This window comes from Clupea harengus, chromosome 23 (assembly GCF_900700415.2).
Source record: "Clupea harengus chromosome 23, Ch_v2.0.2, whole genome shotgun sequence".
NCBI classification, from domain to species: domain Eukaryota; kingdom Metazoa; phylum Chordata; class Actinopteri; order Clupeiformes; family Clupeidae; genus Clupea; species Clupea harengus.
The window spans coordinates 16,353,375-16,424,085 of NC_045174.1; the positions used below are offsets into that span (position 1 = coordinate 16,353,375).

A 70,711-nucleotide genomic window follows, 5' to 3' on the forward strand; every position below is an offset into this window, starting at 1 on the left:
TTTAGATGCGCTTAAAAGTTGAACTATTCTCAACTTTCCAGCGCAAGGCGTGGAGGCGCACCGCTCATCAATGTCACACTCGGCCCAGGCAGGTTGCGCAAGCAGCTCTGCTTCCTAGGCGCCGGGCAAAACAGCCTGGTGCCCCATACGGCAGTTTTGCCCGCCGCACTTTGTCAAGATGTTTTTGAAGCGTCTTCCGTTTTAAAAACGTGTTTGGTGTGTTTCAGCCCTTACGCAGCAGAAGTGTTCTGAGCTGTGCTCCCCCGGAGGAGGTTTCTTAAATTGAAAGCGTGTTCTCGTGCACCTGGATTTGCATACATAAACGCCCCGCCAGCTCCTTATAAGGGCACGCAACTGTAGTGACTTGTGCAGTCGGAATCGCCCGAATCTACACGAAAGTAACTCGTAAGCGGAAAGTGAGCACCGGTCGAGTAAACGCAGATCTAACTTCACCGGTGTAGAGGTGGAGGTACTGTTGCAGCATGTAGATGTGTCCATTCTATTCCACAATGGCTATATCAACGCGATTGAGTTAAGTGCTCATTTATTTATTCACTTACATTTGCAGTGTTCATGTAGTCCTTTTATTTATTTTATCACGATGCCTCGTAGAATCATGACTATAAATGTGAAACTTAATTGTTAATGAAAATGAATAAGTTCTTATTTTCTTTGTATAATTTTCCACAATTTCTAATCCAACACTTTTTGGTAACACTTTATTTGGATAGTCCGCCTACAGATACTTGGTAAGATGGTTAATTGAAATCAAAGGTCAGCCTTTCTAATTGTTCACTGAACATCACCGTAACCAAACCCAACACCTAACCCTAACCTTAAAGCCCCAGTAAGGAGTTTTTCCCTTGGAGCTCCCCCTTAAGGTTTGGAGGTATTTAACGTTTACTTCAGTTTCGTAAATACCCAGTTCCGATAGATGCAGCCTCGCATACACTTGTATTGATGACCAGACGAAGTCAGAAACCAAGAAATGATGTCAACCGACAAGGTAAGAATATTCAAAGATTTTACATAAATATGACTGCATAGTTTTATTCATTGTGATATCGGAGATGAATGCTAACATAACTAAAAGAATGACAACATTTAGTTTAGATGAAATACCGATCGCGTTTTCAGCCTATACATTGTGTGATCGAATACAATATAGTTGACAACACCAAAACGCTACATATTCATAATTTACATTGGAACATGTAATTCATTACAAGCTAGCGAAGTTAGGTTTCCAAGGTTGTAAACTTCTAAGGCTTACCTTGCGTGTGATTGACTAAGACTAACGTGTGAAATCCTTGGCGTGTGAGACACTGATTTGCATGCTAGTCTGAGACGGTCGATGACATTTGGCATCTACTAAAATAGGGTGACCAGACGTCCTCTCTTACCCGGACAGGTCCTCTTTCAAGACCTAAAAAATGCGTCCAGCAGGGATTCCAAAAACGTCTGGGATTTTGCCTTGTCGGATATTTGTGTTTATCTGGGTCTTTCACAAACTAGTTATTACGCCCTTACAAGGTTTGGAAAGGGTATTTCCCTTACGTTCCACCTTCTTGCGCGAGCTCTGACTGTAGAGAGAACTGTCAATGGTCGATAGCCTTGTGAGTGCTGGCAGATGTACGATAATTATCCTCTAAATACGATCATTCTGAGCCTTTGGTAAATTTCTTCGCGGGGGAGGGCTATACACTACCCCTCCCCCGCAACGAAGTGTCCTCTTTTTCACAACTCAAATCTGGTCACCCTAACTAAAACTACATATCTCCGTGAGACAGGGATGACACTGATAAGGCTACAGCCTATTCTTTCATTAATTGCATAGGCAGGGATGTACATCACAATACATCACGTCAGATCACAATAGCTAACGTCAAAGACAGTAGAAACAGTTTATTATAACACTGTATTAGCTAAATTCGAAAGGATAATTCATGCATGGCTAATGGTGTATGAGGTTTGGATGTCAACAAGTTTTTTTCTATGGTTTTATTGCAGGAATCGACGTCATTGTCAACATCTGCCTCTTCTGAGGTAGAGACAGGTAGGGACCTTTACATTGGTGCACCTGCAGTAATTGCAGGGAGATGACAACAGACCAAGAAAGGCTCTGCTACCGCCAGGCCCCTGAAAACTCCGTCAGCAGCATGGCACATATGCAGTTTATGTTCTTGACCCGGGCGTTTTACGGCTGGCTTAGGCTGCATGGAACGATGTGTTTGCTGTTGATGACGAACAGGAACCAGGGGTGGAGCAGCGACAGTACAGACATGCGGCATACCGCCAATTTGTACTGTGGCAGCATGGCCGCTTGGGTGAAGGCAATAGGGTTATTATTCCAAGCTGCTGCGTTTGGAAGATAAGAACTGCATTTCCTGACCCCTTGGGTCAATATGTTGGCTTCAGGGTGCGCCGTTTGGTGTAAATATGTAAATAGTTTTGTTATTTATGTTCAATGTCAAAAAACATGTACAGTTTGATGTTCGATGTTCATTGTTTTTTAGTTACATATAAATACAAAAATATTTCTTTTTACGACTCTTGAATTATTTGCAAATTATTTACATACACAGCTATGAAAGTTGGAATAGTTTAGAATTCACTTTGGGATTTTGCACACAAAACAAACATGGAAAATCACCCAGAGTTATACAATTATTGTATTTGTAATGGTTCTACAAGACAGACAAAAAAGTTCAGAAATATGATCATAAGTGCTTGTGTGTATGTGCAAATGTATGACCAATACTAGCATTTGCATAACTATAGGGGCATACCTGAAACTTTTTGTTGTTCTGGAGTTTCTTGTATGTCCTCACCTGGAGGATTGGGTGTTCCCACATCAAGCACGGCTTTATCCATGCTTATCTCCAGGAGTTGGTTGATGTTTGCAGTCATAGCTTGGGCACTGCAAAGCAGCAAGATATGTACATAGAATCAATTTGAAGATGAAAAAGGAACAACTGCATCATGTTCTCCTAAAACGTTGTCTTCTCCTGAAAGACCAAAATATTTGTGATTGCTCCCTTCAACATAGCAGTAGTTCAACCTGAAATGCAACTAGAAACTGAAACATACCGTAGATGAAGAAAAGGACTATAGTCTTCATCAGAGCTGTCCCGATCTTCTTCCAAGCCCTTTGATTAGGATCCTCCCAGCAATCATCCATGTCAATACTGTAAATAAAAATGATTTACAAAACACACACACCCACAACACCATAAACTTGAAGCACAAAAGAACACGAACTAAGATGGTTTCATGCGCAAGACTTACATGCTATTCCTCATATAATTCGCCTCTTCCTCATCCAGAGAGTCATGCTGCTCCTCTTCAGCAATGCTCAAGGAGTGCATGCTGTGAATATAAAACGAATCTAAATAAATATATTCATCAACAAAACAATGCATTACGGTCGCAGTTGTAAGACGAACTCACCTAGATTCTAGCACACCAACCGCTTCGGTTTCTTTGCCCAACGGTTGAACACCTTGCATAGCGAATTCTTTGTCCCTGATTCAAAAGATAAATAAGTCAGTCACAACTTACAATGTCCTGCATGGCTGGTTTAGAAACGCAGTTCTAAGATACATACCCATCTCGGTCGGACTCTTCTGAAATACTAGATACAGGCGGCGGTGGTGGCTGTGCATGTCCCTTGCTGGGAGTAGACATTCCCTACCGCTTTTGATAGAAAGAACCAATTCAGTATGTTTGCCGCTACATCTTTATATATGTTTTCACAAGTCACGGCATTCAAGTCAGGTAACACACAAGTAGCATACTAAGCTAACGAAACATGAACCACAGACCAACTGGCTGTAAGGGAATGCTAACAGACAAAGTCAACTATCGCTAAATTCCTTGGAAATATCTGGAATATCCTGAGACTAGTGGAGCTTGGGTGGCAAGTTAGCCAGATAGCGATCACAATAACATTACAAAGAAGTGTATACGACGTTATTACTAGCTACTCGATTATTACTAGCATCAATGTCCAAGCGTGTTATAACAAGATGTCTGATATCGCTAACGAGATGTCTTGATAGCGGCTAAGCTAGGGTGACCAGACGTCCTCTTTTACCCGGGCGGACAAGTCCTCTTTTACCCGGACAAAAAAGAGGACGTAAACCTAGCATCAATGTCCAAGCGTGTTATAATAGGGTGACCAGATTTGAGTTTGTGAAAAAGAGGACACTTCGTCGCAGGGGAGAAGGCAGGGTAGGCTATAGCATGCTGGACCCCGCACCCTCCCCCAGCGACGAAGTCCTCTTTTTTACAAACTCAAATCTGGTCACCCTAAAGCCTAGCAAAACCTATTGAAATGTGCTTTCCTCGAGTATGACAAACTAGCGAGTCAACAACTTTGATAACACAGTCAAACATCAAGCAAGAGACAGTACAAACTACTTACTAATCCAGCAGAAAGATGGCTAGCTGTGAATCGAACTTGTATCCAAATGTGTCTTTCAGCTCTCTCCAACGAGTAAAAGCTGTTCCGATTGTGACCCTAGTCCGATCTCTTGATCTGTCGGCCTCTCTTTTTCTCTTCTTTGCTTCATCAGACATCGTCTTCTTCTGTTTCTTTGGTGCGTTCTCCATGATGAATACTGATGAGACTTCGCTTGCTTCTCCCTTATACTGTAGCTGCGAGCGTGGACTGGCACTATATGACATTGCGTAATCACTGCCAGAAAGCAGGTCGAAGTACATCCGCCCCAGATCGGGCGGCCCCAGAATCCTACATAGCGGAGTTATTTCCCCACAGACCCCCGATGGCAATGGCGGAGGCGCAAATCGCCATATTAAAAGTCATTGTAGCGGCACAATTTTTTTCAAGCTGTTATTTTAAGGTACAATTGTTGCATACTGTTACTTTAACAAGGGTCAGAGGTGGCAGGGTTGGCAGGGGCAGGGGCGTAACTATAGGGGGTGCAGCAGGTGCGGCTGCACCTGGGCCCATGGGGTGTCGGGGTCCGTAGCCGGGCCCAAAGATATATATGCGTCGCTCGACGGGCCCCCCCCTCCAAGTACGTCGCTCGACGGGCCCACCGTCAGTACAGTGTCAAATTGTCTCGGATATGCTTATGTTAATACGCGCTATTTTTAGATAGGTGGCAGTGTCAAATGCTATATATACGCTTGCAAAGGCAAACTTATCTCAGTCATGGTTGTTATTATTTTTTGGGGAAAAGTAGCAATTTATAACAAAATCATATGCTAATCCTACAGACACTATAGAAACTATTCAATGAAATGAATAAGTTCTTATTTTCTTTGGTATTTTTGTGATTAGCAATGATGATTGCTGGGTAATATGTATGTTGTTTGACTAGCGTTTTTTTAGACGCTGTTGCAGAAGTTTTTTTTTTTAGCGTTCACTAGGGGGGCCCATAATAATATCTTGCACCTGGGCCCGTCGTTACTACGTTACGCCACTGTGCAGGGGTCAGTAGGGGTCTGAGCCCATAGTCTTTTGTACAAATGTAAAGATAGTGGCTGGAGGTCAACCTAGCACAAACACACCAGCAACGCACTTAGCTAATTTCTATTATTATGTATTGAATTAGAAAAAAGAAAAAAGAAAAAGCAATGGGAGGTTGGGCGCCACATGCTGGCCTGGAACAGTATAGCCATACTAGTCTAGAAGAAACTGTAAGATGCTAAAAAAAACACTTAAGAAAAAAAATGTCTGCCAAAAAATAATGACAACAATGAAAGTTAATATTCCTTTAATGTAGATTTTGCGTATAGGGAAGAAAGAACACTACTGAAATGGCTCACTTTTTTTAGCACTGAGTGCCTGATTATGGGGTGATGGGAGTCAGACAAACATGCTGGTACAGACAGACTTAACTTGCTTACACGCGACTTACTGTCACGGAACGAACAGACTTCGAGATTGGGATACTTGGAACAGAGTTTATTGCAAACAGAGACAGCCAGGAACACACAGGACAGACAACAGGTTGCAGACACAGAGATGCTGATACGAACACGGAGAGGCTGAGGGGTGAATCCTCGACAACACAGTCACCACCCTCGGAGGGGCGCAGGCGCGTAGCACTGCTGGGAAGTGGCGGAACTCACGATCTAATCGCAGAACTAAACTAAACAGAGGCAACCTCTGAGCGAACAAACTATAACAGAACAAGCCGTTGCAGCAAACAAAACACGAGTCACACTCGACAAGGCACTTAACTAAACTATAACTAAGGTGATACGCTAAACGGGAACTAAGGAGATAAACTACACTGAAACAAACGAAGACGGAAGAGTACGTAATCCTCATCCAAGTCAGGCCGCGGGAAATCCAAGGTTGTGCTTCCGTTGAAGTGCGATACCAGACACCGGGTGAAGGGAGTGTGAGGTATATGTAGGGACTGTGACAGGTGTGGATGATTAGGGACCCGGTGAGTCTAAACGCGGTGCAGGTGAGTGAGGACACAGGTGTAAGCATAGACATATATACGTAGACCCCTCCTTGACTGCTTCAGCCCGTTGCTGTGACGAGTTACGTCGCCGCCATCTTGTAAAGGGGGCAGCTGGCCTGGAAACAAACGCAAGAACGTTGGATCTGCGGTTTTTCTGGATAAAACGCACTCTAGCGTTTACATTTCTCAACCGATTTCACTGAGTCGTTTTTATATTCAAGGGTTTATGATCGACCTGAAGTTCTCCCAAAAAGTTTTGTCTCCATGTTACTTTGAATATCTATAGCAAGGCTATAATGGCCATAGACATGTTTACATGTGCATATGTTTATGGTAATCGCTGCTAGACGCTATTTTTTCTTGTGCTCCCACAGCTCGTGCACTTTGAAAATACTAAGAAGAAATCTAAACTATCGAAATAGTGCTTCTTTAACTACTAATTATTGACCATAAATTGAGAGAAATGGAACAAAATTATATACATATAAACATACATGTATATATGTCTATGATAATCGCTGCTAGACGCTCACTTTTACAACTTTTTGTAGCTAGATATTCACAATTTGAAATATACACAATCGTCATTTGGAGATGAGTCGGGAAACTGAAGACTGATTGTTTAGCTCCATCTCTAATCCTGAGAGTCTGACCGGTCCTGTCGAAGCCAGCTTACTACAGTCAGATTCATAATGTCAGTCGCTCAGCCGAAACGCAGGTGTTCTGTTACAATGTGTCTGGCTGGGAGTTTCGGGAAAAGATACATGGCAATAGGTTGTTTACCATCGTCTTTCGTATCAGAAGTGTTTGTTTGTGTAAAATTACATTTTATTGTCAATTGCACTGTTCAAGGTTATGTTTCTCTTTGCACATATTTGAAACTAACTATAAAAAAACTGACTGACTGCCAGTGTCTCACTATTTGATTTGTAGGCTATTTGCAGATTTTGTTCCATTTCTCTCAATGATGGTCAATAATTAGTAGTTAAAGAAGCACTATTTCGATAGTTTAGATTTCTTCTTAGTATTTTCAGTGCACGAGCTGTGGGAGCACAAGAAAAGGTAGCGTTCTCTAGCGTCTAAGGCCATTATTTGGGGGATCGTAGTCCCTCACATTGCGCATGCGTCATTTTGCGACACTGTCGACTGCTGTTGACAGCGAAGCCGCGCATGCGTCACAACCACAACGACAGATCATGGAGAATTCAATCATGGAGAAAAGCGACGAAAGCCAGTTTTTTGAAAACATGGCCATTTATTTAAAAACAAAGAAGATGTTGCCACAGTGGACAAAACAGATGAGGTGGAGGATCAAAAAGTCTCTCCCCAGTTTCGTTTCATATGTTGACGTAGAGCCTTATGCTGTTAGCCGTTTACAACATAATTAAATATAGCATCAAATACACCCACATAATGCGTTAAGACAAGCCCAATATGTTGACGTTTAAACCGTTTACAACATTATTAAATATTACGTTAAATAAACCTACATTATGCGTTAAGACAAGCCAGATATGTTGATGTTGATGTTGAGCCTTATGCTGTAAACCGTTTTGTTGTCTGAGCATGCGCGATTATGTTGAGCCTTATGCCGTAAACCGTTTGTGTCTGAGCATGCGCAATGTGAGGGACTACGATCCCCCAAAGGACTACCATTGTGTAGCGACAGGGTCTATGTATATATGTCTAAGGGTGTAAGTGATCAGTACTCCGGTGAGAGTGAGCGAGTGGAAACCAACGGGGGCGTGGCTGGTGCAGGTCCGGGCTCTGACGTGACACTTACATTGCGTGTATTTTGTTTGTAATGGGCGTCTTTTCTAAATCATGCATTGGCTGCTGTGATTATTAAATATTCAAATGTGAATTAAATATAGCAGAAATATAGTTATTAAGGGGTTTAACTCCCACAACAATATTTTAATATTTGTTTCCAAATGAATGGCCCATTAAAAGAGATTAACAGAGATTATTTTCTATGAATTTTAAAATAACCAGCAAGGCAACAATCATTTTTATGTATATTTAAGAGTGAGAAAATATATTAAAAACTTAGGAAAAATGTCATCTTTATTGAACAGTGAATACATTTCTACTGAAACCATGAAAAGCAAAGAACAGTTATAATCACAGAAGGCATATACGTATCTCTACTCTAGAAAGGTTAGTGGTGCATATTTTGCAGTGCGATTACCCAGGTGCTCCTTTAAGAATGGCTGGACCTTAAAGAGGTTGATGTGGTAGTCTCTAGTGTGTTCATGGGATAATACAACAGTTTGGCCTTTGCAGATGTCCTCTACACCCCAGCTCACAACTCCAACCTTTAAAGGGAGAATCAGTCAAATAAAACATGAAAACAACAATAGCATACAGAACACTGTATCCTTACTGTAAACTTGAAATGTAAGCGATGCCTGCACTGCATCTGAACCATAGGTACATATATAGGCATGTTTTCTAACCTGTACTGTGCGGTGACTCTTGTCAGTAAATAGTGCACCACCAGAGTCGCCTGTGCAAAAGATAGAAAAAAACAACAATCAAAGAAATAAAGACATGAGCAACAGCAACAACTGTGACATTTATGACAGGGGAAGCCCACTACGTTCTTTTCTCCCCAAGTAGTACAACATATATACAATACGGTGCTATTAATGCTGCAGCGATACATTTAACAGTTACGGTGTGTCCAATCACTTCCCACCATGACAATTAAGTGTTTGATATAATATTGTCAGTTTCAGTGTCCAAGTCAAGTCATCACTTACTATAAAACAAAGAAAATGTGCTTCAAAGATCAAACTAAGTACGATAAAATCCAGGTACCAAATGTCTTGCGATGCCTGATGGGTAGGATTGAAGCTATAAATGGGGATGACCTCACAATTGCAAAGGCCAATGGGAGTTGTAGGCTTGCTGGGAACCAACATTAAAATGATAAATGATTGGTCTCACATCCGGAAATGGGCTGCCTTGTGAAATAAATGGTTGGGCTGGATGGAAATGCAGACAGGGTGGGTCTTGCTGACCATTTGTGTGTTAATGAAGGTGAGAATGTGATACATTCTTGTGGGGGAGGAATTCATATGTTGAAAGTATATGAAAAACACCTGAATCTAACACTTGTGTAAATACACACTATCTGTAAATAGGCCTATGTGCTACACAAACTGAACATCAGGAACTATGCTACCTCCTCATAACACGGTAGTCAAAGTAACAATCAAAAACACTGGATAATTGGTATTAAAAATATATACATATATACAGCTCCAGCTCAGCTTACTTCTACAACAGTGACATTCCCCTCTCTTTCACTGATGCAAAACCATCTATGACCTGAGGCGGGCAGGTAAGATTGTGGCCGATCCCTCCCACCCGGGTCACAAACTCTTTGAGGTTCTTCCCTCCGGCAGGAGGATGCGGTCCATCAGGACCAAAACCTCACGCCACAAAACCAGCTTCTTCCCGGCTGCAGTTGGCCTTATTAACAAGGCCCGGGACCCCCACCTGACCTGGACTCTTATCCCACCCCCACACCCTAAGTCTGTGTTACATTAACACACATTTCATTGCACATTGCTCATCCACATTGCACTCCTGTTTTGCTTTTTGCACTCTACTTTCCACTTTACTTTTTTTATATTCATTGTTTATATATTTGTATCGTATATATTGTGTTTTTTGGTTCTCATGTGTAGTACTTTTCTTGTGTGTAGTACTTATTTGTGATTTTATGTTATGTGTAGTACTTATTGTGTTTCTATGTTTTTATGTTTTATGTTTACTGTATGCACCTTCACACCAGAAAAAATTCCAAGTAGGTGTAAACCTACTTGGCAATAAATCCCATTCTGATTCTGATTCTTCTGATTCTGATTCTGATGACACAATCATAAGACTGACCTCTGGCCTTGGGTGTCTCAATGGCCGAAGACTCTATAGATATTTTGCGTAAGTTAGAACACCTGTTCAAAGCCCTCCCGGTCACAACAACGTAATTTGCGCCTGCCTAGGGCGCCAAATGTGCTAGGGCCAGCCCTGATATAGCCCATACGCTTCCCTGTCTTACCGAAGCATGCTATACATGCCATTGCTCAACATTGTGCTTAGGGACACAAACTTTGTATGCCATCTGTAGAAGCCATCTGGGCTACGATCATGCCGAGTTTCATGTGGATCGGTGAAATCTACATGAATGATATTGTCGACTAAATGCCACGAACCTCAACCAGCCCCCCAAAACACACCCCACAGAGTGTTGATACAGTGACCTGCAAAATGATCTGTGTGCGTAATTGATTAATTCAACATACCTTTGCTTTGCAGCATGATCTGTGTGTGTAATTGATTAATTCAACATCCCTTTGCATGCAGCATGAACTGTGTGCGTAATTGAATAATTCTGCCTACCTTTTCATGCAACATAATCTGTATGCGTAAATTGATTACTTCAGCCTACCTTTGCATGCAACATGATCTGTGACAGGAGCGATGCCGCCAGTGCACAGGAAGTTTTTGGTTACAATCTCCTTTGCATCTGTGGCCGTTATATCTTTGGCTTTCTTGGCATCTTCAATACAGGCATCCCTCTACAATGTAAAACAGTATCATTAGCACACATATGCATGATAATCAAGCAAATCAATCATCTGTGCAAGTCAGTCATCATTAAACCGTGAAGGTCATTGCACTATATGTGTTTGTGTATCGGTATTGTATTTCTGTAGTCCAGTTGACAGCACTAATGCTGTGGGTCCAACTGCAGAGGCCAGACTTATTCAAATGGTCACATAATATGTACTGGCCTCCATGGATATATTAGCACCTTATTATTTATATCATTATTATTTCTAATTTATTTGATTAATGAATGCATTTTTATAGTATGTACTCACCGCATTTCCGAGCTTGATTTTAGTGAATTTTTTTTCCCTTTTTGGCGACATTATATAGGCATCTTCATACTCATTATTCAATAACAGCCTCTCTGTGGAAAGCAAATGTATATAGTATAAAATATATAATATATAAGTGAATATACGCAGTGCTTAGAGCATTCTCACCTGTTGTGAGACCACATGTACACATTGTGCAGATACGCATTCAAGAGGAAAAACAAGGTTTTTGGACCCTCAGGCCACTGAAATGTATCAATGGCATAATCTTGATGTAATCAGCTATGCATCCCAATTCTGGGCATAGTCTCTCTGGTTTTATTCTACAGCTCCTCAGAATGTTCCAAAAAGTGCTGTTGATTTGAATGGGCCACCCCTATTTCTTTACATTGACCACTTTGCGATAATGACCGCCGCTCTATACGTACAGTAGATTATCCCTTACTTATCACAGTGCAATCAGGAGTGACAGGACAAGTAGTTTGTTTGCTGGTGTGTGGCTTTTCAGTGTGTGGTTTTGCCTTGATCAACTCACCATGATCCTTGCATTTCACATCAGCGCCGGTCAGTTTCAAAGCACCACTGGTTTCCTTAGTGCAAGGAATGCAGATCGGTCTTGAGGGGAAAAAAAACATGAAACAATCACAGTCTGGTGGCGGACAGCCCTAGTCTGGGCAGAAAGAGCTTTGACATTTTGACCGCCAAGATATTTTTTTAATAAATACAACACACATTACTCTGCTCAGAAAAAGCTTGGTCATTTGGACATCTGAGATCATTTTTGAAAACATACAACGCACAATTTGTTTTTATACTTGAACAATTATAACATGGCTCAGCTAACCTAAAACAATTTCATGACAGTAATTGGCTTAACATGTCATCAAAAGTACATAGTATACTGCACAGAGGTGTAGAGCGGAATTTAACTAACCTTGCAGTGGCAGAGATCGCAACATCTTCCTTAAGTTCAATAAGCGCCACGTCAAAGTCAAAAAACTCTGGTATGCCTTTATCTTTCTTGGCCAAGATATTATAGTCTGGATGAGGGATGTATCTCTCCACTTTGTGCTCTGGGACACACAGGAAGGAATTAAACAGGAGTATAATACATGCCAAAAAATAAGGCAATCAAAAACATAGCTGGGCTGCAACTACAAAATAACTTATTTGTCGATATATACCCATAGATACTGTAGTTGCATGTGATAAATATTTCATATTCAAAGTGAGGACATTCTAAAAATGAAAGCACATGGAATGTACGTGGAACCTTTGGTCTTTCCGTCTTCAATTATAACAGATATTCCGTCGCTCGTGTCTCCAAACTTGAAGCAGTGGGCAGCAGTCAAGATGAAGCGGGGGGTGACCAGAGAACCCAAACAGCTGGAGGGAAGTCCATCTTCATGCTGGAGAAAGAACAGCGGTCATACAAGAGCTAACTGTTCCCTCTTTAGAGGTGGGTGTTACAGTGGTTCTGTCACTGTCTGCAGACTTGAAGCAGTGGGCAGAAGTCCCGTTTTTTTTTTTTTACATAGAGGAATCTGGTCACCCCTCTGGTTGTAATTATTTTTAATCAAAAAATATTGTTTAGTAAAGCCACTAACTCGGACAGAGATCTCAGCCAGCCAAGGCTGCTGCTGACGGTGCTTAGAGGCTGTCTCCTTATTGCCATAGCTGTAGTGTCTGTGGAGACCACACAAACCTACATTGCTGCTCTCATCTACAGGAAGAAGAAAATACTGTCAGTGTGGTACGCAGTGCAATGGCTATACAACAACACGCATGAACACGAGGATACAAATTCAATATTTTGTAAAATACAAATATTTTACAAATAAGTTAATGCAGCGGTCTCTGCACTTTATTCAAATCTGTAAATTAATTTTTAATTAAAAAGGAAACAAAAAAGTAATTATGTATTGTGTATTATGTCTGGAAGAATACTAAAATAAAAAGAGTACATTGATGTGGGATATTTTTAAACCCAACAGAGTATACACAAAGACATGTCTTCTGGGAAGGAAAGCTATACCAATCATTTGATCAAAGACTTCATGGAGTTGTTCTAGATCATCCATCAAAAACACATGCTTTCCTGCGTTGTCTGTCACGTATTCTGTGAGCAACTCCCTCTCTACATCCGGCCCCAGGCCAAACATGTATATATCTGTAAGAAGAAAAGCCATGAGCAAACTCCAGGATTCCCCAAAACACCCTATGCACCTGTCAAATCCTCCACATTATATATCATGGTCATATCTGCTTTTAATATACCTATTATATTATATACATATATACACACACACACACATATATATATATATTGTGTGTGTGTGTGTGACTATTGTTCCTCACCCAGTTTTTCCATACGCTGCTCTTTGTTATTTCCATATACAAAATCCTTGATCTGACTCACTGGACGCTTTGGATCTTGACCCATGTTGGCTTCGCCTGGAGAGAACAGAAAAATCAAATGAACACACACACACACACACACACACACACAAACATACTGTATATTTGTATATATATATACTGTAGGTGCAAAGACCTGTGTCTGCAGTATGAAATGTGTTTTACCATCAGTGAACATGATGATTACATGGCTGCTGTTCAGAAACTGCTCCTGCTTTCTTGCTTTTATAAAACTCATGTGCTCCAGAATTTTTGTAAAGGCTGCTCCCAGGTTGGTTCCAGAATCATCTCCACTATCATCTGTCACAATACATAATACAAACATCTTGCCTCAAATATAGCTAAAGTTAGAGAATCTTAATTATGGAGCTAAAACAGACACTTTGAAGTAAAAATAGAACATTGGCTTGTATTGAAATTAACCTTGGTCTCACTGAAATATATTTTTTGTTTACAATGATGTGATTTTTTCAATGACAAATCTTTTCTTTGTTCCTTCATGTCAGCCTTTTTCAGTGCATGTTTAGTTTTTTTACGCTGCAAGTTTACGCAACATTTTTCGATGCCAATAATTTACAATGTCAACCTACGGGCCAGTGAGGAGCAAATTTCGCCAGCAGCGGCCAATCAGATTGTTTGGTGTTGTCTCTGACGGTTTGAAAATTGCAGGACTATGGCGTCATTCGGTGCAAATGCGGAGCGAATCTCACTAGCAGCAACAACCCCTTACAAGGCCATCCAAGCTTTTCTTTTTAGCAAAATAAACGGCCGAACAATGCCATAGTCCTGCAATTTTCAAACCGTCAGAGACAACACCTAATCCTGCACGTAATCTTAAGGAGCGGGTCCTCTTCCACGGAGTCCGCCATGTTGCACCTCCATGTTCCTACAGTAGCCCAGAACGGACAAACCAAAAAACTGGTTCGAGATACAGCTTTTCGCGTTGTCATGGGATTTGACAGCCACCTTAGGCACTCGCACACACTTGAAAGGGAAGGGTATTCAGCCACCTTAGGCACTCACACACACTTGAAAAGGGAAGGGTATTCAGCTGGTTGCAACTCAGCAGCCCCACCTCTAGATGCCACTAAACACAATATACCATTAAGTCAAAGTAAGTCGTTTCAAAGGGGATCTGTTGCGCATGGGAAAAGCGTAGACGGGGACTCAGGTTCAAATCAGATCTGCAGTCTTTTTCTGATCCCTTTCTGCCTCTCTCCCATTCATTTCCTGTCTCTCTTCACTATCCTATCTGAATAAAGGCAAAAAGCCCCACAAATAAATAATATGTTTAATAGTGTCAGTTGTTAACATTGGAGTGGTGAACAAACAAACAAAAACTACTTACCAAAATTAAATTTGTCCAAATCTTTCATGACATCTGCCAGACTTTTTGGGTTCCCTATATAGTAATTTTTTATGTCAACAACTGGCGTAACCTTGGTGGCAAAGAACATAATGTCATAATTGGGCGTCACATCGTAGTAGCTGATCTGGAAGATAACCAAACAATGCCATGAGTCCATGAGGATCCAGAAGAAAGTGGATACACAGGCAATACAATCACTATACACTCTTCTAACTTTCCCCATGAACACTCTAATACTAAACTTTATACACTGAAGAAGAATATAAACACACAAGTTCAGTTTCCCACCATTGTTTTGTGACCTGACATGAAATATCCAGTAATTTGTCCCATACTCCAAAAACATCCCATACGCCCTTATTTCTCTCACATTCTGTGTACAAATTCACATCTCTAGCCTTAGTCACATGGAATACATAGCCTACGGCACTGACAGATTTCCTGACAAGAACTGTAACTCACAGAAATCTTTCAGATTGTTTCATGTTAAATGAAATGTATGTTCTAGATTCATTTTCAGTATAAGTGCTTGAAAACAAATGCCCTGATCAACAGACCTTCTCAATCAGGTTCTTAGTTATATCAATGGACTTTTGGATGTGATCCTTGTCAATGCTATCAGATGCATCAATGGCGATAAAAATGTTGATGTTCCCACCCTTATCCAGATGGATTTTCTTCCCCTGCTGTTGATTGGGGCCTGAAAAGACCACATATATGACGTAATGGCAACAATGCATTATCTGCATTTGTGAAGAGTCTGCATTTGTAACAACTACACGTTTGTCTAAAATCTCCATGAGTGAAATTATCAGCAATACTAATAATAGCTAATAATAATTCCTGCAGTTTCTTTGGACCTTTAAAGAAAAGAAGTGAGATTTTCTGACATGAAAATAAAACTATATTTGTCGATGAGAATTTCCAGAAAGGGGCCAGATTGTCTGGTGTAATTCTGTATTAGAAGCACTGCATAACTGTAATGACAAAACAAAACAGAACAAAACTCACTTTCTTCATCAGCTGTTTTCAAGCTGTTCTTGAGGGCACTTCCAAACGCCTCAGACACTTCCTCTGGTGTGTCAAATGTGTAATCGACTACAGCAGAAAAACATACTTTACTCAAATGTGTAATCGGCTACAGCAGAAAAACATACTTTACTCAAATGTGTAATCGGCTACAGCAGAAAAACATACTTTACTCAAATGTGTAATCGGCTACAGCAGAAAAACATACTTTACTCAAATGTGTAATCGACCGCAGCTGAAATACACACGTAACTCAAATGACTGAAATGTGTTTAAAAGTACTGCTATACTAGGTTGTATTTAACTGTTTATATTGCTTTATGTTCTGTTGATGTTGCTGAATATGAACACATTACGTATGTCTGGAAGAATATGATTCTCCATATGTTTGGTGCTTGTAGTTATTGTATTTGTGTCACACACTGTGATTGTCAGAAAAGGTGAAAACCTGTGCTATTGACACTCAAACAGAGGAATCACACTTGTCATCTACAATACTTGCATGATAAATCTGTGGTAAAGAATCTGCATGCGAATGTCATACTAATGCGGCACAATGCCCATCAACATGCAAGGTAGGTCATATATAAAACATATATATATTTTTAATACATGCTGTATATTTTGTCTACGTTACTGTACATGAAAGGGTGCATAATTATGATTTTCCATATGGATTGGCCAAGCAAGGGAATGTTAAATAAATGGCCAATAATAACAACAACAATAATAATAATAATAATAATAATAATAATAATAATAATAATAATAATAATGTTTATTGACAGTTTCACTTACAATGACACTCGGGCTCGTTGCCAGTCCAGTCTCCACTCTCCTTGCACGTGCGCTGCTTGGAGCCGACGAGCATCAAGCCATCCTCACAGCGGTAGGTCACTTTGTCACCGATCTTAAAGATGTGGCCATCCCTGCGTGCACCGGCTGGCACTCCAGGATCTGGGCAGTGGTCCGCTGTGGAGAGGCATTGCATCATGTGGCTTCAGCATTCAATGTCACACAAAAAAGACCATTATCACAAGATACTATAAAAAGCACCCCACAAAACACTTTAACAATCAATATGTTCAGTTCTTTTTTTGGGGAAAAAAAATGTTGGCTACTTTTCGAGAAGTGAGCTCCCTGTGTTGTTTTCTGAAGGTTGTATTCTCTGCATTCTGAACATATTTAGGATGCCTCCTACTCTTTTGGCTTGCTCTCGATTTCTGCCCCTCCTCCACTCCAGCCTGAGCTTCACAAGCCTGTATATCTCCAAAGGATTGCATAGTATGGCCGTTTTGGGGTTGCACGGTTTTAGTGTTCTAACTCAATACTGGATCAATATCAGTCACTTTTGTCCCAACTAAAAAATTCCAACTAAAAAGATGTAAGAATGGGGCCCATGTTTCCCTTGAAATAATAATTTATTTCACTTAAAATTATGATCGGTTTTATTGTTTTGGTCCTGTTAATAGTTTTGTCAAGTCAATTAGTTTGTTGTTTAACACCATATTTTGAAACTGTTGGAATAGCTGTTATGTTTAACATTATAGAGTGTATATGATATGTAATATTATTCAGAAATTATATTATTATTAAAAACAGAAGACTCACTGTTGCGACTGCAAATAGGTGTGCTATAGTAATAATAATAATAATAATAGTAATAGTAATAGTAAGAATAGTATAATAATTCCGTCGTTATGATGACAATAACAACAACAATAATTAGAATTCCATTACCAATACCAATACCAATACCAATACCAATACCAATACCAATACCAATACCAATACTAATACTCATACCAATACCGATACTAATACTAATACTCATACCAATACCGATAGCGATTGTAATAACAATAAAAATAACAACAACAATAACAATAACAATAATAATAACACTTACTGTTGCGACTGCAAATGGGTGTCCTGCCACTCCACTTTCCATTGGCTTTGCAGACACGAGTCGCAGACCCATAGAGTTTGTAGTCAGAAAAGCACTCATACGTTGTTGTGTCATTTACGTAGTACCTTCCTTGTGGTGGCAGGACATATCCATGTTTAAAAACCATTGGATCAGGACATTTGACCACTTTTGGAAAGAAATAAACAAAAAACATTAATGACTAATGTGTGAAGAAAAAAAAAACTTCACTCATTTAAAAACAACAATTTTGGGCCCCATTTCATATAAAGTGTCATTGTTCCAGTGTACTTATATACATATGGAAATATTATAAAAATCTATATAAATATAATTCCTTACCTCTAGTAAGCAAACGGTACAACTACTACTCAAACCCATAACTCATAACCTTAAGTTCAACACAAATAATCAATGATCAGTTTTATCAATAATCAATATAATAATCAATACAATCAATCAGTTTTCTTTTGTTATCTTTTTATTTATGTCTTTATTTTAAGCGTCTTTGAGAACTGTGAAAAGCACTATCAAAATGTGATGTATTATTATTATTATTAATATTATTAATTAATTAATAATAATAATGATGACATTTACCAACATAAAAAACTCTGTTTTACTTGAATTAAGAAGTTAGGACCTAAACAGTACATAGCACATACAATGTGGGCCAACCTTTTCTGTACTTACTCTTGCATTCTAGTCCATGGTCTGGTAAGGGCTTCCATCTCCCACTGGACAGACAGCGACGACTTTGAACTGGAGAATAGTATCCATCTTGGCATTTGTAGGCCAGCAAAGTGCCTAATTCAAAACCCCGGCTAAGGGTAAAACTTCCCCCCTTTATCGACAGCAGCTTGTCTGAGCAAGTTTGTTGGGATAGAGCACCTATTCCAACGAGCACGGGGAAATATTAATAACCAAATGATTGTATCCTCTAAAAAGCTGGTGTAAATACATCTGTGTAATCCAGTGACTGAAACCGCTTTTTGTTTTTTTATACCTTCATCACACTAACATTTCTGGAGGCAGTTAATCCGCCATTTGTCCAAACTTACCTGGTGCAAAGGAAGAGACTGTCATTAAAGTCAGCAAAGTCCAACAAGCAGTTTGCGCCATGCTAAGTCCTCCTCTGGTTAACCTACAAATGAACACACCACAAACATGATTCAGTGCTTTATTTATCTCTCTCTCTGTGTGTGTGTGTGTGTGTGTGTGTGTGTGTGTGTTTTTTTTGTGTGTGTGTGTGCGGCAGGGTAGGGTGGGGGTGGTGAAGGAGGACATGACTAAGATGTGGCAACTGTTTACACAAGAGCTGAACTAGGCTGATCAGTAACTGACATAGTGACAGAGAGAGAGAGAGAGAGAGAGAGAAAGAGGAGAGAGAGAGAGAGAGGAGAGAGGAGAGAGCAAAGGTGATTTAATCTCATATATGTTAAAGTTATTCCATAAAGCTTCCAGCCCCAAGGCTTTTTTTTGACTATGTTAGGTAGTCTGCCATGCCTGATATTTTTGTATATTTCACCTAACTAAAAACCATGAGGCAAAAGTGGCATTTATGATTATATTCTAGAACACCTCAGCAATAATAAAATGAGAGTAAAAGGAATGTAGTAAAAAACTTTTTTTATTAAAATGAAATCTAAAGACACTAAAATTAAATCTAGTTTTAGAGGTGCTCAGACTTTGTAAAAAAACACATTGTTAATATTTTGGAAGTTTTCTTTTTTACTCTGAGCCCTGTAAACATAGGTGTTTGATAAACTCACCTATGTGGAGCATTCAGAAAGTGTGTGTGGTTTCAATACTAATTTTAAGTAATATACAATGTAACACTTTTCTTCACTTAGACCACTATGCATATTGATGAGAAAGGTGTGAACATTCTGGGACACCTCTGTCAAGAACAATGGCCATGACGTAATGGGCCTGGAATGTCTTTGTTCCTACAGGTTTACTTGACACATCATGAGCCAATAGTGATCACTGAATTACCATCTCCTTATCATATGAATAGTTGTCATTTGCTAATGGGAGGGTCGAAACCTCACTCAGAGGCTGAAATTTGCAAGGGATTCGTAATATTGTCCTTACAAAGTGATTATTTATATTTTAGTTTCAAACTTTACATATTTTAAAAGAAAAGGGTTCAAGGTTGCTGTGGGTGTTAGTTTTATGTTTCTAGGACAAAAACTCGCAGAGATTTTTAAATATATTAATCAAAATACCAAAAAGTTCCCCACGGGGCACCTTGGGGCTTGAAGAGGCTTGAATACTGTCACTCATGTCTGATTTTAGCAATGGTGACACTGTGAAATGATCATCATTTTAATATTTTGCCAATTCCGCTAATGATGGCTCGTTTGTCGAACACTATGTTACTTCAGAGCTTTTGAAAGGGTGATAAGGTGGCTGAGTCGTTGTGTTCGTAAACTAAGATAGCAAAACTCAACCCTGGTTCCCAGAAGCAGATGCTCTCAGCTGCATATGTTGCAAATAAAATGTATGTTTGTACGCTTGCAGACTGACTCCCCTTCCCGTAACTATGATAAGGCCACTCTGGTCTTGCTTCATCACACAGTTAGAAGGACAACACTGCAGAACAAACACAACAGGAAGAAACACAACTGGTTTACACAGTTTACACAGTTTACAACCCAAGAGCAGTGGTTTTAGCAATAGCTTTGTCAAAAATCCTCTTAGGATAACTTGGCGAGCAACTTTAAGCAGAGTTCTTAAAAAAACAACCACTGTAAAAAAATAAAACAGTATGACAAACTATATTGACTACTACTAAAAATAATAATACAAACATGAAGCTTTTTTTGTAAATGTGATTAACTCCGTCTGGTAATGAATACTGTTACTATCACTGAAGGAGAACAGTCACATTGGTTCCTGCAAGACAGATGACACATTAGAGGCCCATGGCTCAAAGGTGGCACATTAAAGACAGACAGACAGACAGACAGACAGACAGACAGACAGACAGACAGACAGACAGACAGACAGACAGATAAATAAATAAAGATGGCACATTAAAGACCCATGGTTCAAAGATGGCACATTAAAGATAGATAGATAGAAAGATAGATAGATAGATAGATAGATAGATAGATAGATAGATAGATAGATAGATAGATAGAAAGATAAATAAAGATGACACATTAAAGACCCATGGCTCAAAGTCCTTGATCTACAAATTGTATGTAAGAGGAGTTTTGGAAAACGGGCTTCTCTTCAGCTCTTTCTTTCACATTATAGGCGATGTCCAAAACATGCTTGGTGCATCAAGGTTTTGTAAACATTGTCATCAGACATAAAGACAATGAGGACATAAGGACAATGAGGCCATACGGCAGATATCCCTTTTTCCCTGATAGGGGGAGTCCATGAAATTAATTTACCAAAAAACTTCAAATATTTGCTTAATATAAATAAATACTGTATTTTTCTACAACTGAACACATGGCAGCTTAGTATTTCACATGGAACTTGATGTGTCTGGGAAGCATTACATCTGTCCATTGGCACCCCATTAACACCCTACTATTTGGTGCAAATTCACTCAAGTTACCTCAAGACTCCGGAGTTGCATATAAATATATTAAACAACAACAAGCTTGTCGGGCTCATCCACGTCCTGGCAGGCCAGAGAGAGGCCCGGGCCCTCTCTCAGAGAGACAGGGAAGTCAGGCTCACTCCCAGACTGCAGCAGACGCGAGAGAAGCAAAATTAAACTCATCACACAAGGTTTATATAGAAAGAAGTTAGCGTTCATTGACGCCAAAACACTTTGTCAGCAGGCGTAACCACGTGGTGGGTCTCTGACATCCGAGGTCATATTACTATGCTTTCTGTCATGCAAGGATGTCAGTTTTACACAAGGTTGAAAGAAGCACCGTTTTACCCTTCTTATTACTTCTGACCAAAACATGCTCTTACACATATGCAGACTAAGTGGCGTCAGCACCTAATAATCTAAGTTACACACAAACAGAAACACAGAAAAGCCATGTTCCTGCTTACATAAGCACATGATTCATACAAGGTAATTATTAACACAAGGCACTTGATTAATACATTCTTAAGTCATTAACAGTGTTTCGAAATGAATTCTATCACCTATTATTTGATAGAAAATCTATCCTCTCAGGGTAGCATGATATATGCTGAACACTCCATTATGGACTTTGACGCAGGCTGGACAGAACACTACACATCACATCATCAACATTCCTACAGATCATGGGCAACAAGATGGCGCCTACTAGTGTCTTAGGTGGAGAGCTACCACTGGTCTCTCCTAAGGGGAGCGCCTCAGTGAAATGCACATACCAGGCCGACACACACAGGATGGAGTATGGAAATAATAAATGTATTGACGTACAGGATACAAATTGAAACAGACTGGCCGGGGAGCACCCTAGCCCAGCTTACGTACTATCATTTCAATCAATCAATTAATCAATAAATCAATTCATGTATTTGAGCTCTTTCCACAGTAATGATCTTCAATCTGATAAATCACACAATAAGTGAATACGTTGAAGTGTTGCCACACACACTAGATGGCAACAAGTAAGAGTCACATTAATATAACACTGCAATACAGATGTTAATGATTCACTGCAAGACTCACGATCAAGGCTGAACATTTAGTAAAGCTGGGTTAGCATGGGAGAAAGGATATATGAGGAGACCACTTGTTGTTTGTTTAGAGTGATCCATTATGGAAAGAACCTGCTCCCTACCACACCTGGATATTTAAATCAAAGAGATTTCTCCCTGTCCATATATGTTTACTGCATGTCAGAAGACCCTCCAGTCTGCCTTTCAGCCAGAGTAGCCATCAGATGTGAACTGAGTGAAATATTACATATTCTCTAAGGTAGGTCCTTATGGAAATTCATACAGTACATTCACGTTTATTTACTTTGATTGCAACTATGCATTTACTTGATGCTCCATTTTATTTACTATAATTTCATTAATATTTTTTTTTGTCCTTGAATTTAAATATTTGGTTTTGTTGCTTTGTGTTTTATCTTTTATTAAATACAGATGTCTCCAAGTCTCATGATGAAGTCAGAAAATGTTTCCTTCAATTTCACCGGCATCATAAACCAGACTGAAGTCTTTGACCTCTACTGCATCAAACAGCCTGTGGGTCCTTTGGTCTGGGGCGTCTTCAGCGTGCCGTGTTCATTTGTCGGCTTGCTTGCTAGCATATGGCTTCTGTGGGTGCTCATTCAGAGGCGGCGTCGGGGCTTATCCAACGACATCTACATGCTCAACCTCACCGTCATGGACCTGATATTTAATAGCTTTCTACCTCCATCCATTGTCAACTATTTCTTTTGGCAAGATGATGTTTTTTTGATGGTTTGTGATTTGGCCTTCTGTCTCAACATGAGTGGAAGACCTCTGTTTATAGCCTGTATTTGTGTGGACTGTTACATGGCTGTGGTTTACCCAGTTCCATACATGAAACTGAAGCATTCAAAATATAGGCTGGTGGCCTGTGTAATAGTCTGGGTTTTGACACTGTCCTATGGGATGATGTTCGCCCTTGATAGAGATATTTTCACCACATCCTTCACAGTGATCCCGTACGTCTTGTCCCTTCCGGCCATCACCTTCTGTGATCTTTCCATCCTCCGTGCGCTGAGAAAGCCGGATCCATCTGGAAGGAGCGACGTCCACCCACAGAAACAAAGAGCTCTGCAGACCATCACCAACAGCTTCATCATGGCCGTAGTGTCCTACCTCCCTCCACTGGTTGTGTATGGGTTCTCTGATGTGTTTCCTCTGAGCCAACAGGACATTTTCTGCCATATTGGCATCCCTACCTTGATGTCTTCCACTCTGGGAAGCACCATCTTGCCTCTGCTCTACCTTGGAAACCTCGGGGGCTTAAAGGACCTGTGGAGGCTGTGTTAGAAGTCTTTAAAAAACAAAAGATCATGTTCCCAGTTTTGCTTCCACTTGAAAATGAAACATTCAAGGTACGTTATGATTAAAAGATTAGTAGGTCCATGTTGTTAGTCCATGCTGTTACATGATGGACTTAATGGTTAGTACTTATGTACGTGTTCTCTTGTGTCTCAGTGTAAAGGATCTTTGTTTATTGTGTCTGTGGACTGCTGTCTAAGTGAGTTACAATTAATTATGAGGAATTTTAATGACATTGCTGTTTGTAGCACTATAAACAAGTTTGAATAATGTTTGGGTATTTACTTTGAATAAATGTTATAGCGTGAATGAATCAAGATTCTGTGAGTGGCTTTATTTGTTAATAAACTTGATAGGAAATAGCTGAAATAATTGGAATAATGTGCGTCCTATCCTCCTTTATTTTTGATCTATAGACAAAATGTTGTTGTTGTTGTTGCTGCTAGTATTCTTTGACCTCTGACCTCCAATGGCCTGTGTCATTTGAATGTTGCAGAATGCATTATATATTCATATTTTCCTTCTTCAGATAAAAATCTTGGTGTGAACTTTTCTTCCTCAGATTCATAAATCTAGTGATTGCGTTAAACTGTGAAAAACCCAGAAGTCCTTTCGTGATGCATGCCTGTGTATGTCTCGGCTGTTTTGGCAAGGGTAGCATACTATATACTGAACACATGGCAGCTTTGTATTTCATATAGAACTTGCTGTGTCTGAGAAGCATTACACCTTTCCCTGTTTGATAGAGGGGTTAACCCCATGCAAATATCCTCTCAGGGTAGCATGATATATGCTGAGCACTCCCTTCTGGACTTTGTCACACACACACTGGTGTACACATACTACTCTGATGACTCTGACTGATGTGTGTGTGCTTCTGAAAAGAGTTACCACAGCCTTATCTCGAGACAATTGCTTGTAGACAATGACTTCACTTCCTCAGGTGGTTTACTTCACCGCTCAACTCAAACGCCTCTTTGTCATGTGACGTATGCTCTAATGGTATAGAACATTCACAGTGACCTCAGTTACACTGTACAATTAAACGTTATTATCTGTTGGTTGTGTAATGTGCATCTTCTTTTGGGGGACAGAGCAGTGTTGTCTATGTTGTGTATGTGTGTGAGGGGGCTTTGGTTTAAAAAATAAACTTCTTGACCCAAAGTGGATTACAGTGAGCCATTCCTCTTCTGCTCTCTCTTTCACTCACACACTTCCTCTGTCACCATCACTTTGTATGTTGGCTAAGTCAGCAGGCCTATCTATATTGGTGACAGATAAACTACTGTGCAAAGAAGAATTTGTTATTGTATTCATTGATATTTATAATATAGTCATTGTTATAAAAAAAATGTATTGTTTAAAACTACACGGTTTTAAACACGCTTGTCAAAACACAGTTTTCCAATTCAGCCTAAGAGGATGAGATCAAGACTCTGAAGCCTGCTACTCTGGGTAGCTGGTTTATAAATGTCAGGCCTGTTCCTTTAAGAAAAGCTATGATAGTTTAGCATGTAGGGGAAATCCACCAATCGGAGGATTACGCATAAATTAAAAAAATACCACCAGTATCGTATACAGCACTTTCGTTTAGAAAGTGACTTAAAAGTTAAGTATTGTTTTAGTTTGAGTTGCTTATAGTAGTAGAGGCCTTTTCTCGCTGGACTGTTAACGTAAGTAGATCCTTTAATTGACACCACGTTGAACTATTTATTTTAGATTGTTTGGGTTTTCCCCCGTAAAATGACAGGTGATTTATCGGTTAATGGTGTTGCATACTGGGCGACAGTACCCTATGTGACCAATTCTTTTGAGTGACCAAATATTTCCACCAAGAGTGTCAGGTAAGTTTACATTTAAATTTGTGAGTTTTTTTTTTTTTAATTCGTGACAAAAAAGACTGACGTGGAAAATTCAATTACGAAACAATGATAATAAGTGGACTACAGATTTTTTGCTTTTTTATGATGGGAAAGAATGTGCAAGTTACGCCTAACTGGCAGTACAATTATACCTAATTGGAAGTAGTTATTTTCAAACAATATTAGGCGACTACAGATTTACTTATGGGTAATACTAATCATGATTGTTGTGTGGGCCTACCGGTGGTAACACTTGGGAGACCAAGGTCAAGACTCTTTTAGCTAGTCTGATATGCCTTGATGTTTTTGTATAGTTCACCTAACTAAAAACATTGACGCAAAAATGGCATATATGATTATATTCTAGAAGACAATAATAACATGAGAGTAAAAGGAATGTAGTAAAATATTTTTTATTTAAATCAAATGTAAACCTACTCTTACAAAAACCTACTTTCAGAGGTGCTCAGACTTTGTACAAAAACACATTGTAAAGATTACAGGATAAGACTTTTGAACTTTGAACATTGTAAACATAGGTGTTTGCAAGGGGGCCAGCATTCTCTACTGTTAGATTAGATTGGAGTTGCCGTGCTGCAGACTTGAAAGGACGTAATAACATTTAACAATGCAAAGAGAGTTTGGAATTTTACCCACCCTAATGTCTTTTCCACTGACTCCCCCATCTTCCACGGGCTCCACTCATATCACTATGTCACTTTCTCACTTCTCCTGTCCCTCTCGTCTCTCCCTATTGGTAGTATTTCTCTCTCTCGCTCTCACTCTTTCTCTCTCTCTCTCTCTCTCGCTCTCTCTCTCTCTCTCTCTCTCTCTTTCACACACATACACACACACACACACACACACACACAGAGACTCTCTTTCACACACACACACACAGAGAGAGAGAGAGAGAGAGAGAGAGAGAGCACGAAGGTCTACAAAAATATTAGGAGAATAATCATGCACCCTGTAGTTCTATTATCTTACATGTGAAACACAATACGAATATGCAAAGCCAGGACCAGGTCCATATTTACACCATCCTACCCTTTCAGAAAAGCTGTAATCTCCTTAACTTCCGAAATTACATCCATTCATTCTCCATCGAGCAGAGTCCAGTTATTCCTAAAGGAACGAGCGATTTCATTTCGCACAAGCTGGGCAGAATTCGGCTTCCAACAAATCTGTTTTGGTAAGATCCAAGAGTGGCTTAACCATTATCGAGTATGGAAATTAATATCTCTGACAGTTTAAGAAAACACGGGGCTAATATGGGACTATTATTTTGAAAAATCGTAACCGGAAGTCGCTCGAGCTCATTTGCCTATAGTTGCTCACTGAACGCTGCTCACACACTGGCAGGCACACCCATAGACATTGTATACACCCACACATGCACAAGAAAAGCTATGATAGTTTAGCATAGGAAATATTGGCCAATCGGAGGATTACAGGTGAGGGAAAAAATTGCCACAGTATCAGAAACAGCGCTTGGTTTAGCACGTTGATTAAAAGTTACATGTTGATTTAGTTTAAGTTTGGTACAATAGTAGAGTTCTTTGTTAACGTAAGAAGATCCTTTAACTGACGCCAGTGGTAAGTCTTAACCATATTTAACAAACCGAGAGACGGCAGAAGGGTAGCCTTCATTGCATGGCCGTCTACAAGGGGAAGTGATTTAGGGGGCGTTTGAGACATTGTTCTCTTTCACGTTCACTTTCAAGGCTCCCTACTCGAACATTTTCGCCGTTTTTAACTTAGCAGTGCACTGCATCCAACCCACAGTCCCTCGAACTCACTATCACATCTCAGCTGCTCAAGGTAGGCTACTCTGTCGCAACTAAGCACAAGTTTCACCCCTGGTATGTTTGGTAAAATCAGACGGAAGACTTAGAACTCAAACAGAGATTTACTTTACTGCATACTCCCATACATTTCAGATGACGTCACTCACGTATACCAACTATGGATGCTGAAACGAAACCTTCAATGCCAGTGCAGATATATTACATTGTGTAGGTCAGTTGCTTCGGCCTGAATAAGTGATCTTATGTACCATTGAGGCAATGAATTGGAAATCTGTTTGTCACCGACTTTGCCAAACCTGAAGCCTTGAGTTTTATGCCAGTGAGCGATGTCATAGTACCTTACAACGACCCACACCATGGCCAAATGTCCCATTCACCAGGGGAAGAAGAAGGCTTGCATCCTAAGACACTAACCATTGTCTTCCACTGCAATCAAATTGTCTAACCATTTGATTGTCTGTTGAGTTCCTGAAGAAATCCTCATCCATATTCTCTCCCTTTCCCTCATTGCATCTCTCCTCTCTCTGTTGTATTGTGTCTCTGTCATTTATTTGTCTTTATTTTTGTTTTATTTTTGGAGAAATGGCGGATGACCTGATGGCTATGGCTGAAGACCAGTTCTCTTGTCCGGTATGTCTTGATCTGCTTAGGGAACCAGTGACCCTCCACTGCGGTCACAGCTACTGTATGAAGTGCATTAAAGGTAGGCTCCACAATTTCTAATCCAACACACTTTTTGGTAACACTTTATTTGGATAGTGCGCCTACAGATACTTGGTTAGATGGTTAGTTGAAATTAAAGGTCAGCCTTTCTAATTGTTCACTATACATCACCGTAACCAAACCCAACACCTAAAACTAACCTTTCACCATAAACAGAGTTTCAACAGATAGTTTGTTTATAATCTCAGCATCTGTAGATAGTCTATAGGTGAACATCCAAATAAAATTTGACCTACTGTTAAATTCAGCGAATTGCTCCTCATAGTTCTCTAGCTGTCCGTTCAACGTGTACGCTTAAAAAAAACGTGGTATTTGTACACAGTCCTGGCTCTGTAAATGGTAAACAAACGTAGTGGCTTGGATCAAGCCATAAACAGCTCCAGCCAATCAAGGGAAGGGAGGAGTATAATTTGATTGGACGTTGAGCTCAAATATCAACAAACTTTCTCCAGAATTTAAAGCTGCAGTAAGTAGCCTTGGAAACAATTTCCTTTTAACCCTGCTTAAGACTAACATCACAATGTCATAATCTTGTCATGGCAGATGTCATATGCTGCCATAAGTCCCTTGTACGTCACTTTGGACAAAAGCGTCTGCTAAATGATGAAATGTAAATGTAAAATGTAATAAGTAGTTACAACAATCAGTGTCCAGTAATGTGCCAACTGTGTCATGTCACCATAATCTGTAACTGTCCTGACTGCCCTGACATATTGATGACATGGTTATGTTAGTGTTCAAGTGAAGTGTTGCCGTAGTATTTTGTTGCATGAAAAATTGAAATGATTGTATTGACCTATGTCTACCTATATCTGAAGGATAATGGCTAACAATTTCTATGTCTTCTGTGCAATTTGTTTGAGATGTGATTCATGCATTTGTTTACAGTTTAAAGTGCCCAGAAATATAAACAATTACAGAAACAAAGGTTTTAAACTGAGAAGCAAAGTGTGTTAAGAGCACAGCGGCATTGGGGATTGTTGTTTATCAGGCCTTCAGAGTTACTTCATCATGGAAAATAGCCAAAAACCAAATAACCAAAAACAACTTCCTGGGCCTTTAAAGGCTGTTGGGACAAGGTGGACCAGGAAGGGGCATACAGCTGTCCCCAGTGCCGGCAGACGTTCTCCCCCCGCCCCACCCTGGGCAAGAACTGCCTGTTGGCCGAGGTGGTCGAGAAACTGAGGCACAAGGGGGTGCAGCGTGCCACCCCGCCGCCTGCTGTCGCAGGACCAGAGGACGTGGAGTGTGGCGTCTGCACCGGGCGCCGACTCAAAGCGGTCAAGTCCTGCCCAGAGTGCATGGACTCATACTGCCAGAGGCACCTCTCGTGTCACGAGGAGCTTCACGCAGGGAAGGGGCACCGGCTGGTGGACCCCTGTGTCGCCCAACTGCGGGAGAAGATCTGCACCTACCACCACAAACTCCTGGAGGTGTTCTGCCGAACTGACCAGCAGGTCATCTGCTTCCAGTGTGTCATGGAGAAGCACAGCGGTCATAAGGTAGTGGCAGTTGCCACAGAGAGGGCTGAGAAACAGGTAGGCAAAGGTTGCCTTAAAGCAACAGTATGCAACAATTAATGCCTGATAGTTGCAGAATGAGCTAGCCAGCTCTAACTGAGTCCCCCACCCCAAAAATATTTGTACTATTAGCTCAACGTTATCTTTCTTTCTTTCATTTCTACCTTCCTTTCCCTTTCTTTCTTTCTTTCTTTCTTTCTTTCTTTCTTTCTTTTAGAAACAACTGGGGATGAAACTGCTGAGGTCCAGACTCTTCATCAAAGAGCAAGAGAAGAAGATTGAGGCTCTAGAGACGGAACACGATTCTATTTATGTAAGCATGATGAAGCACTTTCAAGACTTTTCATGTATAGACTGAATTAATCCTTTCAATCAGTGCACACAGTTATTCGCTGTGACACAATGGTGTGTGTATGTACAGTAATTCTGTAGAATCATAGCTTTTATCAGACAAAGCACCAGATTAAATGCTATACAGGTGAGATATGGCATGTATATGGATATGGTGTTACATTTGTTAGTGTCACAGCATCCTGCTGTTTTTCTAGTTCTGACCGTGTCATGTGACCGTGCCATGTTGTACAAATGTGCCCTTTTTTTTCTATCACGTATTCAGTTTGTTCTGTTTCATTTGCCATATTTGCCTGTACAAAATGTTCCTCTACTCTACTTTTCCCCTCTCTTTCTCACCATTTCCTCTCCTCTCCATCTCTCGTCTCCTGCCCTCTAATTGCTTCCCTTCTCACACTAATTCCTTTTTTCTCCTCTCCTCTCCTCTCCTCCCCTTTCCTCTCCTTTCTTTACTTCTCTCTCTATCTCCTCTCCTCTCCTCTCCTCTCCTCTCTCCTCTCCTCCATCGCCTCTCCTCTCTGGACAGTGCTCCACAGGAACTGTGTTGAGAACCAACGAGCGAATCTTCGATCAGATGTTGGTGTCTTTGCGGAAGCGACGCTACAAGGTGGACGAGATCATCCTGGCGCAGGAACGTGCCGACATGCAGTGGTTCAGCAGGCAGATTCCGAGCCTGCAGCTGTGGATCACCGACCTCACCAACAAGGCCGCCGAGCTGGAGCAGCTCTCCCACACTGAGGATGACATCCAGTTCCTTCAGGTGTTGTAGAGCACTTCCACCCCCACCAGATGGCAGTAGACTCTGGCATGGAATTAGTTTCCACACTGGTTTAGGCCTAATCCGCTACAGTCTTGTGTAATGTAGGCTAAAGCTGCACGTGCAGTTCCCTTACAAAAAGAAAATTGTCGTGAATGTCAGTGTATTGCATGTATGAATTTCACACTCCTATCTCGAAACCCTGGATTATCCTTATTGTCTATTTAGTTCAGGGATAATTGGGGGCCTTTTTCTGGGAAAAAGAAGCTGGGTCTCCATCCAACTTTTTAATGCTAATTTTGACCATAGAAATAGGGAATCCTGAGTGGAAGTGCTTAAAATTCACATCAAGTCGAATAATAAATTGACTCGCTAGAGTTGGTTGGATTATTAGGGTATAATGCGAAAAAGGTTAATGGGAACCGGTTAATTTGCATCAAATCGCATTTGTTGATATTTTATGACGTGTTTTGATTCCACAGCTGTTCACAACTTCTCCTCTGATTTGGAGAGTTTCATAACGAATAGAAATGCCCACTCACATTTCTATTAGCTGAATTTTCATAAATGCGCTTAAAATATTTAAATGAGATGGATGGAAACCCAGCTCAGCATAGTGAAAAATATATATATTTTTATGTATATCTAATGTTTTATTTTCACTTTTTCTAGAAGTTTCAGGCTTTTAGTGAATCTTTGGCACAGGATCTGCCCAATGCTCCAGTCAAGACAAAGTTGCCCGTGCAGGACTTAATTAATGCTGCCAATGAAGTTAAATCAAGAACTGAGGATTTATTCGAGAAACTAATAGACACAATTTCTATGTACGGTATGTATGTGAACTCTTCGCTGTAGATGAATGAGAGACACCTTATTTTGTTTTATTGGTATACTGATGTTTTTTGTTTTATCCATACAACTGTGATTTTCTCTGTAGGACCTCATACTGTCCCAACAGCTGAGCCAAAGACCAGACTGGAGTTTTTACAATGTGAGTCACACACAATTACACTCTCTCTAACACACTCTCGCTCTCTTAAGAGTATAGTCCAACAGCACTGCAGGACATTTTTTTGAAGAAATGTGAATTTCAGTGTTGATGCCAGTGATTGCATTAAATGAGGAAATTCAAGCCTTCTCTATGTCCTTTGTCAGATGTCTGTGAGCTGACACTAAATCCTAACACAGCCTCTAGTCGACTGAAGCTATCTGAGGGGAACCTAGAGGCCACTATGACCGAGGAGAACAAGAGTATTCCAGATCACCCAGACCGCTTTGACTATCGAATGCAGGTGCTGTGTGCACAGGCTGTGACCAGCAGAGCATACTGGGAGTTTGAGTGGGAGGGGGACAATGGCGTGGAGGTGGTGGTGTGTTTTAAGGGCATTGACAGGAAGGGCCACCTGGACGATGCTCTGTTCGGCTTCAACAACCAGTCCTGGAGCTTCGTCTGTTCTCCGCTTACACACATCTTCTGGCATAACAAAGTGGAGACTAAGCTGCCAGCCTCTGGGTTCACCCGAATCGGGGTTTTCGTGGACCCTCCAGCTGGGGTGATGGCTTTCTATGGCATCGGCGACCTTACGACCTCTGACCCTGCGATGACCCTTCTACACAATGTCCGCACCACTTTCGACCAGCCACTTTACTTCGGCTTTGGGTTTGGTCGTGGGGCAAGCATCAAGATCTGCCACCTAAAGAACCAAAGGGAGTCGTGAGGTGGATCTTCCAACAGACTAAAAGGCTCCCCAGGGAAGGTTCTCCAGTGAAGGTTACCCAGGGAAGGTTCTCCAATGTGCCTTACCTTTTGTGTGAAATCTGTTGAAAGCTTTTCTTTGTTTCTTCTTCGTTTCTTTGTTATTATTATGTTAAAGCAGCTATACGGAGTTCTGTTCCAAAACAAGTAAGCTAACTACCTAAAAGGCATGCAAAAACCTTGCAAACACCACCAACAGCCCAGCTGACACTGATAGAAGCTTGCCAACACACTAACTGGTGTCAATTGGCAGTTTAGCTGGCAATGTCATGCGTATTAAAGCTTTTCTTCCACTTTTGCAGGGGTGTACCAGCCCTTTACACAGAACTACATAGGGCATATCCTGGATGGCTAGTGGGAAAGACAAAGGTGTTTATCTGTCCTTCACATGACCATATGCAATCAAAATTAATTTGAGGATGGTACCAAAACTAGTTGCCTATAAAACCATATCTCAAAAAGTGTCAAATTGTTGCATAGTGTTTCTTTAATCAGAAAGTTTTTTGTCATATGGAATAGGCAAGGGAAGGAAATAATTGATTATTGCTACAAACAGTTACACACATTGTTTTTTACAATCAGTGAATAAATATCAGTTGATCATATATGACTATTTTGTGAAATTGTGTGTGTATATTTTGGGGTTGAATTATAGCCATATTTCTTAAGTAAGGCATAGAACATCAGAGAGGTCAGACACAACAATAATCATGTGTGGGATAATGAATAGACAGTATGTTATATATATGTGCCAAATATTTATTGCCAAATACCTTTGTAATTCAGGGATTATTGCTTTAAGGAATTTCGAATCCTAATCCCAGTTAATACAGAACAAATATTCTCATTGTTAGCCTTTTGATAGACCATTTTACATTGTTCTTCCATTGACTGTCGCGGTACAGCACGGTAGAGTTAGATACAGTATGGTACACTTCAAACAGGTCCCTGGGTGGTTTTTCAACTAACATGCAACCAAATGATGTCACAGTATATCCAATAACAGTTGGGGAGAGAGAATACGTTCACGTCTCAAGTCCCGTGCTTGAGTGTAGTGTCTCCGCTCTTCATTTCAGTCCTGGCTCTACAAGTTGTATTTTGTGGTCTGCGGTACACCTAATGCAGGCTGAAGACAGTCATATTCTGCGCGGACAAAGAAACATAAAATACAAGGAAAACCACTTCAAATTGGATATGAAAGAGTAATATGAACATTTTCAACTCTCTGATTTGATTGTCTTCAACCTATTATTAACGTGACAGCATGAGAACCCATACCTGTTTCCTATGCAGATATATTAAACGGTTGTCGGTTGGTGACTTCCAAATACATGACCTATGAATGAGAACATAATAAATGCATGTGTGTGAGAGATGTGCATACTTAGAAATACACTGTCTCAAGTCCTTGATCCGTTAGTAAACTATCTGTACATGAATTTTGTATGGTGGCACATTGTACGTGTATAGTTTTAAAATACATCTTGAGTATAACACATGTGATACTAGTCCACAGCTGAATGTGTATTTGATTGACTTACTGGTTATTACTGGTGCGGATGAGAGCATGTTTGGCTAGGGAACTGACCATGGTCCTGAAATGCCTAAGGGAATATCTTGTATGCAGTGTCGTTGGAAACCCACTATTGTGGTAGTGCAATGAGTGTGAGATGTCTCACTTGAATCTATCAGCAGGTGTAGGGGTGTGTGGCAGGTGTGTCTCACTTGAATCTATCAGCAGGTGTAGGGGTGTGTGTTAGGCATCTCACCTGAATCTATCAGCAGGTGTAGGGGGGTTTGGTAGGCATCTCACCTGAATCTATCAGCAGGTGTAGGGGTGTGTGGCAGGTGTGTCTCACCTGAATCTATCAGCAGGTGTAGGGGTGTGTGGTAGGCATCTCACCTGAATCTATCAGCAGGTGTAGGGGTGTGTGTTAGGCATCTCACCTGAATCTATCAGCAGGTGTAGGGGTGTGTGGTAGGCATCTCACCTGAATCTATCAGCAGGTGTAGGGGTGTGTGGCAGGTGTGTCTCACCTGAATCTATCAGCAGGTGTAGGGGTGTGTGGTAGGCATCTCACCTGAATCTATCAGCAGGTGTAGGGGTGTGTGGTAGGCATCTCACCTGAATCTATAAGCAGGTGTAGGGGTGTGTGGTAGGTCTGCAGGTACTGCTGTGGGGTGAGCAGCTCTGTCCTCTGGAGCAGCTGAGACAGCACATCCTGTGGCACCAGCAGCTTCTCAGGTAGCTCGTCCTCCACACTCTCTGGGCTCACCTGTGAGGTCTGCACCTGGACATGGAGCCAGGGGGAATCACTCAGACATCCACTTACAGTTTGGAGCCATTGGAAATCACTCAGAGACATGCACATGTGGCTGTATTATTGTGATGATTATAGAAGTGGATATATGGGTGTGTATTATTGTGATGATTATAGAAGTGGATATATGGGTGTGTATTATTGTGATGATTATAGAAGTGGATATATGGGTGTGTATTATTGTGATGATTATAGAAATGGATATATGGGTGTGTATTATTGTGAAAATATGTGTATGGAGCCAATGGAAATCATTTAAAGACAGGCACAGTATGGGGCCACTGGAAATGACTTAGAGACATGATGCAGATAGTAAGGTAATCATGTTGTGAGGTACATGTTGCTATTGCATAGTAGCTACTGTATATTAGCCAAGAGTTTAAGGCATTGGATTCTAAATACCATGGGGGTCTTCCAGTGGCCATTGCTTTTTCATGGTCTGAATTGAAAGGGAGCTCATTGTCCTACAAGAAGACCAGTGAACCGTCTGTGTGTTACTGTAGATCAAGAAGCTGAGCGTGCAATGTAGTTGTAGAGTGGTCTTAATAGCAATGTAGCAAGTGTGCAGATGGCTGTCAATTCATGGTATGAATGAATGAATAGGCATATCAATCTAATTCCACCAGAAATTACAAGCCCCTCCCCCCCCACACACACACACACATACTCTTTTCTCCTCCACCTTTGAGGCTGTGAGCAGATGGTTCCCCAGCCTGAGCAGCAGTGACAGGACCTGGCTGACCAGCACCTCGGTGGACTCCGGCACGTGGTCCTCCCCCAGCATGGTGGTGGCGGTGGGCAGGTGCAGCTCCCTGCAGCCCCAGTGCTGGAAGAGACGACTGGGCACGTCGTGGGTCACCAGCAGCACCCGCGGCTTCTCCAGCACCGAGCTTTGGGGTTTAGAAAGACTTTGCTAAACTGACAGGCCATGGAGTTTTTTTTTTATATACACACATTGCAAGTTTGCATGGCTGCTATCTAGGCCAGGTCTCTCTTGTAAAGGAGATTTTTGATCCCAATGGGACTTCCTGGTTAAATAAAGGTAAGTAAGACAGATGGACAGATACACATTTTCATCAGTAGGTGTGTTCACTGGGTATCAACCTCATGACCTTTGTGTTGTTAGCACCTTCCACTTCATGTGGATGATCTCCAACAGACTATCTACAGATGCTCAGATTATAAATCAACAATCTGTTGAAACTCTGTTAACTACAATTTATGGTTAAGATTAGAGTTAGGGGTCGTGTTTGGTTCAGTGAACAATTTCAAAGACTGAACTTGAATTTCAACAAACCACCTGTAAAGTCTCTGTAGACGGACTACCCAAATAAAGTGTGACCCCCCTCCCTCTACCAGTTGAGCCCAGGGTGGAGCTTACCATTGAGGATCCACTTCCATTTTCCTCAGATCCTGGAGCACTGCAGCCAGAACATCACTGGAACACTGGGCAGAGGAGAATAGTATTAATTACGTGCGTGTTTGTGTATGTGTGAGTGTGAGTGTGTGTGTGCGTGTGTGTGTGTGAGTGTGAGTGTGTGTGTGTGTGTGTGTGTGTGTGTGTGTGTGTATGTGAGTGTATGTGTGTGTGTGAGTGTGTGTGAGTGTATGTGTGAGTGTGTGTGCGTGTGTGTGTGTGAGTGTGAGTGTGAGTGTGTGTGTGTACCTCAATGACATGTAGGACACAGGTGGGGTAGAGCAGTAAAAGTCCTGTGATGTTCTCTCCAGGGTATGAGCGCTGCAAACTCTGGTTCAGTTTCTCATAATAGACTGTTAACAAAACATGTTATTGTGATGATTATAAATGTGGATATATGTGGCTGTATTATTGTGATGATTATAGAAGTGGATACATGGGTGTGTATTATTGTGAAAATATGTGTATGAATGTAATCTAATCTGAATAGCCAAATCCAATTCACAGGCAAAATGCCACCAAATTGTTCCTTCAGTATGTTACTCTATCATAGTTCTTCATATGTATTGATATGATATTTATGTTAGCATCTAATGGGTTGAATTTCTAGGCATAATAATATCAATAAAAAGCTAATTCTGACTAATCTGTCAAAAAAAATCAAAAGTATTTTGATTAAAAAGCAGAAAGTTTTGTTTTCATTACAAATAACATTTCTTCCATAGAAAATGTGTATTTCTGTTTTGGTACAGTGCTTCCGTATAGGCTGCCCCTTAAATAACCATTCTAGCTGTCTAGATGTCTGATTGTACACCACAATGCAATCTGATGCTCTGCTTTGGCAACTCTCAGCTTGTATAAAATGGTGGAGGCTGCTAATCCGTTTAAGTGTTAGTCAGACACCCCCTTGCGAGGTTCTTAAGCGTGTTGGACAGCAGCGCTCCACTGACCTCCCACGGTCCTCCTGTCAGCCAGACACCGGGGGAGATGAGCGATGACCACCAGCCTCTGTAACAGGAACTTCTGCAGACAGAAAGACAGCGAGAGAGAGAAAGAAAGAAATAACAAAATATGTGAGATGGAGAGAGAGAGGGGAGAGAGAGAGAGAGAAAGAGCGAGAGAGAGAGAGAGAAAGAAAGAACAAAATGTGTGAGATGGAGAGAGAGAGGGGAGAGAGAGAGAAAGAGAGAAAGAAAGAACAAAATATGTGAGATGGAGAGAGAGAGAGAGAGAGAGAAAGGAAGATAGAAGGAAGGAAAGAAAGAAAACAAAAGACTCACGGAGAGAGAAGAGGAGAGATGGAAGGGTTGAAAGAGAAAAAAAAGAAAGAAAGAAAGAGAGAGTGACAGACAGACAGAAAGAAAGTGAGAAAGAGGATCCAGTAAAAACAGAGGCCCTGCTGATTGAGAGCCAGTAGTTGTAAAATTGCTTTCTGTCTTTCTGCCAGTCGCTTCATTCCTCCCCCTCTCTCCCTTTCACACACACACACACACACACATATACACACACACACACACACACACACCACACTACACACACACATATACATACACACACACACGCACACACACACACTACACACACACACACTACATTCAAGCTGTCATCCACCCAGACTCAAAGCCAACAATAAGGAGCATGACAAACAAATCTGGTTGCTTAGGCAAACCTATCTTGTTGCCTGACTGTACACTGTCAACAGAAGAAGGCAAGCACACACAAACACACACAAACGCACACTATGTCATAAATACATCTGTGTGTGGCATTTAACTGAATTAAAACATCAAACCAATTTAGCCGTGAAACCTATTTAACTTAACCGCTCTACCTGTAACTGGCACTGCCACAAGCCTACCCCAACCCATAATGCCACCTGCCACTCTCACAGAGTAGGCTCAACTGACCATCTCCTCGTCTGGGTTGCGTAGCTGCCTCTGCTCCAGGATGCAGTGGAACAAACTGGTCCTGGGCTCCTCTTCTGAGCTGGTCTGGTTGGACCTCTGCACGACTGCGTCCATACTGCCCTCATCGACCCCTCCGCCGGTCTCCCTCTCCGCACACCTTCTCCTTAGCGCAACTGGTGCTACTCGTCTGGGGCTAACCCTTCTCTCTGTGTTTACCCACTCCTCCAGGCCATATCCTGGAGACCTGCCTCCTGCACGACCGTCTCCTCCTCCCCGGGGCAATAAAGCCCAGCCTTCCCTTGTCTCTGAGCCCCATGGAGACTGCCAACTGAGCTCCATTTTAAAGGTAGAGTCCACAATTCTGGCAAAGCGTTCTTAGCATACGAGCTCCATAACCAATCAAATTACGCCTTGGCTGGAACTGTTTGTGGCTCGGCCCGAGCCGCTATGTCTGTTTCCCATTTCCCGAGCCAGGGCCGTGTACGAACACCGGAGGTTTTTATCAGCGCCCACACAGAACGGAGTTCCATGTAAGAGACAGCGACGGTGGCAGAGCCCTCTGTGTTGGTGTTGGGTTTAAGGGTGAGATGGGTGCTGGTGTCAGTGCCAGTGTCCGTGCCAGTCTTCCCGCCAGCTCAGTCAGACAAGGTCATGTGACATGTATGTTTAATGTTGGTGTAGTCATGTCACAATGATCGTTTTGTGGATGTGAGTACACACACATACATACACACTCACACACACACTCTATACTTTAGTACATGCTCATACACCGTAGGTATACCCACTTTCACCCATAGTATATAGAATCACACACACACACAGCACACACGTACTGTTAACAAACACACACGCACACACATATACACATTCACGGCAGTTCTTTCGAGGTATCTTGTTTATTCTGTGTGGCTTGCCAATCTGAGAGCCTGAATCTCTATGACAACAGATCACATTCCGCTTGTGGAGCGGGCAGGTTCCAAGAAGTCTTGTGGTGAACTGTTGTGAGAGTGTGTGACAACCTACAGCCACTTCATGCCTCATCTATCGCAGGTCTCAATATATAGGTTTTGTAATTGCCTATTGAAAAGGTAATTGTGCCACCCCTCATCATCTGTGTCATTGCTGAAGCCAGCACAAACTTGGGAGAGATATTTTACTCTACCCTCCAGTGTGTGGTGCCTGTTCTGTGTGTATGTGTGTGTCTGTTAGTGAGTGAGTGTATAAAAGAGCATTCTTCATGTCAATGCTTGTATCTCACTTTTAAAGTCTACAGAAAATTAAAGGTACAAACCTTCATCAGAGCTCTGTTGGACTCCTCCAGCTTGGCTAAGAGGGAGACTCTGTCGTCAAGCGCAGACCTGTCTGTGCTGAAGGTGGCTGCAGCAGTCTTGCGGGAGCGGGAAGCCATTGTTGGCGGGATTGTTTTGGAATGTTACCAGGCAACGGTTGTAGAATGAGCTGGAAAAAGGGGGGTGGAGAGGCAGTATGCTGGTGTAGAAAAGTTAGCCCTTGTGCAACAACTACAGAAATTCCCATGTTGCACTTATAGCATTTGACAAAACGTTTACTCTATTAAACGGACACTTTTATATTTGTACATGAATGAATTTAGGACACATGTTGACAAGAAATTGCACAAAAAAACATTGTTTATTACTGAGAATTGTTGAGGTGACAAGAGAGGGAAGGAAATATAAAGTCAACCCATTATTACTGAGCATCTTCATCAATAAACCCAAATGGGCGTATTTGTATTTGCATTAACACCTTAATTCCTGTTCAGGGCAAAGGGGCAACTGCGAAACTACATTCATTCATTAATTTGCTTGTTTGTTTTTTCATTCAACTGCTACATTCAACTGAGACATAAGCAGGTTTTAAAATCCTCAGTGTGTGGGAGAGTGGGCAAATAGGGTGAACGCTTTGCCTGTTCACAGCAAGTGGGAACAACAGGTGTTTTTATGTCCATCGCATGTCCATCTACCATCAAAATGAATTTGAAGATAATACCAGAACTTGTTTATTAAAAAAAACATACCTCAAAAAGCAGCAAATCCTGCGCTTTGTTGCTTTAAGTAGGAAAAGCTATCTGCTTTGACAGGAGCTGATTTGAATATGTCAGGGTCCATCACTGCCAGATGTATTCCCTTCAGCTGCTCTCAGAGGAGCCAACGTGCTACTTTCCAGTCTCTTAAAACACTGATGAAGAGAACTCAAGACAACATCAAAATGAGTTTCTTATTTCCTACTTATCGTTACATTGCCACCTAGTGGTGGTATGAAGTACATGCAACGTTTGTTACCCCATCATGAACCAAATAGCAGCAGCTACCTGAACCCTGAAAAAACACTGTTCCACTCACTATTAGGATAGGAAAAAACTTCCACTGCTCATATAGCAGTAGATCTCAGTAGATCTCAGTAGATCTCAGTAGATCTCAGTAGATCTAGTATAGATCTGGCTGAGATCCGTCCTGCATTTTTCATTTTTCAACATTTTTCAACGGCTATTTATAGTATACCTCACTTAACATTTTAGCCATTACCAAAATAGGAAAGAAAAAAACATATATATGTTATATATATATAAATTTCACTTCTGTCTGCTTAAAAAACATGTTTCTACTGCTAGTAAAATTAAACTTTTCCATTTAGACTTACGCAATATGTTAAGATGAATGTAGGTAACAATTTGAGTTAATACTACCACTATTTTTTTGTAAACATTTTAAGTGGAGTATACTTAAAAAACATGCAAAAATGTGTGTTTTTCAAAGTGTTGTTTAATCTGACAAAATGGTGATCCTCAATCTATTTTACCACAAGCTTGGTTATATCTTATTTCTCCATTAAGTTCATGTAAAATATTGTTGACCCCTAAGTCTGAAGATGGATACTTTCGAAAATATTCAGGAAATGTCATAAATTAGCTTACTTATCCAGGTAAAACTGTTAAACCTCATACTTTTAAAGGTTTGAAACAAATGCTTAGTTGTTCTTGGATGGATTTGGTGTTGGGTGCCATGCTGATGAGGCAGCGACTAAAAATGAATTATGCTGCAGCTATAAACCAAGCAGACTACTCAACTTCTGAAGGAAGTTTTTGTTCTATAAATTCCAGACCCTGCCTCTGATAATAGTTGTATTATGTATAATGTATGTCTATTTTACCATAGCCTAATGTGACTTGCATTTACACTGATTTTACAGCATCACTGTTTCTTACACTGACATTGACACTGACAGAAAAATCAATGTGATTTACAACTTTGCTTTGCAGAGCTAAAACCATAATCAGTACATGAAACCAACAGTGAGGTGTCACCGCTGACTTGATGTCGTAAGCGAACAGCTGGACAGCTGACTTGATGCCGTAAGCGGATGTGGACGTGGCATACACTCACTGTACTTCCGGTGCGAATCTCCGCGACAAGAGAAACCGAGGAAGGGATTAGTAGCAATATTACCGGCCTGGAAGATATCGTTTGTATTTAAATCTCTTAGGGAAACCCATAACGACCACAGGCAAGTGGAACCGTCTGAGAACGTGGGACATCTGTCCGCTTGGCTTGTCCACTTACATACTGAACCTTATTGGAGGTGAGTGTCGAGCAATGATAGTCGTCAACCGCTAAAGTTAGCTTGTAGCCTTTTTGGGCTAGGCAGCCAACTAGCAAGCTAACGAACTAGCCAACAAATCCCTTAGAAGGGCGACAAATATCTGGCATTATTTGAAGTCGCAGCTAGCTTCTACATACCGGACTATAAGCTAGCTAGGACAGTCAGCAAAACACAGTTGACTGGTTTGTCAGCGTTACATATTAAGCTTACATGTATTACCTTAGCAGTAGTAAGACTGTATTTGATTTGATTTTTAATTGGTCAATTTGTGGTCTTGATACGACTTGTTGACTAATTAGGCCCAAGTTAGCATTAACGTCAGTTAACATTCGGACGTTTCGTAGTTTCACCTAGCATAGGTAAGCTATCGATAGTTAGGACGCTGCCTGGAGAGCCATTAGCTATCATAGCTAGCTAACATAGCGATAACTTCGCTACCTAACGTTAACTTTATCCTAACGTCACCCTTCAAGTCAATGTCGTTGTGTAAGGTTTAGTAACTTTAGCTCACTGTTTGTCGACAGTTATTATTTTGTAGGTTTTATGTCTCGAAAGCCTAAACAGTAGCTCTGTTTGCCAAACCAAGAATGATCATTACGTTAATGTTAGCTAGCTTTCATATCTAGCACCACTTGAAACTAGTAGTCAACCTGGATTGCTAACTATGCAATGTAGCTACCATTAGCTAGTAAACTGTAATTCCGTAGATAGATGGTATCTGTATAGCTAGTTACTAATTACTACGCCCTGTAAGCGACCCACGAAGGCCCATGAATGGTATAGCACGAACGCCGCAATGTGTGGTCAAGAGTTTAAGTATTTATTTTGTCAAATGAGTAAAGATCCTTAGGTCTTCGTTGGGTATAGGATACTTTTGAATGACGGGATATGGCATCCTAGTAAGGTTACTAAGTTGTAGCTAGGCTGTTCGGCAAAAGGTAAACTAGACGTAGGTAGCCAGATTTAGGTCACTCAACAGGCCTGTCAATAAATATAACGTAGCCAGTAAAGGTATCAAACTGTTGGTCACTGGCTGCTGGCTATGATATAACATGGGCTAACGTTACCGTTTCACTAGCGTTAGCTATCTATTTCGTCTAAATTATTAAGACCGTGGTGTTTAGCTGAAGCGTGCCAGTTCCAGTTGCCCATGGAAATGGCCCGGTTTATCAGAATTAAATGAGTTAACTATATTTCAAGCTAGCTATCCCCTGATACCTATCCAATAACTATTGAAATGGTTTCACGTACACATGCTGATATGTCGGTCCTGATGTGGGATTCGCACTTTTGTCAGTGATGTTGCCCATTCGTAATATGATCTTGGGCTATGCTGCTATTATGAGATTACGTTTCAGGGTATTTAATATTTTCAAGTAAATGGGTGCCAAGCTTTGCCATGCTTGTCTTGAAGCCTTTGCAGACGGCTACCGTCGCCTATCCGGTTTATGAGAGGATGCCATGCTGTTGATCTTTGGCCTCGACATGCCATTAGTGAGAGAAGGTCTGACTCTTGCCTTCACTATGCCTGTCCATGTACCCGAACCCTAATAATCACCGTGCCCTTTGAGCCGGGTTTTGGGGTTTGTAACGTTAGAAGATCTATAGATGTCTATGTACACCGTCCATTCCGACATATTTTGTGGTTATGCATTTCCATCAAGTTCTCTTGTATTCACTTACATTAAGTAGGCCTCTGTGTTTGTCTACACGAACAAAACATTCGACCAGTCTGATGCTGAGAGAAGCTGGGCCCATTGACAGCTGGGCTTTCAACTTTGGATCGTTTTACCCAGGTGGTGTGTGTGTGTGTGTGAGAGAGATAGAGAGAGAGAGAGATAACTATGATGTATCTTAAACAGTTCTGGCCTGTTGTCCTTACCACCGGTCTGCTTCATAGGACTGTTTCACACTCCTTCCACAGCTCCATGCTTCTTCCTTCATGGTAATTCTTTGCCAGCTTCTGTTGTGGAACTTCTTCCTGCATTGATGAGTCCTGTCTGTTTAGCTGAAGAGGTAAAGCTTCTCTTCAGATCCTGCTCGGAGTGTAAGATATGCCCAGAAAATAGGAAGACAATTGTCTAGATACAGCTTTCAATGATCCGTTATTGCTTTTAATTAGCTTTTAAATTAAATGTAAGGGACAGTGTATCTAGGTGGATGGTGAATCAGGGGACAGATTATCTGAAGCAAAGATTCTAAGGTGTGGTCAAGTGCAAATAGTACAAAGCGTGGTTGTGACGCAGATGGAACAGGCCAGGTACAAAAATCAGGTTCCCACTCGTATAACTGGAAGACAGACAGACAGATAGTAGTTGTAGTTGTTGCTGGTTATTTCAGTTTTTCCCCCTGTACTTTTAGGCTGTCTGTGCTAGCATACCTGCAATCAAGTAAGGTATGACCTTGGCATTGCTTCAGGAAGTGAATGTAGTTATCCCTTCAGCTGTGCAGCGGAAGTAGCCCATTCAATTAGCTGACGAATCTGTTTCCGGATCATATCACACTGTGGCAGACCATAACTATGTATGGATCTATGAGTATTTTGTATCAGCTGGGCTTGACTGACAAATAAAATACAGTTTAATTAAACATTTAGTATTTGATTTATTGCATGGCTAAATAATCTAGTGTGAACATTACTTCTTCAGCAGAGAAGAGGGTCTCAATAGGCCAATATGCTGATACCTTTGTAGGGCCAATGATTTTCCGTAAAAAAAAAATGCATTTTCCGTTTCACATTTGGTGAATTCCGTTTTTTTTTCCGTTTCAGCTCATTTTGTTCACCCTGAGGTAGATTGATGGCTTAAAAGAGTGAATAATATGTGCCCTTCTTAGATTGTTGTTTGCCAGCCATCAACAGAACAGAAGACTAAACATTTTTTTGTTTTAAATGCGATTGGGAAGACGAGCGCGTGAATGTGACTGAATGTGGCTTCAGCGGAGATCTGTGGGTCAACAGTTGAAAAGGGGGGCGTGGCCGGAGCAGAGTTCAGCGCAGACGTGACATTTTCTCAGTGGTTTTGTTCTTTAATTAATGTTTGTTCATCGTTGCAATCGTTGTTGTGTTTATTTGAAAGAAATATAGCCTTGCAGCCCAAAATGCAGGGGAATTTGGGCGATTTGTATGAACAAAATGATGTTTCCGTTTCAAAAGTGCAATTCTGTTTCAAAGTGTTCATTACGCGAATTCCGTCCGTTTTCCGTTATCGCGGAAAATCATTGGCCCTACCTTTGTGGCCCGGTGTTCAGAGCCTTTTGTGGCCCTTGTAAGTCCTCCTGTGGTGTGTGTGTGTGTGTGTGACCTAATTGTTTTGCAGACAATAACTGTGCTGGTATTTTACATCAGCTGGCAAACAAAACAAAAATATGATTAACATAAGCATTTGTTGAGTTTTGTTTTGTGTTGTTGTGTGGCTTAGCTCAGCACTGCGTGTCATGCTGTTGACTGTGTGAATAAGCTTCAGTTCCGTAGCACATTAGCAGATGTCATGGTGCCAGACCACCATACTGATTTCATCTGACAGTCCTGGTCACTTATGCAGTGGCAAGATGGCAACATCCATGGAATAGGCTACAGGTCCATGGGTGATGTGTACCCATGAACTACAGCAAGGGAAATGTAGGCTTTTTGTAGATGAGTTTAGGTGTGTGTACTGTAGCTGTAAAAATGCTGTTGCTACCTGATACTATATAACTGAAGACCAACACTGATGGATGCTAAATGTTCACAATTGCTATTCTAAAGTACAGCCCTATTCACTCGAGTCTGGGATTGCAGCAACATTTCTTACTGCACTTGTTTTACTGGACTGATGATTCCATTAGAGGCTCATGGTTTGCTGTAGCCTGACGATGTCATACTCATAATTCTAGTCAGAATATGAGTCTGATACTGCTCCAATGGGCTGTGATTATGGGGCGTGTTTCAACCGAACCAGGAGAATTGGTTACCTACAACCAATCAGAACAACGTAGTATGTGACCAGGGCCAGCTGATAAATTAAACTTTTACCGGATCCCGTAGGAAGGAAGGCAAAAACATCTTTTCGATTGACAAAGGCCTTGATCGCGTTTCTCTGTTCCTCTTTCAAAATGAATGCACTGTCAATGTCCAAATGGACTCGAATCTATACATTTCAGCTCTCCAGCGGCAGCCATGTTTGTTGAAAACGAATTCAACCCGTGTGTTGGTGACGCGGTTGATTACGTTACTGTTGATCATCTGTCCATCATCGTATAAAGCCCGCCTTGACAATTTGATTGGTCAGACCATTTCTGTTCGCAGTTAATTTCTCCCTAATGGAGCGACACCAGACCGAACTTCCCGACTTCAAATGTTGTGGGCGGGGCTAAGTTCGGTCTGGTATCCAGGCTAGGTTTGCTGCGTAAGCACAAGATCCCTGCATCAGAGTTGCCATTGAAACACATAGACCAGAAATGTCCCTGAAGCAGACCAGAAACGACAGTTACACTTTTGTAACGCACACTAGAGGTGGCGCTGCAGTCGATATGTTGGCTGGTCCACTGTAAAATAGTTTGTATTCGTAGTAGTGACTAACTTTTGCCGATACGAAGGGACAATATAGCCTCAAGCGGCGTTCATCGGGGTCCAAGCAGAATGTGTGAAGCTCCCGAAGTGCCAAAATGTTGAGGGATTTGAAGGCTTCCAAAGGTGAAAGACGACATTTTAAAGAAACACTATGCAACAATTTGACACTTTTTGAGGTATGATTTTATAGGCAACTAGTTTTGGTACCATCCTCAAATTAATTTTGATAGCATATGGTCATGTGAACGACAGATAAACACCTGTGTCTTTCCCACTAGCCATCCATCTACATGCCCTATGTAGTCCTGTGTACCGGGCTGGAATACCCTGGAAGAAAAGCTTTCACAGCATGACAATGCCAGCTATACTGCTAAGACGCCAGTTTATGTTTTGGCAAGCTTCTATCAGTAGCAACTGGGCTGTTGGTGGTGTTTGCATGGTTTTTGCATGCTTTTTAGGTAATTAGCTTGCTGGTTTTGGAACAGAACTCCTTTTTGCTGCTTTAAGAAATGTGAGCGAATTTGGCCAAATAAGAGCACACCAAATTTCACATTTTTAGGTGAAGCGGTTCTTGAGGTAATACAATGTGTATGTTATAGCACCATCTATGAACAGCAGTTCCCCATATTTGGCATGCGTCAAAAGAATGGCAGGGTGATTGACTGTATCCAGGGTTCCCACAGTCATGGAAATCCTGGAAAAGTCAGGGAATTTCAAAATTCCATTTCTAGGCCTGGAATCCAATAATTGTCTGCTTTCTCTCTCTCTCTCTGTTATTCTCTCCCTCTGTTCCTCTCTCTCTCTGTTCCTCTCTCTCTCTGTTTCCCTCTCTCTCTCTCTGTTCCTCTCTCTCTCTCTCTCCCTCTGTTCCTCTCTCTCTCTGTTTCTCTCTCTCTGTTATTCTCTCCCTCTGTTCCTCTCTCTCTCTGTTTCCCTCTCTCTCTCTGTTCCTCTCTCTCTGTTCATCTCTCTCTGTTCCTCTCTCTCGCTCTCACTCTCTGTTCCTCTCTCTCTCTCTCTCTCTCTCACTCTCTCACTCTCTCTTCCTTCGCATGACAACTCAGTTCCCTTATGTATCTAATGATCAATGCTTGCATGGGCTTTTTGTCTTTTGTCCTGTAATGTGTTTACATGAGGGAAGGGAATGGAGGGTATATCATACAGGTACAAAGAAGGCAGGCAATGTTGTCAATGTAGCTCAACTGAACTTTGAACTGAACACACAACTCCGGTATAGTTATCAGGTTCTTCCACAGTCATGGAAAACCCTGGAAAAGTCATGGTGTTCTCTTTTTGCTTCCCCTCGTGTTTCGCTGGACAAAAATATGAAGAAGCACCAGAACGTACGCAATAGGGAATCAGTGGTGCGGCTACCTGGACCCCTAATGAACACGCCCTGATGGTCCAACACGAATTACACAGAATTGTACAGCGGCTTTAGCTGTAGGGAGTGATTAGGCTACCATATTAAAAAAAATCATCAGAGGGCTATGCCTATATCTTTTCCATGCATTTCCTGCGGAGAAAAAACTCGGCCCAGGCCAGCAGTGAAGCCGCTCCACTTCTGGGACACTGCACATGTCGGGTCCATCAGCTCCTGAGGACTTGCGCACCAACCAAGTAGCATCGGAACAAAAATGAAAACGGAGAGATTCAATTAAATTTGATTTACATAGCACCAAAATTATAAAATTGTCTCTAGGTGCTTTACAGAGCCCAGGGCCTGAACCCTCTTTGAGCAAGCACAATGGCGACAGGGGCAAGGAAAGACTCCCTGTCAATCAGGAAGAAACCTTAAGCAGAACTGCTGGACGTAAGGGGGGGCCCATCTTCTTGAGGCCGACCGGGTAGAGATAGAAAAAGAAGGGGGCGGGGGGAGGTTCAGCCTTGCTTGCTGACGACGTTCGCATGATTTCAGCCTTGCACTCAAGGCAAGCATTGTGCAGCAGAGTGGGAGCAACAAAGGAGTCCTCATGGAATCGGAGCAACTTTCGGATGATTGCTTTTCAGTCGTATGCTCAGAACCCAAAACATTGAGCATGTTTTTTACTTCCATGTATGTCTCCTCCTCGAGCGGGTTGTATGGGTATGGAAAGACTACTCAAGCCTTCACTGTTATTGAAGCAGAAGGGCTAAGGGGATCGATTTCACATTATTTCTGTTTAAACAGCATTGCATACAGAAGAGATTAAACCAGGGCTTTGATGATGGTTCTCATAGTTTGCTTCTCTTTTTTTATTCAGGGATGAACTGAGAGGATGAATGTCAACCAGCAACCTCACATGGCCTCCCCCTACGGCCCTTCTCAGCCCGGTTACCAGGGCTATCCGCAGGCTCCTCATGGGGGCCAGCACATGGCAGGGGGATACCCAGGGCAGTATCCCCCGTACAACGGGCCCACCTCCGCCTACCAGCCTGGAGCCCCGGTTCCAGGTAAGACCGCCTGCGTAGGTGTGGTTTCACAGGGCCAGATATGAGTTTGGCACTATGTAACAAGAGTTCATGGTCACTCTGCATGACGGTTCCGTAAGAGAATGCTAACAAAGCTTCATCAACAGGCCAGGGTTTGCAACATTTCTAATTCCCTGGAAGCCCTTAGGCCAGGCATTCTTCAGAGTATGGTTGCCTGAAGTGAATAAGACTAGCCCAAATAAAGACAATCTATAATCTAGAGAGGAAGATATGTTAAAATGAACAATTCAAATTAAATAAAACGTTTACATATAATTATGCATCTTACTAAAGGTTGCTCTTCTTCCTTTGTTCTGTTCAAGCAGAATTACTTTGACCAAAAACATTATTATTACAGGCTTATTATAAAAGTGAATCTCTTGGCATAATTAATATTAACAAACACAGTCACACAAATGTTATGCAAATAAAAGTCCTATTCTCTTTTTCTTATTCAGTTGAAAGAGCAATTTCAATTTGCAATTTCTTAGATTCTTTGCTTACTGTGTATCTGATTTTAAATATTCAGCTCAAAAGAAATGTTGCCAACTTTATGCTGTTTGATGATGTATTGATTGATGGTGTATTGTGACTCTAAGTCATTTGTTATAGGTTGCGTTCTTATATTTTGACTTTTTACCTAGATGATAAACGGGAGGACCGTTTTTGCTGTTTAGGGTTGGGGCAAAGTTGTAGTGATGTGGATCTGATAGGCTACTACAAAAGAATGTCCATTAAATATTACACTAAATGAAAAGGAGCCCTGTCTTTGAGTTTAGAAGTGCTACAAGTCATGCTATACTTTGAGGAATGACCAGGAGAGACTGAAGTGTAGGCGCGGACGTACATGTTAATCAGTCTTCGATCAAACCACTCATAAACACTCAGACTAATTAGCGTTAGCCCCCTCTATTACGCTTGCATTAAAAGTAGTCTATAAATCTTTAGCTTTCTAACATAAGCTAGTTAAACTGGGATGTTTCTGGCCTGGTATACATGCATTGTGTAGGCTAATTTTACAGTATTTTAAGAATTAACATGTTCAAACATACGAGATGTAGGACAGTCATCCCACAGTTTTTTCCTTTTTCTCTTCTCCTTACTCTGGTTGCCTTTCCACAATGTGTTTTGTAAACTGTTGCCTATAGCTTTCATGTCATCATGAGGGGTAGATGCTATGTTATGAGACATGTTTGTATGTTGTTTGTACGTTATGTGTACAAAACCGTATTGATCGGAACTTTTCTGGTGCACTATTTTGCATGGAATGCTGGTGTGGTTAAGGACTCAAACACAACTCAACCAGTATCTCTTCGATTAACACAAACCATCCAACAAACATCATGATCAACAACTTGTTCTCTAAAATAGAGGGGGGGGGGGGGGATTTTACTTCACTTGTGGGATCATTTTGAACAGGGTCGAACAGGGTGTTTTGGTAGCAAGGTGGGAACTTGATTGTCCCAGGCCAGCGGGGCTAGCGATTTTGCAGGCTACAGGAATGCTGCAAGGCTTTTAGGTTAAGACCCACACCCATGTACTCTTAACCAAAGACTTTCAACTCCCCCTTCTACCCCACCCTTAGGAGGCGTTTAGATTGGTTTGGATATTTAAACTACCCTTAATGGTGTTAACATTTCGACTGACATTTAATCCACATTTTACAACATTTGCCCCCAGATGTATTATCACAATTGAGACTCACTCAACTCTCTGTCTCACTCTCTCTCACACACTCTCATTCTCTCATACACACACACACTCTTTCTCTCTCTCTCTCTCTCTCTCTCTCTCTCTCTCTCTCTCTCTCTCTCTCTCTCTCTCGCTCTCTCTCGCTCTCTCTCGCTCTCTCTCTCTCACACTCACTCTCTCGTACACACACTCTCACTCTCTCGTACACACTCTCTCTCTCTCTCACTCTCTCACTCACTCACTCACTCACTCACTCACTCACTCCCTCCCTCTCACACACTCTCTCTCTCTCTCTCTCTCTCTCTGTCTTTCAAGAGGTCAGTTTATGAGTCATGACAGAGGTTATCATACAGTCAGGGCCATTTCTCAGTCTCTACAAACAGTGATGGTAGTATAGTGATGAATAGTGTTTATATTACCATAGCATAGAATTGAAGCATGCAGCATAGCATGAATAGGAACACACTCAACAATCGACGAGGAAGCTAAATAAAAGAATGGCATTTTCTTCTGTTTCTAATTCTAAGGATTGGGCTTAAGGGATTGAAAGTGCATTTATGTCTCTTCGAAGGGAGACGTGTGGCTCCCCTAGTGCTGTGAAAGTATTACTAGAAAGCGCTCCTGTCTGCGCAGTGACACTCCTGCTAGAAAGCGCTCCTGTCTGCACAGTGACACTCCTGCAAGAAAGCGATCCTGTCTGCGCAGTGACACTCCTGCTAGAAAGCGCTCCTGTCTGCGCAGTGACACTCCTGCTAGAAAGCGCTCCTGTCTGCGCAGTGACACTCCTACTAGAAAGCGATCCTGTCTGCGCAGTGACACTCCTGCTAGAAAGCGATCCTGTCTGCGCAGTGACACTCCTGCTAGAAAGCGCTCCTGTCTGCGCAGTGACACTCCTGCTAGAAAGCGCTCCTGTCTGCGCAGTGACACTCCTGCTAGAAAGCGCTCCTGTCTGCACAGTGACACTCCTGCTGCTCTCCTTTCCTCAATCGAGCCTCAAAGTGGCCCGACCTCTCTAGTTTCCAGTTTGACAACACCAAACCCTGTCTTTGTTTTTTTGCTCTCGCTCTCTCTCTCTCTCCTTTCTTTCCTTTCACTCTTTTTATGGTTTTGTTTTTTTTCCATCACTGTGGACCTTTCCCCTCACCGCTGTTCTTTTCTTGTATTTCAGGATATTCTCCTTATGCAAGCATTCCCTCTAAGGCTCATGCAACAAACTTAGTCTCTGACCTGTCCTCCACCTCTCCTCTTGACTTGGGTAACTTCTTCTAATTGTGCTTGGCATATCACCCCTCTTCCAACCCACCTGCCTTATCCCCTAACCCCATGGCCATTGCCAGACAGTTTAACGTGTGTGTGTGTGTGTGTGTTGAGGGAAAGGGTTGGGAGCAGTACAGGGGAGTCCGCCCACAGCCTCGGTCTTAAGGCCAAGCCCATTAGCGGTGACTGATGTGTGTCGAAAGACGCTTCCGGTTCTTTTTAACGGGACTACGTCCACTGGTTGCTTGTGACATGCAGCGACTTCAGAGTTTGTTAAGTGTCAGGTCCATAGAACTGGTTTGAAAGTATACCGTAGTAAGACTTCTTTCCTTAGCAACCATTGCCAATAGTAAACAAAACTAACTGATGTTACCCAGCTCATATCAAGTAGATAGCTAACAAGAATGATGACTAGATGGTACGGTCATATCTAGCTAGCCATGGTCAATTTAAATTCCCCCGAAACGCTTTGTTTCTGTCATTGTCATTATGCCTCAAACTATTGCTAAATAATGGCCGTTTCTATTACCGCCTACTTTACGAAGTGCACTGCAATACAGTGCGTAGTGCGCACTACGTTTCCAAACTGAGAAGCTGCCGAAAGGGCTCCTCCTCTTCCGCTACGTAGCCAAGATGGCGCCCGTTTAGGGCGAGAAGTGTCCATCGTTTCACACTGCATTTTTTTTACCGTTTTCAGTGCGCAATCTGATTTCTTTCAGTGCCCTGAATTCTGCTCGTTCTGTCAGTGTGAACGCCCTAAGCACTAAAACTCAGTGTTTGAAGTGCGCAAGTAGGCAGTAATAGACACAGCCAATGTCTTGTTTTCACCATTTTGATGGTAACACTGTTAATAGGTGTTTCAGAACGTAAGGTGTGTTTCAGAACGTAAGGTGTGTTCCATAATGCTACACTGCCTGTCGTCGCCAGTGGGTCTTTGGCCTTTAGCCTGAGCCAGATTGTGTCCTGACCTGGGCCAAAACTGGGCCGCATTTGGTTGAGTTAGTTTGGCTTAGTCGAGGCTGTGCTGTGTAGCTGCCCCTCTGTGGCTCATGCTGGGTTGGTCGAGGCTGTGATGTGTGGCTGCCTCCTGTGCTGCTCACAGGCAGATGCTGTCATTTGCCCTTAATTTTTCTGCCAACATGTGCTCTTTCCCCCTCCCTTCTGTCTCGTCTTTTATTTATTTGATTAATTTTTTGTGTCTGGCTTAGTGACGTCAATAAGATGGCGGTGTCATAGCTGATTAGTAACACGTTGCTGCATGCTGCGATAACATTCTGGACTTGTTGTTGGTAGTGTACTTACAATGCTGACCTGTTCTGAAGTGAAGTCAGTGTTTGTGTGGAGTTTTTTGTCTGTGTGTGTGGTATGTGTTAGATTAGACATGATCATTTGTATCTGTTTGTGTATTTGATCAATTCCTGACCCATCCCCCATTGCCTTCACAGGTCCGATGTGCGCTCCCCCCACTTCAGGCGCTCCGCCCATCTCGGCCCCCCAGGCTTACGGACAGTATGGTGGGGGTCAGGCACTGAACGGCCCTCCCCCCAGTGCAGCCCCGACCCAGAGGTCAGTGTGCCCTAGTGTGCCCATTAAACCCAATACCACATAGGGGTGTGAACAACAAAGACCAGATTTAGGCCCTCATGATCTTCGGAGTCATCATCCCTCATATTGCTAGAAGTGTTAAAGACGAGGTTCAATGATAGGGCAGCCTATAGGCTGCATTTAGTACCTGTCAGGCCTGTTTATGGGCTTGATAATTGTTTTTGTGCTTGATAATTGTTTTTGCGCTTGATAATTGTACTATAAAGTTAATACTAAAGCTAATAGTAGACTGAAAGTCTTTTCCATTTGTGTGGATTTGCATGTATTTATGCCTTCAGTTGTATTGGTTTGGTGTAAGAGCCAGCCTGCAAAACAAATTGGAGGGTGACCGTGTGTCTGTGTCTCTTAGACCACCTGTCTCTCAGCCCTACACCCCAGCGCCCATGAACCTGTCCACCCCCCAATCCAGTTACAGCCAGCCATTCGCCGGTCCCCCCACAAGCATGCAGCAGATGACCAATCAGATGGCGGGGATGCAGGTTGGGCCCGCCCCTCCCGCAGGAACAGCCCCTGGTTACGGTAAGTCTGTGTCTGATCGACACTGACCAGTGTCAAATTTTACAGGGTAAGTTCAGTAAATGAAATCAAGGTTTTAAGTCCAGGGGGAAAAGGTCATCCAAAGACATATTTGATTGTATAGATTAGCTGTGGCTTGATTGCTTTGACTAGATAACCCCTTGATTTGACTAGATTGACCCAAAGCATTCATTTATGAGGCAGTCTGTGATTGACTTAAAGGCAATCAATGATTTGCCTTGTTCAGGCTCTAAAGATTCTTAAGATTGACAGTGAGTGTCTTTCTTTACTTACTTCCTGTTTTCGTTTCCTCAGCCATGCCTCCAAATTCCCAGCCTCCCGTCTCCGGCACCTACACATCCACAGCGTCCCATCCCTCCTTCCCCCCCACCTCCATTGCCTCCCCCCACCCTGCCGCCGGAGACGGAGTCCCCCCTGGACCCCCCCAGTCCTACTATGGGGGTCCCCCGCACGCCCAGCAGCCCTTCCCCACCTCCTCCGCACCTCCTCCGGCCTTCTCGACTGCATCCGCCACACCTCCGGCTGCTGCCGCCCCAGCTCCAGCCGTCTCCCAGGCTTCCCAGGCCTTCCCAGGAGGGCCTCCACATGCTCAGCCCCAGCCGCCACCGCAGCAACAGCAGCAGCTGCCTCCCTTCTCAGCTGCTGGGCCCACACCCCCTCAGCAAACCCCCTTCTCCTCTGGGGCTCCCCAAGCAGCACCACATCCCGCATCCCAGCACCTGTATGGAGGCCCACCACCTCCCCAGGGTGCTCCCCAGCAGCAGCAGCAGGCTGGCTTCCCTAGGCCTTCACCTCCCACTTCACAGCCTTCATCCTCCACGACCGCCGCCGCCACCACCAACTCTGGCTTCCCTGGAGGTCCCCCTCAGTCCTCCCATCCGTACCCGGGCGTCACCATGCCCCAACAACAGCACTCCCCCTTCCACTCGGCCCCGCAGCTCTCCGGGCCCCTGCCTCCTCCGCCCGCTGCCGGTGGCTTCCCACCACAAGGGAGCGCCCCAGGCATGCAGGGTCCACCGCTCCAACATCCATCCATGTCTGGGCCCCCCATGTCCCAGGCCAACCATGTGGCCCCGGGGTCCACCCAGCCCGGCATGCCTCCGCCTATGGGGCCTGCCACAGGGGGTATGCCTGGGCCACCAACTCAGCCAGGGATGCAGGGGTACCCTCCCCAGCAGAACGGTAAGTGTGCCCACCATCGTGCCCAGTCCATGCTCCAAACCTGCCAGTACTATATGTCTACACAACATATTGAACATAATACAACAGACTTTCAAATGGTGTGGATTGTACTGTGGACATTAAACACAATACAACACATATTGAAATGAAGACGGGTGTAGCACTTTGGAAAGAAATCTTTTGAGTTGCTGTCTCGGCAGTGCTCAATCATACTCTCACAATGATGATGGTTAATGAGGATGGATAATCCACTAATGCCATTTCAGTGTTTTCAGCGACTGCTTGTGCAGCGTATAATGAGTTTCTTAATTTTAACTAAGTTACATTTTATTTGTTTGTAAACAAGGTGCTTTTGGGCAGATGAGGGCCCCACAGCCTGGCTATCCAGGGCCGTATCCCGGGCAACATCCCGGGCAACATCCCGGGCAGCAGAACTTTGGGGCGCCCCCTCAGGCTCCTGCGTCCGCCCCTCCCGCACAGAAACGGTTGGACCCCGACTCAATCCCCAGTCCAGTACGTACGCGCGCGCACACACACACACACACACACACACACACACACACACACACACACACACACACACACACACACACACACACACACACACACACACACACCAGCATACCCATCACACCCATCACCTCAGGCACATTATTTTCACTTTTTTTCTCCGTGTGTTCGGACCCCACAACGCACACACGCGCCCTCTCACACAGTTTACCTGACATGGTGGTCTGTACCGAGTTGATGTCCGTGTGTGTTGGTGTGTGTGGTGGCGTTTGGGATAGAAGGCTATAATGTGTCTCCCTCGTGCATTATATGGTGGCCTAACTTGGACAATGCCTACACTGTTGCTCTGAAAATAAGGTGCAACCTTTCTTGCTTAAGCTTTTTACAAGAAAACTGCATTATTTTAATATGAAGTTAATATTTGCATGCTCAGCTGCAAGTGTCTTTTGCATCCAGATTTCCTTGACAAAGATTAAAAAAACGATATGCACTCATGACTAATATTTGTATTATGCTGGTCTGCACAAAAAGAAAGAAAACAAAAAAACAGAGGTAACCACGGTCGGTTACATATCTGTTGACCTTTCCCCTCTCTTTTGTCTTCCTCTGTCTCTCTTTGTTTTTTTGTTGTTTTTTTTGCATCTTTCTTTTCTCTCTTCTCTCCCTTCTCTCTCTCAATTTGCTGGACCAAAAAAAAAAAAAAAAAACACTTAAATAAAACAAAAAGCAAGCGCCTGACATGCCGCCTGTGCAGAAAACAAGACATAGAATAGACCCAGACGCTATCCCCAGCCCAGTAAGTGACGTGCTTGTGCGTGTGTTTGTTTGTGTGTATCTGTCTCCCTCTTCCTCCTCTCTCTCTTTCCTGTGTGTTGCACTAACCACCTCCACTTCCCCACACACACACACAACTCCCACCAAAACCCATTAGGTATTGTGAGTGTTCTTTGCAGCATGTCTCCTGAATAGGTTCACGGTCTCACGCTTTTTATTTGGGTAGCTCATCCTCAAAGTATCTGACGCCATTGAAAATGAATAACGTTAAATGACCGCTTCCAGAGTTGGTTTTAGATTTACTGAGCATACAAGCTCCAGAGACTTATATTGCTCAGAATGTAGTATACTTAAGGTATTTGTTTTTTACAATTACCACTACTACTAATAATCATAATAATTATAACATTTATTATTATTATTATTAATAACAATAATTATAACTTATTATTGTTACTGCTCACAATCACTACTCAGGGTATTCTGACAGAACAGATGAGTGTTGTGTATCTGTCGTATATTTTCCCTCCACAGAATGGTTGTCAGCAGTCAGTCCTGTTGTCTTTCTCTCTGCCTGCACGCTGTAGATAGCCCTCCTCTCTGCATGACTGGCCTAACTACTCCTAGTGGAGCCAACTAACACCACTCAACTCTTAACCCCCTACCCTGGTGGAGCACTACTGAGTTTGATGTTGTGGTGGACCTCTATCGTCGCAATATACTTCTGAATGCGTCACTGACATTTGCTTGTGAATTCCTCATCGCACCTCCTCATACCACCACCCTGTCATCCATATCAGGTTAAACAAGTCATTCACACAAGAGAATGACTGCAGTAGAAACAGAATGCCTAGAACTGACGTTCCCACTCACGTCAATGACAACGACGCGCTTATTAGCCAGCCTCCACTTCCCGTGTTTGACGAAATATCCAGAACAAACACAAAGGAATCAGCAGGTTAGCTACGTGGACCCCAGTGACTTGTTTTAGGACCCTTAAATAAGTCATAGGAGGATTGGTAGTAGGCAACCTCGAGTGCAAAAGTACTGTTGTGCTGGCTGCTCTAGGCTATTCTATTTCTATGCTACCAGCCAATGGTGACTGGAGTGGTATATTCTGACGATAGCATCACTGTTGGCCACAGTTTTCCTGCTATCCTCTCTCTCCTCTTTCATCCCGGTGTTTTTCTTTTTCCGTTTCTTGTAAGAATCACGTTGGAAATGTAGTTGAATAGTAGTTGGTATGCCAAAGCTGTATGGGGGGGCCATATAAGGCCTGTTGCCTGCGTGTGTGTGCATCTTTTTGTGTGTGTCCATTTGAGTTGATTTTTCTCTCTCTCTTCTTCAGATCCAGGTGATCGAGGACGACCGGGTCAATAAAAGCACTGAGCCCTTCACCACTGGGGTCAGAGGGCAAGCCCCACCCCTCGTCACCACCAACTTCCAGGTCAAAGATCAAGGTGAGGCGACGTCCCGTTTCCATTCACACTTATTCATGTAGCTTACCCTTTAGCTAGTGTGACTTGTGTATATGTAGTATGGTACAGATGTAAAGTGCGTTCAGAACGTTTTCAGACCCCTTTACTTTTTTCACATTTTGTTATGTTGCAGCTTTATGCTAAAATCATTTTTAAATACAAATTTTCCCTTGTCAGTTCACACTTAATACCCCATAATGTCAAAGCAAAAACAGGATTTCTAGAAAACATTTATTGCTAATTTATTAAAACGAGAAAAACTGACATCACATTGACATAAGTATTCAGAGCCTTTGCTATGACGCTTGCTGAGGTTCCTCCCATTCCTCTTGATCATCTTGGAGATGTTTCTTCATCTTGATTGGAGTCTACCTGTGGTAAATTCAGTTGATTAGGCATGATTTGAAACCATTTTAGCATAAAACTTGTAAAAAGAAAAGTGAAATGGTCTGAATATGATCTGAATGCACTGTATTGAACACATGACCACAGTTGAGCCAGAAGAGTACTTCTGATGTCACAAACGGGTGGATGGAGTTCTGTCCCCCGTAAGGCAACTCTAAGGCCCGTTTCACACTGGATGCGTTGCAGCTGCGTTACCTGTTTTTTTCCCCATTGATTTTTCAGCCGCGCCTGAGACGCGCGTCTCACGTAGGCAGTGTTAACAGGCATGCTCTTACCTGTTAACATGAGCATCTCACGTAGGCAGTGTGCACGCTCTTACCTGTTAACATGAGTGCCAGAATGAAAATCAACAGGTGAAGCAGCCGCAACGCCGGCAGTGTGAAACAGGCCTTAGAGTTGCCTTACGCCTTTGCCGATGTTGCCAGTTATTGTCAGTGTATTCACTGCCTTAATGCGGCCACAGGCTGCACAGCTGTGTAGAGAGACCCTTAATGCTGCCACAGGCGTGTAGAGACCCTTAATGCTGCCATAAGCGGCACAGCCGTGAAGAGAGATTCTCATATCCAGCTTGGTTTCAGGTTGCCAGACAAGCCGAGAGTAGAGATACGAGAGTAAACCCATGTTACTTTTTAAAGAACAGCAAAAACAACAGGTTTAATAGTCCTGTCGGAAAACAAAAGTCTCTGCAGCATCCCGGACCTGAAGCGGAGAGATCATACTTTGATTTGTGGGGGAGCAAGACAATCACCACACCTTTATGCAAAATGTGTGCTACACATTCATGTGTCCCTGCATGGCCACTTTTGAGAGGAAATCACAACATTTTGGGTCGTCTAGCCTTCATCACAGCCTTCATTAGATGCTAGACATGCCACGTATGTGAAGGAAACATGCCTGCTACTGACCTACGGAGTCTCAGGGACATGTTTTTGTACCCTTGGTGTTAGTACAGCATGACTCGTCTCCCACTCATGCAAGCTCACCCTGGGAGGGCTTGGTGACCCCTGACCTTTTCACAAGGTTCCTGCTGGTGTCCCTCATGGCGTGCAGCAGCTTGTAGCCCTTCAGGCTGTGGAGTGACCATGACCATAGAGTTCTGACTTTGGCCCAGGCTGTCGAGTGACCGTGGCCATAGATGTCTGACTGGCCAGATTAGCCCGGTACCCACCAGTAGGGCATCCTTTAAAGTGGTTAGCTTCAGCCTGCTAGGAAAATATTTTGAATGTTTTCTTTGATTTTTCTTTATATTGTCATATTCTTTTAGTTTGTTTGTTTTAGGCCAATATCACGTGACCGTATACCATTGGTAGCTATTCTGGGAAGAGAATGAATGATCTAATAAACATCTTGATAACCTCTGTGTTGTCGTCAGTCTGTGACTGACATCAGGCCAGAGGGCATGTGCTTTTCTAGTGCCTGTCTGTCTGAGTTGTGAGTCTGTGCTAGAACTGGGCCACTCTCTTGAGTAATCACCCCTCGAAGAATCACACACCCTCGCACAGGCCAAGGCTGGCAGCCATCTTTGACTTATGAGTTATTCGCCCCCTGAAGTGCTCTAGAGTATGTCTCCCTGACTTAACAGTGACAATGATTCTGTGTGTGTGTGCCCAGGCAACGCCAGTCCTCGCTTCGTCCGCTGCACTGCCTACAACGTGCCCTGCACCTCCGACATGGCCAAGCAGTCACAAGTGCCCTTGGCTGCAATCATCAAACCACTGGCCACCCTGCCCCCGGATGAGGTGAGACACGCACACACACACACACACACACACACACACACACACACACACACACACACACACACACACACACACACACGCACACACACACGCACACACACACACACGCACACACACACGCACACACACACAGACGCACACACACAGACGCACACACACACACTCACTTAGATGCACACAGATACACACACACACACACACACACACACACAAATACCTAAAAGTATACAGGCTGTATGTGTGCACACATGCACAAATACCTGCACACATGGATGCATACACACATGGATGCATACACACACATGCGCCCACACAAACACAAGCGCGCATGATCTCACATTGCAGCTAATTCATTCTTCGTATTAAGTCTAGTTAATGAAGGTGAGGTTAGATGAAACGTTGTGCGTTTGGGGCCTGTGGTTAGATGCGTCTGTCTCTTGTCATTTGATTCCTCTTCCTCTTCCTTGACCTCCCACATACTGCTCATCAGTTTGTCCTTATAGGACTGTGGAGCCTCGGGTTCTCTTCCTCTCTAGTCTGTAAATAAGAAGCAGAACTGGCAGAGCAGAGAAAAGGCTGTTCTCATGGGCCCGATTCCCGCTTACACTGAAAGACAGTTTGATGGTTATGTGCCGTATTGGTGTTCAAGTGTTCTCACCTCTTCCTGTTCCCCAGACGCCCCCGTACATCGTGGACCACGGCGAGAGTGGGCCAATCCGCTGCAACCGCTGCAAGGCCTACATGTGTCCCTACATGCAGTTTATCGAGGGCGGCCGCAGGTTCCAGTGCGGCTTCTGCAGCTGTGTCACGGAGGGTAAGACGGACACGCACTCTCAGACTCACGCACTCTCACTCACGCACTCTCAGACTCACGCACTCTCAGACTCACGCACTCTCAGACTCACGCACTCTCAGACTCACGCACTCTCAGACTCACGCACTCTCGGACTCACGCACTCTCAGACTCACACACTCTCGGACTCACGCACTCTCGGACTCACGCACTCTCAGACTCACACCCCGTTTCGGGGTACTTGTGTTTAGCCCCTCACAGTAACACACACAGTAAAATGTATATTATACCTTATCAACTTTACAGAAATCCTGAACCAGATTTAGATCCTGATTCCTTGGGTTCAGTGACTCCACACTGAGGAGGTTTGTCCTTGTTGGATGCCTGACTGACTGATTGTCTCTGTGTCCCATGCACACACAGTGCCTCCCAATTACTTCCAGCATCTGGACCACACCGGAAAGAGGGTAGACTGCTACGACCGGCCCGAGCTCTCTATGGGCAGCTACGAGTTCCTGGCCACCGTTGACTACTGCAAGGTACTTTCACTTTCACACCAGTACCAGAGAACCGTGTAGAAATCAGCTGGGCAGCACAGCACTGCAAAGTACATGTAGGCCGGTACTACAGCAATGCAACAGGCCCTGTGGCGACAAAGTACTGCCACTGTGTGTGGGTCAGGACTACAGCAATGCAACAGCCACTGTGTGTAGGTCAGGACTACAGCAATGCAACAGCCACTGTGTGTAGGTCAGGACTACAGCAATGCAACAGCCACTGTGTGTAGGTCAGGACTACAGCAATGCAACAACCACTGTGTGTAGGTCAGGACTACAGCAATGCAACAGCCACTGTGTGTAGGTCAGGACTACAGCAATGCAACAGCCACTGTGTGTAGGTCAGGACTACAGCAATGCAACAGCCACTGTGTGTAGGTCAGGACTACAGCAATGCAACAGCCACTGTGTGTAGGTCAGGACTACAGCAATGCAACAGCCACTGTGTGTAGGTCAGGACTACAGCAATGCAACAGCCACTGTGTGTAGGTCAGGACTACAGCAATGCAACAGCCACTGTGTGTAGGTCAGGACTACAGCAATGCAACACCAGTGTGTGGAGCTCAGGACTACAGCAATGCAACACCAGTGTGGCAGTATAGTACTGCATATTACATGTAGACCAGTAATGCAGCAGCACAGCGGTCAGCATGGCGGCATGTTTTCAGCAGGCCTGTGGTAAAACTAGCACTGTTGAGACGGCATTGACAAGTCTGTGGAGACCCAGGTTACAGTGTTGCCTGTGTGGAGGGAGTCCACTGGCATGTGAGCAACTGACAGAGGTGCTTTAGTCCAGAATATATGTCAAGGGCTTAAAGGGCTTTTACACATGCGCTGTTTCATTGAACCATGCTGCCACTTTAAACCACAGAGCTTTTAACAAAAGCCTTGTAACATCCCCACACAAGAGTAATAGCAGGCTGTATAGAGTGTTGTCATTCTGAGCACAACAAAGCTGAAGGCCATAGCCTTGATGTAGTTTGCGCAAGATAGTCAGATGTCTGAATGAAGACATAAAGACAACCTTCATGCCCGTCTAGACAGTCACAAAAGATCTCTCTAAGCAGTGAAAACACAGGCTTTGCAGATTTGAGTATTAGTGGCAATATGAAAAGCTTATGTTGCATTGAAAATGCCATGTGGAGATGTTGATGTGTGTGTGTGTGTGTGTGTGTGTACTTGCAGAACAACAAGCTTCCTCAGCCCCCTGCCTTCATTTTCCTGATTGACGTGTCTTACAACGCTGTGCGGAGCGGCATGGTGGGAATCGTCTGCCAGGAGCTCAAGACGCTGCTGGATTACCTGCCTAGGTACGCCACACACTCACCTGCCCCGATACACCACACACTCACCTGCGCCCGTACACCACGCGCTCACCTGCGCCTTTGGTCTTGGACCAACTTACGAATCACCAAGCAAGATTCCCCAGGAATGAACAAGGGAAAGACATGCAAAACACTAATTTAGAGAGCTCGTAGATCTTTGTTGGTTTGTGTGTGTGTGTTTGTTCATTTAGTCTCATTTTAAAACTGTAGTGACATTTTATATTTCCACAATCCCTACCCATCTAGCCTGTTTTATTTCCATCCCTGGCCCTCGTATGTCTGTCTCTGTCTCTGTTCAATCTTAACTGTGCTTCACTCTGTTCTGACTCGACTGGTTTTGATGTCTGTAGGGAAAACCCTGACGTGCCGTCGGCTGTGCGCGTGGGCTTCGTCACCTACAACAAGGTGCTGCACTTCTACAACGTGAAGGCCTCTCTGGCGCAGCCCCAGATGATGGTGGTGTCCGACGTGGCCGACATGTTTGTGCCGCTGCTCGACGGCTTCCTGGTCAACGTCAACGAGTCGCGCGTGGTCATTGAGAGGTGAAGACCTGAACTCACGGCCATCAGCCTCTGCTTTGCGATCTACTTTCCTTTCTGCTTCATGATCTACCCATCTCCCATATCCTCTCTCTCTCTTCATCCCTGCCTCTGCCATCATCCCTCTTTCTAACTCTCTCACTCTCTCTTTCTACCTCTCCCACTCTGACTTTCTCATTTTCTCTCTGTCTCTTCCGGTCATCTGGAAGGGCTGTGAGCTTTGATGTGACTTGAGATTTCTCAAAATATTTAGTTTTTGTCTTACCATTGCCAGCTCATGAACTGACTTTTTCCTCCTCCTTTGTCTTGTGTGTCTTGTGTGTCTTGTGTGTCTGCGTGTGTTTGTCAGCTTGCTGGACCAGATCCCTGAGATGTTTGCAGACACGCGGGAGACAGAGACGGTGTTTGGGCCTGTGATCCAGGCTGGTCTGGAGGCCCTGAAGGTACGACAGACTCAGCTGAGATGCTTGTGTGTGTGTGTGTGTGTGTGTGTGGTGTGTGTGTGTGTGTGTGTGTGTGTGTGTGTGTGTGTGTGTGTGTGTGTGTGTGAGAGCGAGCTTTTGTGTGTGTGTGAGAGGGAGCTTTTGTGTGTGTGTGTGAGAGAGAGCTTTTGTGTGTGTGTTCCTTTCTTCAATATCTCTACTTTGCATTTGGCTCTGCTGTCTTAATTTGATTTGATAGTGGTGATCCAAACTGGAGTTTTTCTGTTATTAATGTGTGTGTGTGTGTGTGGTCAGGCGGCTGACTGTGCTGGGAAACTCTTCGTCTTCCACACGTCTCTGCCCATCGCTGAGGCTCCTGGGAAACTGAAGAACAGGGAGGATAAGAAGCAGGTCGGCACAGACAAAGAAAAGGTAACATATCCAGATTCCTTCTGTCTGTCTGTCTGTCTCTGTGTTAGACTGAGGTACATTACACATCCTTTTCAGATACTGTGAATGACCCATTTTCCAGTAGCGCACAATAGCGTACCTTATACTTCTGCTCTTCCTTATACTGTCTGTTTGATTTTAATCTTCACTTAGAGACTATTCTTTACCCCCCCTCCCTCTCTACACACCCTCCCCAGGCGCTGTTCCAGCCGCAGGTCAGTTTCTATAGCAACCTGGCCAAGGAGTGTGTGGCGCAGGGCTGCTGCGTGGACCTCTTCCTCTTCCCCAACCAGTACGTCGACGTGGCAACGCTCGGCGTGGTCCCCACCTCCACCGGAGGCTCCATCTACAAGTACACCTACTTCCAGGTGAGCACGTCGACCGGGAGGTGTCACTGAAGGATAAAGGACCAATGTGTCCAGTGCTGTGTTATACCAGTTTATAGTATATACGCAAGGCTTTCATGAGGCAGATAGTAAAGCTATGCTATATAGACTCTCAAAGTTCTTGTTTTAATTTTATTATGCGCTTCTGCGAATGGTGGGTTTTTCAGGGTCGAAGGGGGGTGGGTGAGGGGTACGTGGTTATCAAGGAAAACCAGCTCTGTCTAGTGATGAGTCCTTTAAACTTTAACGCAACTTTAAGAAAATTTTGATGCATCAACAATGACATTGTTATTAAGGAGACAGGCTTACCTAAAATACCTGTGCATCCTGAACTGATGAAATCTGTCCCCTGTCTGTGCTAAATGTGGCTTTGGATAAACGTGTCTTCAAAATATATTAAATAAATAAATGTAAATCTGCCTCGGAGCAACTGTCAGCGTTATGCCATCCTGAGCTATCTGATCCTTAATCCACTTCCTGCTACACACACACACACACACACACACACACACATACATGCACACACACTGTTTTATCTGTCCCCACACGCAGGTCAGTAATCTGAGATTTAAGCCTGGGTTCTGTGATTTTCACTTGTATCAAAACTGGGCCATAAAGACCACAAGTTCATTGGATTAAGCAGCCCAGACAAATGCTGTTGTAGCCATCATGACTACAAATTCATTATTAATAGTTCATGAGATGAAATGTCATCATTGTGAGATGGTCAATGAGAAAATGTCAATACAATGTACAGATGATGTCATGTAATCAGGTCATAATTATGTTTTTTTGTTTGTTTGTTTGTAGCATGTTTTGCATTTATGCAGCAAACCTTCAGAGTGTTTAATTTACTCTGTCTAGGTACCTGCAAAGCCCAGTTAATGAGTCTGGGTCTCACCCAGGATTGATTCCTAGAGAGCGCATTAGGTTGTGGGAACGTGGCTAATGCTGTCTTGTTGTCTGCTTGTCTTCCATGGCTACCTCAGGCACAGTCCGACCAGGAGCGATTCCTGCACGACCTCCGGCGAGACGTACAGAAGCCGATGGGCTTCGACGCAGTCATGAGGGTCCGCACCAGCACAGGTGAGGAAGCCACCCTTCTGTCCGTCCATCTCTCTCTCTATCCACCCATCTTTACGTATGTCTATCCATCCATCGCCCCGCTATGGGTGAAGTGATGTTGATTCGCCCATAAGGAGTCCTAGGCCTAGGTCTTCATAGTTAATCTACAGCTTGGCAGAGTATCTAACCCACTCTCTCTCTAGATTTGATATGACTCCTGTCCTCATAGTTAGTCATGGGTTCGATACGCACACATACCCATCAATATGTATATCTCTGTTTAAAGTCACTTTAGATAGAAGTGTTGGTTAAATGAGTAAATGTAGCTAAAATGTAAAAATATTATGCCATACATACAGCTGTTGACCTTTGACCCCGGCAAAGGCAAGGTTGGTTCACCCATGAGTGATTGATAGGCAGTGGGACTCAGCACAAAGCTGTCTGCCAATGTAGAAGTGGTCTCCTATACCCACTTACATACTCTGTTATATAATCCACAGCTTGTCTTGGCTTAGCTTGTGACCTGGGCTCTTTGTGGATTAAACGCTAAATGCAATGCTATTTGGATAAGCCTGGAATTAAAGGTCCCTATATGTAAACTCACACAGGGCAGGCCTTTGTACGCGTGTATAGTGGGGGGGGGGGGGGCCCTGAGAACTGTAGTTTGACCTTGCCTAATAATGTATGCATGACACTGGGGTAGATCCTTGATAATCACTGAAATATGCAACAGGAGCCTGAATGTAATCATGAATATGCATGCAAAGAAAGACAGATTCATGTTTTAATGAATTTCTCCAAAATGTTAATTAGTGGCGGCGGGCTGGGAGGATGGTCTCTGCTGAAAACTGATTTACTGCCGCCGCGCACATCTTCAATTCACTGGCATCTACCCACAACTGTACAAATTCACCAGTTTACTAATTTAGTGTAAAATATATTTAGCCGACAAGCTCACCAACTCTGCGGAATATTGAAAGTTACTAGTACATTGAAAGCACTTGAGCGTTGCAGAGCTTGAATGGATGGTTTTGACAGAAGGTCTGAGTATTGGCTTCTCTCCACTCAGGCATCAGGGCCACAGACTTCTTCGGCTCCTTCTACATGAGCAACACCACAGACGTGGAGCTGGCCGGCCTCGACTGCGACAAGACCATCACCGTGGAGTTCAGGCACGACGACAAGCTCAGCGAGGACACGGGCGCTTTGATGCAGGTGTGTGTGTGTGCACATTTATGTGGTTGTGTTTTGTTGTGAATTGTGGGATGAATTTTGTGTGTCCACTTTGTATGTCCTTGTTTGGTGTTTGAACTTGTAGGAGAGAGAAGGGGAGTTATGGATTGAAAATGACTTTACCCAAGTACTTAGCGCTGGCCTTTCGGAATGCATCACAGAGTTGTGTGTGTGTGTGTGAGTGTCTGTGTGTGTGAATAGCAGATAGGGATTAAAAGTGAAGAATCATATAGGACTGTCATCACAGCAGTTGGCTCCTAAGCTCTTTCTGCTGGAGTGAGGCTTGTTTCTGCTGACTCCAGCCTGTTTGGTCCTCTGGAATCTGTCCTGTGTGTGTAAGAGAAGTGTTGGGCAGACATAAAAGGCTAGTAAGACATTAATTCTGGTCTGTGTGCGTATCTGTGGTATCCACTTCCTTAGAAACCAGCATTTCTGTTTCTGTTGCTGTTTAGGCAACACTGAATGCAGTCTTTCTGAGCTGACTGCCTGTGATCACGTCATGGGTGGGAGTGGGCCTGATTCACAGCATTGTTATCAGTCCCATACAGTTAGAGCACGTGCGCTTGCGTTTTTTGCACACGTCTTAGATATTCAGAACATTGTGTGTGTGTGGTGTGTTCATAGTGTCATTACTGCGTTGACTGTGAATTGTGTGTGTTGGTCTCTCCGTCTCCTGTGTGTAGTGTGCAGTGCTGTACACCAGCTGCTGTGGGCAGCGGCGGCTCCGGGTGCACAACATGGCCGTCAACTGCTGCGCGCAGCTGGCCGACCTCTACCGCAACTGCGAGACCGACACCATCATCAACTTCTTCGCCAAGTATGGTGAGTCACACGGCCGTGAGGGACACACACACACACACGCAGAGCGAGAGAGACGGGCAGACAGACATGTCAGAGCGTCCATAAACACTCTCAAGAGTCATTTAAAGTCATATGAATCATCACCAAAGCAGCTCCGTGTGGTTTGATAATAAAATAATTATTGTTGGTGATTTTATTACAGACGTCAGTACTTGTTCTATTAAGTCAAAAGACTTAATCCCTAGAGATATCAACATGTCATGCATATTGTTTAAGAAATGTGTGAAAAGTGTGTTTTAATAAAGTGTGTGTGTGTGTGTGTGTGTGTCCAGCATACCGTAGCATGCTCAACAGCCCCACCAAGAACGTGCGGGACATTCTGGTGAACCAGTGTGCTCAGATCCTGGCCTGCTACCGCAAGAACTGTGCCAGCCCCTCCTCTGCTGGACAGGTGAGTGAGAAACACACACACAGCTGCAACAGCTTCTCTGCTACAGGACAGGTGAGTGGGAAACATACATACACTCTCTCTCATGCACGGAAACACATGCACATGCACACGCACGCAGACACATGCACACACAGACACACACATGCACACGCACGCAGACACATGCACACGCACGCAGACACACACGCACGCAGACACACGCACAGAGCTGCAGCAGCCCCTCTATGGAGTTCTCACCACCTCACTGCATCTCTGCTGCCCCCCACAGGACATAAGGCCACACTCAACACACCCACAGAAACAAAGACACTATCCCTCACCCACTTATTCATTCACCTACACACTCACTCACTCACTTTCTCTCTATCTCTCTATCTCTCTCTCTCTACCCCTCCATCTCCCTCCGTCCCTGCAGCTGATCCTGCCTGAGTGCATGAAGCTGCTGCCGGTCTACCTGAACTGCGTGCTGAAGAGCGACGTGCTGCACCCGGCGGCCGACACCTCTCTGGACGACCGCGCCTACCTGAGGCAGCTGCTCAGCTGCATGGACGCCTCAGAGAGCCACGTGTTCTTTTACCCACGCCTGCTGCCACTGGTGAGACACACACACACACACACACACACACACACACACACACACACACACACACACACACACACACACACACACACGGTTTGGTATACACATTATCTGCCTGCACCTACTGCCATTGGTGAGGTGCAAGCACACATGCATGCTAACACACACAATTATTCTTGGTATGAATGTTATAACTACCCACACCCAGTTTCACTGATAAAACACACACACACACACACACACACACACACACACACACACACACAGGTGCCTATGGTGTACCTAACACACCCTGACACATACGTATGGACATACATCACCTCACTTTCTTTCTCCTGGTCATCCCTCTGCTGACCCCATTTCTAGTGCTCTTATTCTTCTTACAACTTTCTCCTCCTGCTGCCTCTCTCTCTCTCTCTCTCTCTCTCTCTCTCTCTCTCTCTCTCTCTCTCTCTCTCTCTCCTCTCTCTCTCTCTCTCTCTCTCTCTCTCCCTTTCCCCCTTCTCTCTTTCTCTGTCTCTCTCTCCTTGCTTTCACTCTGCCTCTGTCTCTACTCATCTCTGCATCATACACTTCTTTTTGCTCTGTCGCTCTTGGTATCATCACTTTCTTCTCTCTCTCTTACTCACTCACTCACTCACCATACCTCTCTACCCCATGCTTTTGCTTTTACTCTCAGTGTCCAATTCAATATGCTTTATTGGCATGGCAATATAATGAGCTTCATTTAAAGGAAAGTGCTCTTCACAAAGCATTGAAAACAGAAATATAGAAAATCTGCCCTTTTCTTTCTGACCATCTCTGTCTCGCCCCCCCGTCCTTCCCTGCACAGCATAAGATGGACACGGAGAGCGATGCGTTGCCGTTGGCGATCCGGAACTCCGAGGAGCGGCTGTCCAAGGGGGGGCTGTACCTGCTGGAGACGGGCCTCAACCTCTTCTTGTGGGTGGGGGCCAGCGCCCAGCAGGAGCTGCTGCAGAACGTCTTCGGCACGACCGCCTTCGGACAGATCGACCCCAACATGGTGAGCATAACTATGTTTTTTAAACTCCGTCTTTAACTCGGTTGTGTCTAACTCTGTCTTTAACTCGGTTGTGTCTAACTCTGTCTTTAACTCGGTTGTGTCTAACTCTGTCTTTAACTCGGTTGTGTCTAACTCTGTCTTTAACTCGGTTGTGTCTGTAACTCTGTCATGTCTTTTTAACGCTGTCTAACTCCTTTACCTGGCTTCAGTGGTGTATCTCCCTGCGCCCATTTAGTCGTGTTTTTGTGTGTGGGTACATACACACACACACACACCATGTAGAAATTGGTTTCTCTCACCATGGCTAAACTTGTTTTCTCTCTTCCTCTTCCTACACTGTCTTGTTCATGTCGTCTCTCATTTACTCTTCTTTATCTCTCTCGTTCACCTCATCTTTCGTTTTCTTTGTTTCTCTCTTTCGTTTATTCTCTCATTCCCCTCCTCATGTTCACTGCGTCTCATTGTTTTCTTCCACCTCTGGTTTTCCCCACTGCAGACCTGCTTGCCGGAGCTGGATAATCCCTTCTCAAAGAAGCTGCGAGACATCATCTCGGCCTTCCGAGACCAGCGCTCACGATACATGAAGGTGAGGTGCCTCTTCACGTCTCTTCTCGTATTCTCAGGTCTTTTCCCTCGAGGAACTGCCGCTTCTATCTCTCATCCTCTCTCTCTTTCTCTTTTGCCTCAGTCTCTCACCCACCTCTTCCCTCTGGCTCTCTCCATCTCTCACGCCCCCCTCCCTGCTTTCCTCTCTACCACTTTTTTTTTCCTCTCTCTCTCTCTCTTCCCACCCTTCTCTCCTTTTCTCCAGTGTT

General features: G+C 43.2%; 4 protein-coding genes across 10 annotated transcripts in view; 2 read left to right on the plus strand and 2 right to left on the minus strand.

Annotated features, from left to right (window-relative positions):
• Positions 1-8,495: 8,495 nt before the first annotated feature.
• Positions 8,496-19,275, minus strand: LOC105909372 (complement factor B-like). The gene is made up of 18 exons (XM_031561400.2): positions 19,146-19,275; positions 18,778-18,975; positions 18,067-18,252; positions 16,956-17,129; positions 16,140-16,226; positions 15,686-15,828; positions 15,108-15,252; positions 13,925-14,059; positions 13,700-13,795; positions 13,377-13,511; positions 12,949-13,064; positions 12,615-12,750; positions 12,276-12,414; positions 11,877-11,956; positions 11,342-11,433; positions 10,906-11,035; positions 8,906-8,955; positions 8,496-8,764 (listed from the first exon to the last, which is right to left on the minus strand). The coding sequence occupies exons 1-18, from the start codon at positions 19,204-19,206 to the stop codon at positions 8,594-8,596; spliced, it is 2,274 nt and encodes a 757-aa protein (XP_031417260.1). The 5' UTR covers positions 19,207-19,275; the 3' UTR covers positions 8,496-8,593.
• A 7,993-nt stretch (positions 19,276-27,268) lies between these two features.
• On the plus strand, positions 27,269-33,427 carry LOC105909370 (tripartite motif-containing protein 16-like). Of its 3 annotated transcripts, none has more exons than XM_031561384.2 (8): positions 27,269-27,503; positions 28,296-28,418; positions 29,504-29,976; positions 30,176-30,271; positions 30,836-31,069; positions 31,739-31,895; positions 32,004-32,057; positions 32,222-33,427. In XM_031561384.2, exons 2-8 carry the CDS (start codon positions 28,298-28,300, stop codon positions 32,782-32,784), a joined length of 1,698 nt encoding a protein of 565 aa, XP_031417244.1. In that variant the 5' UTR covers positions 27,269-27,503; positions 28,296-28,297; the 3' UTR covers positions 32,785-33,427. The 3 variants fall into 3 exon arrangements, with proteins under 3 accessions (XP_031417244.1, XP_031417245.1, XP_012693447.2); XM_031561385.2 differs by having other exon boundaries at positions 27,269-27,361; XM_012837993.3 differs by having other exon boundaries at positions 27,269-28,418.
• Positions 33,428-33,757: 330 nt separating this feature from the next.
• Positions 33,758-39,953, minus strand: tex47 (testis expressed 47). 4 transcript variants are annotated; one of them, XM_031561391.2, is made up of 8 exons: positions 39,762-39,953; positions 37,511-37,583; positions 36,810-36,913; positions 36,525-36,589; positions 35,811-36,033; positions 34,948-35,113; positions 34,101-34,158; positions 33,758-33,965 (listed from the first exon to the last, which is right to left on the minus strand). In XM_031561391.2, exons 1-7 carry the CDS (start codon positions 39,876-39,878, stop codon positions 34,121-34,123), a joined length of 786 nt encoding a protein of 261 aa, XP_031417251.1. In that variant the 5' UTR covers positions 39,879-39,953; the 3' UTR covers positions 33,758-33,965; positions 34,101-34,120. The 4 variants fall into 4 exon arrangements, with proteins under 4 accessions (XP_031417251.1, XP_031417250.1, XP_031417249.1 ...); XM_031561390.2 differs by lacking the exon at positions 39,762-39,953 and adding an exon at positions 38,468-38,827 and having other exon boundaries at positions 34,948-35,107; positions 35,826-36,033; XM_031561389.2 differs by lacking the exon at positions 39,762-39,953 and adding an exon at positions 38,468-38,827 and having other exon boundaries at positions 35,826-36,033.
• Positions 39,954-41,873: 1,920 nt separating this feature from the next.
• The window catches only part of sec24c (SEC24 homolog C, COPII coat complex component), a 32,444-nt gene continuing 3,606 nt past the window's right edge, over positions 41,874-70,711 (plus strand). Inside the window, exons 1-23 of one of the 2 annotated variants that reach the window (XM_031560571.2) lie at positions 41,874-42,070; positions 48,884-49,073; positions 53,486-53,606; positions 53,995-54,164; positions 54,477-55,364; positions 55,711-55,877; positions 56,602-56,670; positions 57,997-58,108; positions 60,143-60,270; positions 60,946-61,084; positions 61,487-61,602; positions 62,806-62,930; positions 63,296-63,487; positions 63,834-63,927; positions 64,222-64,338; positions 64,554-64,724; positions 65,732-65,828; positions 66,877-67,022; positions 67,724-67,862; positions 68,174-68,292; positions 68,708-68,887; positions 69,705-69,896; positions 70,393-70,482. In XM_031560571.2, coding sequence (XP_031416431.1) covers positions 48,899-49,073; positions 53,486-53,606; positions 53,995-54,164; positions 54,477-55,364; positions 55,711-55,877; positions 56,602-56,670; positions 57,997-58,108; positions 60,143-60,270; positions 60,946-61,084; positions 61,487-61,602; positions 62,806-62,930; positions 63,296-63,487; positions 63,834-63,927; positions 64,222-64,338; positions 64,554-64,724; positions 65,732-65,828; positions 66,877-67,022; positions 67,724-67,862; positions 68,174-68,292; positions 68,708-68,887; positions 69,705-69,896; positions 70,393-70,482 — 3,747 coding nt within the window. In that variant the 5' untranslated portion in view covers positions 41,874-42,070; positions 48,884-48,898. The remainder of the gene's footprint in view (positions 42,071-48,883; positions 49,074-53,485; positions 53,607-53,994; positions 54,165-54,476; positions 55,365-55,710; positions 55,878-56,601; positions 56,671-57,996; positions 58,109-60,142; positions 60,271-60,945; positions 61,085-61,486; positions 61,603-62,805; positions 62,931-63,295; positions 63,488-63,833; positions 63,928-64,221; positions 64,339-64,553; positions 64,725-65,731; positions 65,829-66,876; positions 67,023-67,723; positions 67,863-68,173; positions 68,293-68,707; positions 68,888-69,704; positions 69,897-70,392; positions 70,483-70,711) is intronic. The other variant, XM_031560572.2, reaches the window with a different exon arrangement.

Bases quoted from the DNA above. Each gene is read 5' to 3' on its own strand.
- LOC105909372 (XM_031561400.2), bottom strand. From the start codon at position 19,206: ATGGCGCAAACTGCTTGTTGGACTTTGCTGACTTTAATGACAGTCTCT. The intron at 15,253-15,685 runs GTCTGTTGATCA...GTTATCTTCCAG, and splicing joins CTAAGAACCTGATTGAGAAG to ATCAGCTACTACGATGTGAC. The intron at 13,796-13,924 runs GTAAAACACATT...TGTTCTCTCCAG, and splicing joins AATCATCATGTTCACTGATG to GCGAAGCCAACATGGGTCAA.
- LOC105909370 (XM_012837993.3), top strand. From the start codon at position 28,298: ATGGCGGATGACCTGATGGCTATGGCTGAAGACCAGTTCTCTTGTCCG. The intron at 29,977-30,175 runs GTAGGCAAAGGT...TCTTTCTTTTAG, and splicing joins CAGAGAGGGCTGAGAAACAG to AAACAACTGGGGATGAAACT. The intron at 30,272-30,835 runs GTAAGCATGATG...CTCTCTGGACAG, and splicing joins CGGAACACGATTCTATTTAT to TGCTCCACAGGAACTGTGTT.
- tex47 (XM_031561386.2), bottom strand. From the start codon at position 38,806: ATGGAGCTCAGTTGGCAGTCTCCATGGGGCTCAGAGACAAGGGAAGGC. The intron at 36,590-36,809 runs GTACACACACAC...TCCTCTGCCCAG, and splicing joins GTGTCCTACATGTCATTGAG to TGTTCCAGTGATGTTCTGGC. The intron at 35,114-35,810 runs GTATGTGTGTGT...CTCCATGTCCAG, and splicing joins CAAAGGTGGAGGAGAAAAGA to GTGCAGACCTCACAGGTGAG.